Source organism: Mustelus asterias, chromosome 17 (genome assembly GCF_964213995.1).
Source record: "Mustelus asterias chromosome 17, sMusAst1.hap1.1, whole genome shotgun sequence".
NCBI lineage: Eukaryota > Metazoa > Chordata > Chondrichthyes > Carcharhiniformes > Triakidae > Mustelus > Mustelus asterias.
Window position 1 is genome coordinate 52,024,706 of NC_135817.1, and position 72,089 is coordinate 52,096,794.

At 43.4% G+C, this 72,089-nt stretch overlaps 1 protein-coding gene across 1 annotated transcript; it reads left to right on the plus strand.

Annotated features, from left to right (window-relative positions):
* The first annotated feature begins 4,014 nt into the window (after nt 1-4,014).
* On the plus strand, nt 4,015-50,236 carry mab21l3 (mab-21-like 3). Its single transcript, XM_078232010.1, has 7 exons — nt 4,015-4,298; nt 4,874-5,031; nt 9,254-9,394; nt 27,603-27,894; nt 32,596-32,777; nt 46,815-47,009; nt 49,434-50,236. The coding sequence occupies exons 2-7, from the start codon at nt 4,984-4,986 to the stop codon at nt 49,665-49,667; spliced, it is 1,092 nt and encodes a 363-aa protein (XP_078088136.1). The 5' UTR covers nt 4,015-4,298; nt 4,874-4,983; the 3' UTR covers nt 49,668-50,236.
* The last annotated feature ends 21,853 nt before the right edge of the window (nt 50,237-72,089 follow it).

Genomic DNA, 72,089 nt, shown 5'->3' on the forward strand with positions numbered 1-72,089 from the left:
TCTATTCCCATCCTAGTCGTGCATTTGTCCAGACACCCCTTAAAAGTCACTATTGTATCTGCTTTCACTACCTCCCCCCAGAAGTGAGTTCCAGGCACCCACCACTCTCTGCATAAAACATTTGCTTCATACATCTCCTTTAAACCTTGCCCCTCGCACCGTAAACCTATGCTCCCTAGTAATTGGGGCGGCATGGTAGCACAGTGGTTAGCACTGCTGCTTCACAGTTCCAGGGACCTGGGTTCGATTCCCGGCTTGGGTCACTGTTTGTGTGGAGTTTGCACATTCTCCTCGTGTCTGCGTGGGTTTCCTCCGGGTGCTCCGGTTTCCTCCCACAGTCCAAAGATGTGCGGGTTAGGTTGATTGGCCATGCTAAAATTGCCCCTTAGTGTCCTGAGATGTGTAGGTTGGAGTGATTAGCGGGTAAAATATGTAGGGATATGGGAATAGGGCCTGGGTGGGATTCTGGTTGGTGCAGACTCGATGGGCCAAATGGCCTCTTTCTGCACTGTAGGGTTTCTATGATTCTATGAATTGACTCTTCCATCCTGGGAAAAAGTTTCTGACTATCCACTCTGTCCGTGCCACTCATCATCTTGTAGACTTCTATCAGGTTGCCCCTCAACCTCCATCGTAGAAGTGAGAACAAACCAAGTTTCTCCAACCACACCTCATAGCTAATGCCCTTCACACCAGGCAACATCCTGGTAAGTCTTTTCTGTACGTTCTCCAAAGCCTCCACATCCTTCTGGTAGTGTGGTGACCAGAATTGAACCCTATATTCCAAGTGCGACCTAACTAAGGTTCTATAAAGCTGCAAGATGACTTGCCAATTTTTAAACTCAATGCCCCAGTCAATGAAGGCAAGCATGCCGTATGCCTTCTTGACTACCTTCTCCATCTGCTTTGCCACTTTCAGTGACCTGTGTACCTGTACACCCAGATCCCTCTGCCTATCAATACTCTTAAGGGTTCTGTGATTTATTATTTAATATTTATTTAATATTTCCCATCTGAATTAGACCTTCAAAATGCATTACCTCACATTTTTCTGGATTAAACTCCATCTGCCATCTCTCCGCCCAAGTCTCCAACCGATCTATATCATGCTGTATCCTCCGATGGTCCTCATCGCTATCCGCAAATCCACCAACATTTGTGTCGTCCACACAAACAAACTTGAAAGAAGTACTCAGCAGAGGATTGTGAACCTAATGTTGAGGTTATGAAAATGGTTTCTGTCAGTCATGACCATGGGTTAAATGTGTAGCGGGATCCCTCTTTTTAACTCCACTGGGCTTATTTTAGGTTGGGTTCTCCGTCACCCAAACCCCACCAATGCCCGAGTGATTCTCTCTCTTGCCGATGAAACAATGGCCACCTTGCGTCTACTTCACTAGAGTAGCGCTCCCAAGAGAGAGGAAAGGAAACTGCTGCCTATCCACTACCTGGCAGCCTTTCCTGAGTGGGCGGTTTCGAAGCGCCCAGGGTACCCTCAGTTCTAGACTCTGGAATTATGGTAAGGAATATTTATATTGTGACTTAGTCAGAGATCATTGGTGAGAAATTGAAAAGATCAAAACGGACTCCAACGGAAGTCAAAGATATATATATATATATATATATATATTTATTAAAACATCAAGGTCAAAGGTCGCCAAACACCAGGAAAACACCACACCATGCCTTATGCTCTATAAGACTATAAGCTATGGAAGGAATACTAAGACGGACACCTCGGAATTCTTACTTTATACAAGTTTACCAGTGTCTTAAACTATGAAAGGTGCATGCAAAAGCCCCCCCCACTTTCCCCAAAGCCTCATCCACTATGATGATCTCGGGAACTTCGCGAATTACCAGGGGATACTCACAATCCTAGTTTAAATTGCTCAGTGGCTTCAGGCTGCGTACTGGAGACGACCGAGTGGAGAGTGCTGTCATGCTGGTCCGAAGAGAAAAGAGAGAACATGGCCGGCCTGACCATCCTTTTATATTGTAAACTTGAATTCTTTTTCCAGCCAACTCCGCCCCCCTTCCAGCCGGCAGTTCCACAGACAAAGGCTTGCTAGGGTTATCTGCAGCTGCGATCTTACAATCCATAGAGACCAGATGGTCCCATCCCAGGTGCCTTGCTGTCCTGTATTGTTCCATCGGAGATCGTTTAATTGTTTTCCCATTAGGGAAATGGGCTTCTCCTCGCTCTGGGACAAGGCCATTATCACCTGTATTGAGTCCAGACCAGGTGCATTGTCTTGCTGCCGGCCTAGTCTGGTGATGTCGTGAGGTTCTTTTTGTGCTGCTGATAACCTAATCGGCAGTCTGTCTGGTTTCTGGCTGCTTGCAATTTTTGGACTGGGCCCCTTCACACACACACACACACACACACACACACACACACACACACACACACACACACACACACACACACACACACACACACACACAGGCTGGCTGGGCTCACTGACCAGGTCAAGTCCTGCAGTCAAGTGTAGCCACTTTCACAGTTCTTTAGGGTTCAAGCCCTTTTCCCAGCTCATTAAAAAAAAGGCCTGAGTTGCCCGAAAAACTTACAAATGCCTGGGCAATTTAGATGAATTGAAAAATTTCCTACTTTATGTCTGGGAGCATTATACTTGTTCTAGAAATCAATTTGATGATAAGCTGTAGAATGTTGTTTAGATATCTTCCATTCCATGAACTGATCTATGAGAGCTAAATCTTGCAAACGTTAATTCGGTTTTCTGTGCAGAGTGGGTTTTAAAGTTAATTTTAAAGTTTATTTTTATTACTGTCACAAGTAGGCTTACATTAACACTGCAATAAAGTTACTGTGAAAATACCCTTGTCACAGTCTGGCATCTGTTTGGGTACACTGAGGGAGAATTTAGCACAGCCAATGCACCTAAACGGCACATCTTTCGGACTGTGGGAGGAAACCAGAGCACCCGGAGGAAATCCACCCAGACACGGAGACAACATGCAGACTCCGCACAGACAGTGACCTGAGGCCGGAATTCAACCCGGGTCCCTGGTGCTGTGAGGCAACAGTGCTAACCACTGTGTCACCGAGCTGTCCTATGTCACCGTGTACCAGGTTATATTGCACTAAGTAATACATAGATCAGCTTCTAAAAGAAAATTCTAGGGAAGAAATGTTCTTCGGAATTGGGTACATTCATAAACTTCAAACTTTGTATAACAAAGTTTACAGAGATGGGAAGTTGAAGACAAATATTTCACAGATAGCTTCAAGGTGCCGGAAAGCTGAATTTGAAGGAACCACGTCTGATGAATTGTTTTGCTAGTGTTTAATGGCGGGGAGTGAGAAAGTTTCTGAACACTGGACATCTGTGAAAGAGGGTACCTAGCTAAATGTTATGCTCTTCCCAGTGGCCAACAGGGCAGTTGTTACACTATAGACCAGGCAATGCAAGAGTTGCTCCAATGAGAGTCGATGACTTGTGGCACTGAGCATGGATTCCATGTATATGAATACACTTATTATTTAATGTAGTGGTCATTCCACCTCACCCGTCTCCCCTATGAAATTGTCATCAAAGATTAAATTAGAAATAACAATTATATATAACAACACTGTTGTATTGTTCAAAAACAGAAAATGCGAGAAAATCTCAGCAGGTCTGACAGCATCTGCGGAGAGAGAATAGAGTCAACGTTTAGAACCTGGATGACAGCTCTGAAGGTCATCCAGACTTGAAATGTTGGCTATATTCTCTCGCCACAGATGCTGCCAGACCTGCTGAGATTTTCCAGCATTTTCTGTTTTTGTTTCAGATTCCACCATCCGCAGTATTTTGCTTTTAACTGTTGTATTGGCGTATAGATACAAAGTTATTACCTGCAGTACTAATACTCAATAGAAGGGCCAGCCAAAACATTGTATAATAAGCCGTATATCCCTTAAGTGCCAATTCTTGTCCCCATATTTATTGGCTTGCTTATTTTAAATTTAAGTGCAGGACCTTAGGGCGTGAACCTAATTGCTATTTTGAATATTTAAAGAACATTCTTAGAATGCGGAAATGTTTAGGATTAATGGCTAATCGGGTTAATTCGTTAATTTCTAAATCCCAGTATTCGGGACGCTTGCCTGCTGCTTTTCTATCGACTGCGACTCTTTCCTGTGTGACTGTGCGGCGCTAGGACCTGGCGGAACTTGATGGACAAAACAAGTGAAACTCAAAAGCGATTCCTGTCCGGTAGCCTGGGAGTGTTTGCTATTTGTGGATGTCCAAGTGGCGGCAGGGAATTGGTTTCCAACTGCACGGTTTACGGTAAACCTACATTTGACGGATCCGTAGAACTAATGGGGGCAATTAAGCAGGAAAGGGCTGGCAGAGAGAAGTCCTGGTGATGAGCCAGAGAGAAGAAGGGCAAGGGGCTACAATAATACATCTAAGAGTGTTGGAACCGAAAAGAGTGGCATAGTAAGAAATGGAGAGTACCACTAACATTAGCAACTGAAAGAGAGAAATAGCAATGAACTAGTAGGAAATAGCAATGAACTGGAGGGAGCATAAAATGTGAAACCGAGAGAGAGGAAAGGGGTTAGGAAAGAGGCAGAGAAACAGTGAGAGCACACGCTAAAATAGAAGCGGCGAAGATTAAGAGACCTGAATCAGAGAACACAGAAAGAGCCAAGTCTAGAAAAAATCTGGGAGCATTTTTCTAAATGGACAATATATAGGAAAATATCCAAAAAGGGAGCAGGAAATAGTTATATAAACACCTAATAATTTCATAGGAACACCACAATGTTAACTGGGAAAACTTTTCATATATGTAGGAATGGGAGATTGCAATCAAATAAATTCAAGAAGTTATAATGGCTTGAGTTTTCTTTTCAAAGGAACAGTCAGCGAATGCACAGTTTCACGGGAGTTTAACCAGAAGATTAGAAGCGGGGTATATTGAATAGCAGGAGAAGCAGAGGGAGAGAAGTGAAGAACTCTGACAGAAATGGTTGAAATCACAGAAGAGGATCTGGATTTTTACCTGCTGAATCAGGTTGGTGGAGCTTTGTGTGAGACGGAATGCAGTGGGGAGAGTGAAGACCGTTCATGTTAAAGGGGAATATTTGTTTATAGAACTAAATTAATTTTGGCGTTTTTATTGTTAACAATGGATTTATGACTGGCAGTTTCACCCCCACACTTGGTTTCCATCCATTAGGAACTAAAAAAAATGTACTGATGTTTTGAATGCATCTTTGGTGGGGTTTCCTTCGATTCTCTTCCTTATGTGCTTTTTTAAATCACATTTCACTGTAAATTTACAGCCTTATAGTCAACTGAGATTTATCTTCAACAGTTTATATTATGGAGTGTTAGGTCCCAAAAAACGTCAAGAAGCGTAATCAGACCATAACTGACACCAAACTAAAAACAGGTACTCAAAAGTTTGGTCAAAGAGAAGCTAGAGAGAAAGGAAGGGATTCTGGGAAACACCAGAGGTAATGGTGTGGCTGCTGGGAGAGAATCTATTTAGAAAATTATTTTTGAACTGAACAGGTCAGATTGTTGTTTTCATCTGTGGAGAAGAGCTTGAGTAGAGATCTTCAATATAAGAGTCACCGAGAAATTCAGAAGAAACTTATTTACCGATAGAGCGGTGCCAATGTGGAATTTGTTAACTCAAGGAGTGGTTGAAACAAAGTAGTATAGAACATATTTAGAATACACATTAGGGAGAAGTGAATAGAGGGTTACACTGGTAGATTCAGATGAGGGAAGATGGGAGGAGGCTCTGATGGATCATAAACTCTGGCATGGGCTGGTTGACCCAGTTTCTCTTTCATATATCCTTTTGTAATTAGAAAAGGAGACAGCAGTTCCATTCAGTTGGACGCTGGGATAGAGGCATGGTGTGGACCCCAGAATTAATGATTGCAAACAGATTAAGAAGGGCTGATGCAGCATGGTCAGAGTGGCATTTGTGACTTTAATTCGGGCCAATTCAGTACTGTGATAGGAGTGAAAACCTGAAGTCACAGGAAAGATAGGCACTGATGAGCAATGTCTGAATACTGACTGTTTAGACTCATACATGCGTGAGGTACCAAAGAGCTACTAAACCCCTTGGAACTGTACTTCAGAGTACTCAAATGTCTTCAAAAATAAAAGTAAAGGGAGAAAGAAATTGCACATTAAATATTCTACCACATTTTCTCCAGCTTAATAATCATATTCTAGAATCCTACAGTGCAGAAGGAGACCATTGGTCCATTGAGTCTGCACCAACCACAATCCCACCCATGCCCTATCCCCATAACCCCATGCATTTACACTAGCTAGCCCCCTTGACACTAAGAGGCAATTTAGCATGGCCAATCCACCTAACCCGCTGTGGGAGGAAACTGGAGTACCTGGAGGAAATCCATGCAGACATAGGGAGAACGTGCAAACTCTGCACAGTCACCCAAACCGGGAATCGAACCTGGGTCCCTTGCGCTGTGAGGCAGCAGTGCTAACCATTGTGCCACCATGTCACCCTCTTGGAAATAAAACAAATTATCTTTTCAATTGTTTGACTTGCGCTCCACATTAATCCTTAATGATATGATTATCCCATTCACATTCTTGGGATCAAGGGCACCAGCTGCCTTGGCTCCACATCTGGAACTTGCTTCCTAAATCTTGCCAGCTTTGTCCCTGTCTGTCCACTTTTGACGATTTCCTCAAATTCTATCTCTTTGGTCACTTTTTTCCTATAACTCTCTACTACTCCCTTTTCACCTTTGAAATACCTTGGATTGTTCTACTGAGTTAACTGTGCAATAGATGTGATTGTAAAGTTGGGCCTTGGTGTAACATGCAGCATGTTGTCAGGGACAGAGGTTCAAATATTAGTCCAGGCTGACGTTGGCTGGATTACTGATTCGCACCATTTCTTGGTAGTTCAGAGCTTGAATATTGCTGAAAAGAGGGACATTTTGCTGAAGCTTTCATCTTGCTCTCATCAGGACAAGGGCAAGAATGCCAAATTTCAAACAACTTGCATTACAGGAGGGAAGGGTGCTGATTGGATGACAAGTTGACTCCAATTGGCCAAGGTGTGACCATTGCAAAGTATATGCTCCCCACGTTTCTGGGTAATGAAAAACTGAGTGCCAGACAAATCTTTGGGACTATTGGTGGGATTTTATGGCCTCACTTGTCCCGAAACAATCCCGCCTGAGATCAATGGACCTACCCATTGTCTGCCCTTTGCCCGCTCTGGTTCCCCTGGTGAGTGGAGTGATAACATTCCGTCCTCTCACACATGCTCTCTCTTCAAAATTAGTGATTTGTTGGGTGCCTTGCTGATGGAACTACCTCTACTGTTGTCACTCCCATTGGCTAACCAGGAAGTTCAGAGTAGCATTGGCATATACTGTGAAGATTACCACAAGGTGTGGAATGGGGGCTGCAAAGGATGATAAGAGAAATTAAGCTTTGGGTGTTATCTTTTTTTTTTCACACACTGCTAACTGAACGCAAGTAAGATCACATGAAATGTTAAATGGGAATTCTGCTGAAGTTCACTTAAGCTAAAATTGCTAATAACCCCTTTGTTATCTCCATTTATTTAATGTCATCGCAGTTCAATAGTTTTATTACTTGGAGCTTGCTTAATAGTGGATAATTGCAAATGAAATTAAAATACCCAAAATTATGGGGTAGTTTTTTGTCTTCAGTAATCCAGTGGATTAATGGAATAAAAATCAAGCGGGCAATTTGCTAAATTATTGCCTAGACGCTGTAGAAATTCCACCCCTTGTCAACAGTTGCCTGCTTGGCTTGAAGACTTGTGTGAGCTAACAGTTTTCAGCCTAATGTTGACAAAACCAAGGAAGTCTGGATCATGTTGTCCAGTGCTGGATAAGCTCAGTAGGTCTGGCAGCATCTGTGGAAAGAAAAACAATTAACGTTTTGGATCTACAAACCCATCTGCAGAAGGATCATTCGTGTAGACGAGTCATTCCTTTTTAAAAACATTTTGATGTGTTTTCCTGCATATGAAGAGTACTTTCAAAATGCAACCTATATGTTTATGAAATTAGCTTTATAAGAAATGATGAAAATGTTTATAATGTGACATTTAAGGAAGAGTTAGACAGATTTTTAATTGGTAATGGGTTGACAGGTTATGGGGAGAAGGCAGGAAAATGGGGATGAGGAGCATATCCGGCATGAGTGAATGGCAGGGTGGACTCAATGGTCCGAATGGCCTAATTCTGCTCCTGATTATAAATTATATCTTATAATTTGCTGCCAATGTCTGATTCACTGTTAACATGTAATCAAACTTTGACTTGAGGCCTTTAACCTGCTTTAAGGACAGTAATAAAAAGTTAAATTCAACTGTCAATAGTAACTTATTAATAGTATAAATGTTACTCAGTTAAACATGTCCTAGGTGCTAGGCTGCATTACAATCAAGCCGGTATAAGCATGCGGGATGGTGAAAATGTTAGTTTATCTCTGATTTTAAAAAAATAGTATCAGCACTTTTTGCAAACCGTCATTTTGAATTGAAAGCTGCTGTGTTTTTTTGCTTGGCATCCTTCCACATCAGAAAACGGGGGAGTTTTCTTATACACACCCATAGGTGGAAATATCAGTCCTTCCAAGAATGATTTTCTTCTTGCCTTTGTTGTTCTACTGCCAAACGGAAGTAAACTGGTGAAGCTTGCGCTGAGGTACGCTGGCCAGGGTAATACTGTGGATTTTCTTTCCCTTTTTGATTGTGGTGGAAAGGCCCCTTTATGGTATGGAGCTCAAGATTGCTTACAATTTGTTCAAAGATCCTACCCAGGTAATAATTTAGAGCATAGATAATTTTACACTATTGAGGTGGGGTTGGAGATGAGCCTATTGTTGGGGCAAGAATGCAAGAAGTTAAATGTGCATCTGACCTATGCTATATTTAATTGGGGATTGTTTATGTGAAAAGTTGAACATGTTCACAGTCACTCCCCTACTATCCTTCAAATTGAGTAAGTTTTGTGATTGTGCTTGTCTTGTACTGTAATAAACATGAAAGCAATGAGCCTGGTATCACCCAACACCAGGTTAAAAAATGACTATCTGATTAGTTTGAACTTGGGAAATGGGAGATGTGACAACAGTGCAGAGAGAATTGGCTGATGGGATCATATTCAATTGGTGTTCAGAGTAAGTGTACCAGTATATTCTAACCGTGTTATGCCCAAAAGACAGCTTGAATTCTCTTAAATTTATTTTGTCAGGTGGATCTGCGTCGCCGGCAAGTTTCAAAGACTGAAGAAGAAGTTTATGCCATTGTTCAGGAACTGACTTCAGCAATAGCAACAGAGGATAGTCGCTTTCAGCCCATTTCTCATTCTGGAATTAACAATGAGAACCTCAAGGTAATATCTAGATTAGCATCCCTGTTAACCTGTAAAGTTTAGTTTGCTAGCAGTTTGTCTAGAACTTGGATTCTAAGTCTTTTGTAGAAGGTTATTTCAGTAGCATGCTGAATCCCAGGGAAGTACAATCCTTGAACTTTGTGATTAGTTGTTTTGAAGGATAGTTATGGTATTAGAAGATTATTGTCTATCATGGTGATATTAGTGTGAAACATGGTAAGATGACCATTCAGCTAATTGATGTTAGAAACAATATTTAGTTTTGAAATAGGGATACAGTGGAATCATTAGCACATGCACCCTATGATGGTAGAATACGTCTCATTCCCCACTTGGCTACCAATTTTGAAGCTGAGGCCAGCCTATGACCTGAACAGGACTAACACCACTTTGTGAGGAGACTTTAGTAGATTTCGGACTGATTGTTCAGTGGCTTGACATAGGGAAGCACTTCATTGTGGAGCAAGTGGGGGGAAAAAAACAGGATTGGTCTTTGCGCTATCATTGACTGTGGAGAAGGAATAGGTTTTGCCTGTACCACTGAAGAAAAATGGTTGTTAAAAGGTAATTTTCTGGGACAGAAATCATGATCAGAATCAGAATGGATTGGTTTAAATGGACAATGAAATGTGGATGTTCTTCTATATTTTGTATCTCCATACAGCACTGAAATAGTCCAGCACAGATGTTTTTAACTGGGAAAGGTTGTGCAAGAGGTTGTTTTGTGATGTTGCAAATCCCTCCTGTGGCCAACTATTTAAAAAGTCCTGCCACACACTAAAATGGCGATTCCCTTTTTGCCGTCCGTGGTGAACTCCAATTATGATGTTTTTCTGCTTTTTTTTTCTTTTTATATTCTTAATCATCTGTGGGCAGGATTTTCCCTGCTGACAGGTTTAAATAGGGATCAGAAACACGCACTGAGTAGGAAACAGTCACTTAATGTGCTTTTCCCTGCAGCTGCCAGAGGGAAGGTTCTCCATCCAATTTAAGGTTTGTGGGTGAGCTCTCTAAGTTAGAGGGCCTTCCAGCTTGAAAGGGCCTTCACCCCTTGACATTCAATGGAATTGCCATCACTGAATTCCCCACTATCAACATCATGGGGTTACTATTGATCAGAATCTGGGCTGGACTAGCCAGCGTAATTACGCTGGCTACCAAGAGCAGGTCAGGGGCTTGGAATTCTGTGACATGTAACTCACCTTCTGACTCCCCAAAGTCTATCCATCATCCACAAGGCACAAGTCAGGAGTGTAATAGAATACTATTGACTTCCCTAGATGAGTGCAGCTCCAACAACACTTGAAGGTCGACACCACCATCCAGGACCAAGCAGCTTGTTTGATTTGTACCCCTTCCATAAACATTCAATCCCACCACCACCGCTGTACAGTGGCAGCAGTGTGTGCCATCTACAATATGTACTGCAGGAACTCACCAGGCATCCCTAGACAGCATGTTCCACACCCACCATCAGCTCAACAAGAAGCCCATTCAATTTCATGCATCCCCACTCCCCACCTGCCTGAAAACAGTGTGGGCCAGGGAGTGTGAAATTCAGGCCAAAGGATACACTGTATCATCGAACCCCTGCAGTGCAGAAGGAGACCATTCAGCCCATTGAGTCCACACCAACCCTCTGACAGAACATTTCATCCAGGCCCACCCCCTCCCCTATCACTGCAACCCCACGTATTTAACTGATTAATCCCCCTAACATATACATCTTGGAATGCTAAGGGACAATTTACCGTGGCCAGTCCACCTAAGACCTGTGGGGTCTTTTTCCCCACAAAGAGCATCCTGCCTACTCCACCCACATGTCTCCTTGAGCTGTGTGGAGGGGAATTGGAGGGCAAGAAGGAAATAACTTATTTTTCAAATGAGCCTTAGACTAAAGAGGTGTGTCTCTGGGATGTAGTGTATGATTTTGCTGCACTGTGCCAAGTAACACATGGTCCAATGCTGTATCATTGCACCAGTTGGAGGAGGATTCGAAGAAAGGGGGGTGCATTCGGTAACCTTTTTCATTGGTTTCAGCCAGAATTTCTTTGCTAATGCAAATGAACTTTGTCACTTCAACTTGCAATGGCGTTATCAAGTTCTGCAGAAGGAAGTCCTGGAGAACTTTTGCAAAAGACTGAATAAGTAACAGTCTGTCTGCATTGTTGAATTTCACGAGTGCAAATCTGATTTACCCATCAAATATTTTTTTTAATGCTAAGTGAATCCTTTGCTCTGAACTTGAGCAAGGTTTATAAAACTTGGCATTTCGCCAAAAGCAAAATAATGGCATATCTTCCCATTAATAATAGGGGCAATTCTCCTGGCCCGCTGTGGTGCTTTTGCAATGCAGCAGGCCGAGAGACACAGTTTCTGGAGCCGTTAGCTCCGCCAGGATTCAAGTCTTTGGGAGGGAAATCGGTGATCAGGACTGAGCATCAGTGGGGGGGAGGGGCAGATGGGGGCTGCTGGCCACGGCGGGGGTGGGGGGGAGTTTGTTCTGGAGGCCAGCGATGAAGGGGTTCTGTGCATGCGCAGTGGCCCGCTCAGCACTATGCTGCCAGCCTCTCCAGCGGGAATAGCCTCCACCTCCTGAGTTTTCACATGAGTCAGGCTAGTGCTCTCTGCAGTTCAGAGTGTGGGAGATTCATTTTGAAATGCGTACTGAAAAAAAAAACCAGCCAGATTTACTCCAGTTCTTGCGTGAATTCGACACTTAGAATTTTTTCGAAAGAATTGCCCCCAATATCTAAAAGAATGGGAATAAATGAAAAGTAAGCCGACATGATTCTGTGATGTAGTCCCTGAGTGTTGAGGCTAACATCTGGAAAAGGGCTCTAAATAACTATCAAAGGTTGAGAATATTTCCACCTTGCTCTGAATTGATCTAATTTCCTTAATTTTGTTCCTGAAAAGATGACAAATATATGAAGGGTTAAACTGAAAGTCAATTCATTGTAGAATCATGGGGGTTTGGGGTGGGTTGATTTGATTTATTATTGTCACATGCACCAAGATACAGTGAAAAGTATTGTTTTGTGTGCTATCCATACAAATCATACTAAACATGGCTCGCAAAGAGTCACCACGCTCCAGCACCATCTTGAAACATAGATATGGTCAATCCACAGTGAGATCAGTACCACATCCCCATTCTCTCTGCTGTGTGGGGACTGGCTGCAAGTATTTTAGGGGCTTGTGTGGAGGTCAGCGTTTTTCAAATGAAGAAACATGACCAACAGGGGAAAGTTTTGAAATGAACTAAAAAAAAAAGGCAGCAACTTCTACAATGCCCTGCATTATAATCTTGGTCAACTGCCCACAGGAGTTTGATAGAGCAAGAAGGTAAGTTGACACCAGCTATCTCTTTCTACCCGTGGCGCTGGTTCCACACGTGGTTCTATAAGATTCCTGGACCATTTCAACGTAATGAACGTTGAAGCAGCATACAGAAAATGATGAAGCAGAAAAATATCTGCTGCTCCATCAATCTGTTCCTTCCTGTTGAGATGTCGAATATAACACTATGTACGCTCCCTGCCCCACCCATGGCCATGTGATAATCTTGGAGAGGCTTAAAACTAAATCAAAACACTGGTGAGTTTGGGGAGCATAGAGAATTCTTCTCCAATCCTGTGTGATTGAAATTAGTCCAGGAGACCCTGGCACGACTCATATCACTGAGTTAATGATAGCACCCAAGGAAATGCAGAGTTTAAGGAACGAGGCGACTTCATTGAGTGAGCCAAGAAATGGTTCTTCAACAAGGAAGAGAATTACATCTTTCCTTTCGATTATTAGAAGACTGAGTGTTAAAAGTTAGAGATCCATTCTACTGCAGTCATTAAATGCATTGAACTGAAGAGTTCAGAATACTTTGGCTGATCATTGCCCAGCAGTGAATTGTCATTAACGTGCCTTGGAATGTCCGAAGGTGGTAAGAGTAAAAGTTCACCAAAGCGGAAGGTTAAAGAAACAATGAAAATGACAGAAGTAAGAAAGCTGGCAGAGTATGGTATAAAATAATTACAGTAAGAGTTTTAACAACACCAGGTTAAAGTCCAACAGGGCTATTTGGTAGCAAATGCCATTAGCTTTCGGAGCGCTGCTCCTTCGTCAGATGGAGTGGATATCTGCTCTCAAACAGGGCAAAATAACAGCTATGCCCTGTTTGAGAGCAGATATCCACTCCATCTGATGAAGGAGCAGCGCTCCGAAAGCTAATGGCATTTGCTACCAAATAGACCTGTTGGACTTTAACCTAGTGTTGTTAAAACTCTTACTGTGTTTACCCAAGTCCAATGCCGGCATCTCCACATCATAAAATAATTAGTGGGGGGAGGGGAACAAGGCAACAGAAAAGGGGGGGGAAATGAATCATTTCATAAAGAAATGTAAAGTTGAAAGAAATAAATGATAAACTGAATAAAGAAAACATTGAAGACATAATTGGCAGCAAAAGAAGAAAGTAATGTTTTAAATGGAGTGAATTCTGTAGGTTAATGTTAATCAAGTCTATAAAATACAAACTATAAATATTGTGAACTGAGATTGAGTTAATTTTATTCTCATTTAGATTTTGGAAACTGTTGCATGACTTATGCCATTTAAAAGAATTTGAGTTAGCGTGGAACCTGCCACAACGAAACTTCCAGCAAACGATGGAGCTGGTGTGATATTTCCATTTGTTACTTGTTTTCCCTCCCCCCGGGCTGATTTGTACCACTGACACCTCAACACGTTCCAGCAAAATAATTATTTTCAAGCATGATAGAAGCAATAGGTTTCTAGCTAATTATCACTCAAAGTACTTGGACTCAAGATTAACTCTTCACAGCTGAATGCATTTGATGCCTATAATAGCACTGACTTCTATTCCCTTTCTCTTGACACAATTTGGGTCTGAAATGTAGTAAATTCTTGAATAGGTCAAAAATCACTGTATCCCATTCCTGCTTCTTGTCTGGTTTGCCAGCACAATTATTTGGACCTTTGAATAAATGGCCTAGGTGCACATCTCTTTCAAACGGGAACCTACTTATAAATGGCTATTCTGGTGTACCAATGAGAATCACTGCAAACTGATCCACAAAACAGCTCTTATTATTCTTAAATCTTTCAGCTCACATGAAGCCCACATTCTCCCACAATTGTCTACCCCCTTCACTCTTTAGATATACCTTCTGGCTTGGTTTCCCGGTTTCCGTCTCTGATACACTTCTTGCAGCTGGCTGGCAGTAACCCAGTAAGGCTCAGTCCTCCAAAATGGTTTGGGCTTCAAGGCAAGGATTTTGAGAGAGGGTATGCGAGCGGTCTTCCCATCTTACATCCTTCCAAGTAAAAATCGACCCTGATTTATTCTGTTTAATTTTGTACCTTTTTCAATTTGTTTCCCTCCTTGCTTTTTTTGTTATTCATTCATGTGCATCGCTGGCTGGCCAGCATTTGATGCCCTTGTTCAGCGGGCAGTTGAGAGTCAACCATATTGCTGTGGCTCTGGAGTCTCATGTAGGCCAGACCAGGTAAGAATGGCAGATTTCCTTCCTAAAGGACATTAGTGAACCAGATGGGTTTTTTTCGACAATGGTTTCATGGTCAACAGTAGATTCTTAATTCCAGATAATTTTTTTCTTGAATTCAAATTCCAGCATTTGCCTTGGTGGGATTTGAACTCCAGAACACTGGCTGAGTTTCTGGATTAATCATCGAGCGATAATACCACTATAGGCCATTGCCTCCCCTTCTTGGGCTTATCCTATCTTTCTGCAAGCCTAGACAGCAATGTCTGATAGCATGTGGATCTGTAGTATGGCCTTAAACCTATGTGTTGTTGCAGGACTGCAGAATTCTGGTCTGTATACCACTTCCCACTCGTCCCCATGGACACAGCCTGTTTACTCTGGTGGGACCGTAATGTGCTGCCCGGTGGGAGGGTCTGGAAAATCCTGGCCATAAAGGTCACTGGAGAGAAATGGCCAGCCCAGGAGCACTGAGACAATTGTATTGCCTCTACCTCTGTCCTAGCTGAGGTCAGTCAAATGTCAACATTTGGCTTAGTGGTAGGCCATGTGAGCGAGCATGATGGGATGCATCACAATAGTACCCTTTACGAACTCAAATGCCCCAAGTTGCTTCATAGAGGTATTATAAAGCAAAGCATGATATTGAACCATGTAAGGAGATATTAGGTCTCCTGATCAAAAGTTTGGTCAAAGTGGTAAGTTTTGGGAGGTGCCTTAAAGAAGAAAAGCAAGACAGAGAGATGCAGGGAGGAAGTCCTACGTGTACTGTTTGTGGAGTCTTGTGTGCAAATTCATTGCCACACTTCCCTCTAATGGAATTTTGGATTGCAATCCATAAGAACAGCATTGAAAATCTTGGGCCTGAATTTCACACCTGTCAGGCATATAGGATCGCCAGGGCTGGACCCCATAGGTTTCCGCTTCTGGCTGGGAATGTCGAAACAATGCAGTTTTATGCTGGCTGGCTAATTAAGGGCCATCCAGCTTGAAACACCTCCCCACATTACAGAAGGGCTGCCGGCAGGGGTGGGAGTGCCTAGCAGGTGGTTTCAAATCTGCTGAGGCAGAAGATTGCCAAGAGTTCCAGATGGAGTACAAGGAACTGTCCAAAAATAAGCTACAGCGATGGCATCAGCACCTGCTTGACGTGTGTGTGGGAGGGCACATGGTGCCTCTCCCTACTTCTCGGACCAGTGCATGAGCACTCTGAGGCAGAGAGTGTCAGGAGGAAAATCCAGATGCTGCAGGATGGAAAGAGGAGGCTGCCCGGATCACTTGTCAGTCATGGTTCAATGCACCTGGATTGACAAAGGTATAATCATCTCCGCTTGCCAACAAGTGGGTACTGAGTTGGCATGGACCAGCGTGGAGAAATCTTACAGGGTGGCCATCTTTAATGGCACTTGGGATAAGCCTGGCTGGCTTTGTCTGTCCAGTAATGAAAGAATTTGAGGACCCATCTGAAGAGCGCCTCAGTGGCTGGCTTGATGCAACTGATTGGGACACTCCACACACATCCCCCTCATGATACCTGGAAAAATCTTGATGCAAAACTATTGAGGGCTACTGTGACCTTGAGCATTGGCATTAGATGTTCCCCTCACACAGTTGGAGGTGATCTCTGGCATTATGATGTCATGGTGCCCCTAGAAAAGCAGAGCCTGCTGTAGTACTGGACCTCAGATGTGTTGAGGTAGCTGGATCGCTGCTACACACTCTGGCAGCAGAATAATGGCGTCTCATGTGGTCCCTTCTGCCTTGCTCTCCCCACTGCTTCTGTCTTTTTGTTTTTTGTCACACACTCTGACACACCACCCAACACTAGTCCACACTGACAAAAGTTTGCAGCTGTTTTTTTTAAAGCCCAATCCCCTGTGTATTCCTGGAAAGGGAGAGAATGCACAAGCTCTAGCACACTCAGGCTTTCTGAAAAGTCACCAGGCTCGGAGCTAAGTCAAAGCAAGTATACCTGTCTTTTGCTAACTATTTTTTAAAGAGAAGTTTAACTTTTTAGGGAACTTTTGCTTGATAGATTAACACTTAAGACTTGCATCTTGTCCTGTTTTAAGTATTGTTCAGTTGTTAAAGGTAAAGCTAATTCATTTGTTATAATTAAACTGTATTGTTAAATAAAAGTTTAATCACTGAGAATCAATGGCTCTGTCTGTAGTATAGCATATAAAGATTTATTTCTCTCCCTTTATCATTACCTTCCTGGTCTATAGTCAAAGCAATACACAATGGAGCGGAAAAGCATGCAAGATGGGTGAAAGCTCCATGTTCTGTCCCCACTGAGGCTGAATTTCACCCACTGAAATGATCTGAGACATTGATTTGCAGTTTTTCAAGAAAAATGTATGGAACTACAGAATATCCTCTCTAAATTACCAGGAAGAAAGTGCTGAAAATTCCTTAACTGATTATAATGTTCCTAGTTGTAAATAGGCAGAAATATGAATGTAATTCCTCAACTACCATGGAAAATCTTGGAATCCCAAAATTTGCCTTAGTCAGTCACTTTGAATCAGTAGACATGCTAATGGTATAACATGAAGATTTATATACCACTCAAAATCATTATTGTCGCCTTTGCCTGTAGTCTTTTAAAAGTCATACGATTAATAGGATGAGCTAAGCCTGCAGGAAAGTCCAGTTTCATTTTTATTTTTAAAATACAAGCAGTTGCTGCCTGAGGTTCTCTATTTTCAAGAGCAAACTTCTTTAAATATAATAACTCCAGGAGTCTGCTCTGAAGGAACCGTGCTTTTATTGCACAAAATGAAAATAAACAATAACCACAAAACTGTGGTGAACACAACAGGTCCCTTCCAGGACTGAAAGGTTAATGGACCCTCTCGGGTCTTGCTTTATACAGGCTTGGTATACAAGTTGTACTTTGGCTAATTACCAATCCCCAGAGAGCTTGTATTCGACAAACCCAAACGGGAGGTCAATTAGTGATTTCCCCATGCAGATCATGGGCATTATCACAAGCTAAAAATTGACATGCTCGTGGGGGAAATTTCAGGTGACTGCAGTAGCTTGGAAGGAACCTGAAGCAAAATATTGCAACCTGTGGTGGCATTTCCAACTGAGAAAAGCTTGCCCCTCCCTCCCCTGTTTATTCAGCAGACAAGAGACTGAACAGATCTGTAACTAGCTGTGAAATGATAATTGGAGATGTGCAGGGAAGAGATACTTGACTTGTAGAACCTACTACTTCTCCGCATGCTGAAAGTGTAATGGGAATCTAAAGAGATTAGACTAACCTACTGTGGCCTGGATTTTCCCACTTGGTTGCTAAAATGGAAGCTAAACTGCATTCCTGCCCATCAGTGTTAAACTAGTCCCAATGTATCTGCCTTTGTCCAGTTTCATTCTTTAGAGACTTTTTACTTATTTGTGGGTCTGGATTCCCAGACCAGGTAAGGGTAGCAGATTTCCTTCATTAGACTTTTGATTTCAGATTCCACCATCTGCCATGCTGGCATTTGAACCTGGTTCCTCAGAGCATTAACCTGTGTCTTTGGATTACAGTGACAACATCACTGCACGCTGCCTCTTACTTCCAAATGTTGCTGGGCGCATGCATCTCAAATATTGCAGGCTTTGCATCCTTTGCAGATGCTGCTACACTGTGTTAAACCGGATGGAGCAGCAGAAAAGATCAACACAGACTGTACCAATTTGGGTTAATACACTTTTTCTAAAGCTGGTGCTTACATAACCACTGGCCCCACATTTAAAGATTGCCACATTTAACCTGGCAAAGGGCAGTCCAAGTGGAAGGGATGTACAAAGGGCATGATTCGGGCTCCATAGAAGAAGGTCAATGATTGTCTTTGTATTCCTGTGTAACTACTCACTATGGGACAAAGTTTGATTCCAACTCCAGGTTAGCTAAGGGAATTTGAGACAATTGTACCTGAAGTAATTTTGCACTCGTCCTCACTGCATTGAATAGTTTGCAAATGATGCCAAACTTTTGTGAACTGTGGATGATAATTAAACTTCAAGAGGGCATAGGTTGGTGAAATGGGAAGACATTTAGCAGATGTAATTTAATGAAGAGGAGTGTAACATAATAAAGTTTTGTAGGAAGAATAGGAAAGAGTAAAATTCTGAAGGGGTGTAGGGGTATATATGGTACACATTGTTGAAGATAACAGGGCAGGTTGAGAAAGTAGTTAATAAAACATATGAGATCCTAAGCTTTATTAATATAACAGAAAAGCAAGGAAACTATTATGAACCTTTATAAAATACACTATTCTGAGTGGTGTGTTCAGTTCTGGGTACCAAACTTTATGAAGAGGATGCTGAAAGATGTATGAGAATGGTTCCAGAGATGAGGACGATTTAAATAATGAGGATGGAAAGGAGAAGCTGGGGCAGCCCTCTTTTGAGAAGAGAAGGTTGAAAGGTGATTTTTTTAAAAAATATATGGAGTTGTTCAAAATCATGAGGGGTTTGGACAGAGTACATGGGGAGAACAGCCTGTTCCCATTGACTGAAAGGTCAAGAACCAAAGGACACCGCTTTAAGATGAATGGCAAAAGAAGCAGAGGCAACTTGAGGAGAAGCATTTTACAGTGAGTCTGAGTAGCTTCAGTAACCGCTGTGTGTTGACATATGCATGTTGTTGCCTGAAGTGACATTGGTGCAGGAAGCAGCCTGGAGTGAACACACCTTGTAATAAAGCTCCGTTAGTTTTTAACCCTCTGCACCTCCTAGCATCAATGCACAACACAAAAGCTGGCAACTAGGGCTTCGAATGGCACTTGCTAACCCGGGAAGGAAAAAATATTTATGAAAAGTCTGTAGAGAAGACTTGGAAGAAAAGCTCTCGCGTGTGCTCTGGTCATCACGGGCAAGGTGGGCATTGGTAACAATCCTCTGCAGAGCAATTATAGAGCTGGGTGTGTCATTCTTAGAAAAAAAGGCTGAAGTTCAGATTGTTGCCTTGTTTAAATGGGAAAAGCAAGGTAGCTGCTGAAGACATGTTGCTAAGTGTGCTTACAGGGAGCCTCCACTAGGAAGAAAATGGCAGCAGTTTTCGACACTGGGATCTTTTGGTGAAAATGTGGAGCAATGGGGCTTCTATGCTGAGTGTTTTGACTATTTTGAGCAGGCAAATGAAATAGTAGAAGATGCTAGGGTTGCCATGTTCCTGAGCGTGATGGGAGGAAAATTGTTCAATCTCCTAGTGTGCAAGCACATGATTGGCTGAAGCCTTTGGTGATTGTAGTGCACTTCAGATTCCACAAAAGAGGGCAAATCAATTGTGCAATTCATGGCTGCATTAAAAAGACTTGCAGAGTACTGAGTTCAGTGATATGCTGAATGATACAATTTGGGACAGCTTGGTCTGTGGTCTGCAAAATGCGGCAATACAGAAATGGTTGCTAACCAAGACTAAACTAGCTCTGAGAAAGACCATGGAAATTGTTGTTTCAATGGAGCTGGCTGCAAAAGAAGCTCAACAGATGAGTTTTGAACACACAATGTAAGCTGAGTCAACACTTAGGAGTTTCAAAACTCGTACATACTGATGTGCAAAGTCAGAGCATTCGGCTGCAGAATGCTGGTGCAAGGATATAAGTTTATTTATCAGTGTCACAAGTAGGCTTACATTAACATTGCAATGAAGTTACTATGAAAATTCCCTAGCCGCCACACTCCAGTGCCTGTTCAGGTAAACTGAGGGAGAATTTAGCATGGCCAATGCACCTAATCAGCATGTCTTTTGGACTGTGGGAGAAAAATGGAGCACCCGAAGGAAACCCACACAGACGTGGGGAGAACATGCAGGCTCAGCACAGAAACTGACCCAAGCCAGGAATCGAACCCCAGTCCCTGGCGCTGTGAGGCAACAGTGCTAACTGCTGTGCCACCCATATGATGAAGGAGCTGTGGGGTGCGGGGAGGTCATAATGGAGTATGTCTGCTGGAAGAAGAAGCAAGTTGCGAGCAAAAATAATAAGAAGCAAGAATGAACCAAAACATTAAACAGAATAACAGAATTGTTCGTGCTCTGCAAAAAGGTTAAGAGAAATGAAGCAACTCTCACTCTTGAGGACAAATATCACTGCATGTGTTAGCCAGCAACAACTGGGTCACTCCACTGCTGGATGATCAGCCAGTAAAGATGGAAGTCAACACTGGGGTAGCAGTCTCGCTGGTGCCAGAGATTGTATAAAGGAAAAACCCAGAAATATTCCCTTGAAAGCTTCAAGAATAGTCCGGTCCTCCTGACAAGGCCATCATGACAGGTCCCCATTGATCCTTGCCATGAGGACCTTCACCAGCGAGGCTGCTAAGACAAGTGAGCTAGGACAATTGTGCCCCAGGCTCACAATAATACTTAAATCTCTATTTAAATTGAGATCAGCCTTGTGTCCTTTTCGGGTGCGAGGCTGATCTCGCCGGCTATCCGGTCCCAGTAAGGTTGTGATAGGTGAGAAATTGGGTGTGAATCCAAATTTTTTTTCTGTCTTTCTCGTGACCTTGCTGGTTTTCCCCGTCCATCAACCGATGGGATGAGAAGGTAAGATTACCCCCATAATGTTTTCTTAAAGGACAAGTGACTAGGAGCTGCAGCTAAAGTGGACATCCACGGAGGAACAAAGATTTGAGCCCACACTACACAGCAGCTGTTTGTGCTGCCGTCAAAGTGATGAGCAATCTTCCAGTTTGTCAGCACACTAAGAGAAGCAGGGTGATAAAAATGTTAAAAGGCAGATTATCGAAGGAAAGGCACAATGGTCTTGAACAGAACTATGAGTGAATTATTTTTGCCACTGATAAAATATTTCAAAATGATTTAGAGCAAGTTGGAAGAATGTTTGTTTGTGCACCGGGGAGGTCAAAAATCTCCAAGTGTAGAGGAAAGCTAGAGGGTGTTGGTTACAGAACAGTGTCTTTTTAAGAAGTCTTTGTAATCTTCAGTACGTTAACAGCAAATCTTTACTAGCCGCTTGTATCTATATACATATACACAGTAAAGGGTACATGCAAGGATCGATCTCCAAATCTGGGTCTTTAGACCATAAGACCATAAGACATAGGAGCGGAAGTAAGGCCATTCGGCCCATCGAGTCCACTCCACCATTCAATCATGGTTGATTTCAACTCCATTTACCCGCTCTCTCCCCATAGCCCTTAATTCCTCGAGAAATCAAGAATTTATCAATTTCTGTCTTGAAGACGCTCAACGTCTCGGCCTCCACAGCCCTCTGTGGCAATGAATTCCACAGACCCACCACTCTCTGGCTGAAGAAATTTCTCCTCATCTCTGTTCTAAAGTGACTCCCTTTTATTCTACTCACTGACCCTAGGTCTGGGTCATATGCCTTTTTGCTTCACTACGAGCAGGTACTGTGCTCAGTCCCACATTAACTGTGTATAGGCCAGATCCTTCTACATCAATCAGCAACTGTGTTGAGTTTATTGCCCAAAGAGCCTTCTACTTACTGTCCAAAATGGCATCTAGGTCCTCTCCTTTCAATCCCCTTTTTTTGGTTCTAAGAAAATAAAAACCATTTTTGCTGCAGGTTTGAAGTTGTTGCTAGCAGCCCCTCCTCTGATCCATAAATTTAAAATTGCTGAGCTTGAAAGCAACTGTGGTGAAAATGACTGCTGCCATACATGAATGGCCAAGACAAAAGAGAGATAACCTCCAGATTTTATTACTTTCCATTCCTATATGATGTCTGAATGAGTCATACTTATATAGGTTCATCCATAAGTTTTGACCTGCCTACTGTGCTGATCCTGTGCTGATGTTGTCTAAAGGTTCAACAAGGTTCTGTGAACAACTGTGTTCTTAAATGTCCTCATGTGTCTATCAATGGCACTGGTTTTATGGCAACCAGCATCTGAAACCAAAGTTTATCTCAAAAGACCTGAATTATCTTATTTTTCTGTGTTTTCTTTGGTTTCCAGCAAGACTTAGAAACGGTGGCACAGTGGTTACTACCGCTGCCTCATAGCGCCAGGGACTGAGGTTCAATTTTGGTCACTGTCTGTGTGGAGTTTGCACTTGGGTTACCTTCGGGTGCTATGGTTTCCTCCCACAGTCCAAAGATGTGTGGGTTAGGTTGATTAGCCATGGTAAATTGACCCTAGTGTCAGAGTGATTAGCAGGGTAAATATGTGGGGTATGGGAATAGGGCCTGGGTGGGATTGTGACCGGTATCGACTTGATGGGCCGAATGGCCTCCTGTACAGTAGGGATTCTACGAATAGCATGGACATTCAAATAGTTTTCCCCTCAATTAATTGTTTTCCATTACTGAAAATTAGAGGTTTCATACAGTTGAGTCTTCACAATTTAAAATAGTTTATTTGTGCTAATAAAAATTGATTCATCCAGTTTCCTTAATTAAACATCATAAATAGCAACAAGATAGCAATATTAAAATTTTAATTCGGATTATTTCAACCAAGCAACTTTGAATTAGGTGTCCTGTCACAGCCAGAATGTACTTGCTCTCTCACTGCCAGTAATCAGTATGTTTTGTGTGGAAAGAGGGGAGTCTTTTCTTAGCCTTGAAGTTTGTTTCCCAATTAAATAATTCTGCAGCAAGCTTTCATTAGTTTAAAATAAAGATTGCTTATTCTTGCCCTGAATTAATGCAACCTCACAAACTTGGTCTTGTGCACACATACACACATACAAAGATTGGGTACAGATTAATATAGTGCACTTTTACAGGTTAAAGTTAATTTATTCTCTGATTTATGATTTCTGGTCTCCTGTGCGGCAGGCCTGTGGTTTCTTGAATGGGTTCAATGATTTAAAGTGAGGATCTTGTAAAGCAAAGGGCTCACAGCAGGTCTTGTGGTTTCTTGCAGTTTGAGGACTTAAAGACCTGCAGCTAGTTTCAGTGTGTGGTTCTTAGGCTGGCTGACAGTTAACAGTTCTGATGAATTTGCTGAGTCCTGGGATAATAAGGGTGCAGTCGCTGAAAGCAGTTTCATTCACATGACCACCAGATTAGACCTCTGAGGCCCACTTGGTTTAGTTTATATTCGGAAAGCCATCATGATTTAATGAAGTTGACAGTGGCCATCGAGTTTTGATTTTCCTTTTTGTCCAGTGTGAAATGTGGAGATAGTCTGGAAAAGTTTATTTACTAGTGTCACAAGTTGGCTTACATTAACACTGTAATGAAGTTACTGTGAAAATCCATAGTCTGGGAAACTCAAGTTTCTAGACTTTGGAACGTCCTTAGATGAATTCCACAAATGGCTGAGAGGTACCCTCACTTGTATCTCCATACTTAATTAGGTATTCGCTGGAGACTTGACACGTTTGCAGTCCAAATGCTAAAAGTCACATGATTGCAGAGGCCGTCTTAACAGCTTCTTCTTGTCTTTTTTTTAAGCATTAACAAAGTTCATAATATGACTTGCCTGTACTGGGCATGACAGTAGCCAAAGGAAGATTTGAAGAAGGGGGTTGAGGAAACTTGTCTAGTTAAATATTTTACAGCTATCTTAATCATTGGTATTGAAATAGATGTGATATGACAATTTTATCTTGTATATCTGAAAAAAATTTTGTTTCCTCAAGCAGTCTTATATTCTCAAGTACTTTCTGGGTTTTTTTTCTACTCTCCAGTTCTGATTTTAAATTCATAGTTTGATTTTATTTTTCTTCCTAAAGAACTTGTTTCATTTGTTTTGCTAGGACCAGCTGGCTCTAGTGGCTAAATGGTCATCAATTCTGACAGGAAAGCGAGCCCAACATGCTTCTATCCAGGTACACATCATAGTGATTAGCTCCCATAGCCCATCCTCGCATCCCAACACTTTTCCAGACTCCCATTTCCTAGTGCAACACAAAAACCCTCCTGTAACTTGATCTGCACCTTCTCCCCATCCCCCTTATCCAGCTCTAGATTACAATGATCTTTTCCTCGTCCACCCTAACTGTGCATCCAACTGTCTTTTTTTTAAGTTCTACTCCACCATTCTGTACAGTTAACTTGCTAATTGTGTGAAACTAAAATATTTCCAATGTTCCGCCTAGTTGTTCCCCAAAATGCTCCTTTTTATATGGTTCTGGGTGATCTGCTGACAAAAATGTATTGTCAAGATTATAGTGTAAAGAAGAAAACAAACGTTTGTCCACAATTTCCACTGGTTAATAGTTTGCACGTGGATTGATGTTTGGTATCTTGGTACCTCAAGCTAAATAACCAGAAATTGCATCTTCCTGCATCCTTTCAATTCTTCTAATTTATAGGCCTTGACAATAATGCTATTAATGTGTGGATTAGAACATTAATATGACTTTGCGAGAGCAATTCACTTGAATATAATGGAACCAGCTTTCGAAGTACGGCAAATATGCAAACACAGTAAGAGCAAAAATGGGATGAGAACCAAATGTAACGAAGTGCTCAATAAAAGCAGTTTATTTGTATTTTCAATGTTTTGCTGCAATGGAACCTACTTGGGACAATCATGGTGTATCCACTCTGTTAAAATGAACTTGCACAGGGCCCCCTTTGTGTCTGTAGTTATAAATGTATCTGCAAGTGATAAGAACATACAAATTAGGAGAAGGCCCCTTAAGCCTGCTCTGCCATTCAATGAGATCATGGCTGATTTGGTCGCAACCTCAACTCCACATTCCTGAATAGAATCTGTCTAGCTTTGCCTTAAAAATATTCAATGATTTTGCTTCCACCACCTTTTTGAGGAAGATATTTCCAAAGACTCATGACCATTAGAAGAAAAGAATTCTCAACATCTGTCTTAAAATGGTGGCCCCTTGTTTTGAAACAGTGACCCTGAGTTCCAGATTCTCCCACAAGAGGAAACATTCTTACTGCATCCACCCTGTGAGACCCCTCAGGATCTGGTATGTTTCAATCAAGTTATCTCTTTGCTCCTTGCAACTTCAATAGATACAAGCCTGGACTATCCAACATTTCCTCATAGGATAACCTGCCCATTGCAGGTATTAGTTTGGTAAACTTTCTCTGAAGTATTTACGATGCATTTACATCCTTCCTTAAACAATGAAGAATTGAAAAATAGTGATGTAACAATGTTTCTATTCATTGTACTTTTCCCAAAATCAAGTTCTCCATTAAAATCAGTTCCTATTTAGCAGAAGTGAATTTGATCAGCTAGGGTCTTATCATAATAAAAGCAAACACCTATTGCTGAGTGTTTTATTCTGAGTTGAATCCAATAAAACTGAGTGCTTTTTAACTATTACTAGTCGTGCATGTATCAAAGGATGCTGCACCAATATAGACCTATTCTCAAAAACAAATTGCCTGAATTAAATTGTAATCAAATAGACTTGTGATATTCACCATGATCAAATACCCCATGGACACTCATTCCCAAGTCAAACACAATGGGTGGGATTTTACGACCTCGCTCATCCCGAGGTCAGCGGACTTTTCCATTGTCCGCCCCTCGCCCGCTCCGATTCCCATGGCGGGCGGGACGGTAAAACTCCAGCAATGGGCACGATTTTCCAGCTGTTCCTGACTGTGGGATCTTTTGGTCCCATCGAATGTGGTCCTCTGCCGCTGTGGAGCCCATGGAAAACCTGTTGACAGCAGCAGGACTGGAAGACAGTATCTTAGTATCATCCGCAAACCTGCTAATCAGACCAGCTATATTTTCTTCCAGGTCATTTATATATATATTATAAACAACAGAGGTCCCAGCACTGATCCATTTGGAACACCACTAGTTACAGACCTCCATTCAGAAACACCCTTCCACCGCTACCTTCTGTCTTTTATGGCCAAGCCAGTTCTGAATCCATCTAACTAATTAATTTACCCTTGATCCTGTGTGATTTAATCTTTTGCACCAGCCTGCCATGAGGCACCTTGTCAAATGCTTTACTGAAGTCCATGTAGACAACATCCATGGCCCTTCCCTCGTCAATCATTTTTGTCACCTCCTCAAAAAGCTCTATCAAATTAATGAGACATGACCTCCCTCCTACAAATCCATACTCTCTGTCGCTAATAAGACCATTCAGTTCCAAATGTATATAGATCCTATCCCTAAGAATCTTCTCCAACCACTTCACTATCACTGATGTGAGTCAATGCTCGATGAAGTGGAGAAAATGCACAAGGGAACAATGTAAAAAGAAAAAAGGTTTATATGTGATCAGAGAATAATTTTATTTTTAGATAGTTAACTTTAATGGCCTCCAGTGTGCAAGTCTTTTATTTATCTGCCTCTTGTTTAAAAATAAATGATCTTGCTATACCCTGTGCACACATTGATTTAAATTTTTATTCTAGTTTACACATTACTATGCACTGGTTCAATTATAATCTTACTCTCTCAAACAAGCTATTGATCATTAATGACATTGGTGTCATCACATCAGTGATACATGGGGCAACCCAAGTGTTTTGCCTCGAGCTGCTTCTGTCAGCCATGCTGTCTGATGATTTTTGCTGTGCTTATTCAAACAGATCAGACATATTCTTGCAAATGCAGTCATGCAGATAATCATTTTAGCTGAGATACTTCACACATAATTTGTAATATTCACATTCACGACGTAGATAATCATAATTAATTACAAAACAAAACAGTGTCCATCAATTGTGTGCTCGAGCCTCAATGCTGACTGTAATGCCTGCAAGGGAATGCTGGTTTCCAAGTGGTGTTCTGCTTTCTCTCAGGTTCAGTCACCAACACAATTTTTCATTATGGTTCCCGTCCGAGGCCTGGCAGCTTACACAGAACGGAAGGTACGCCAGTGGCGCTATTACACCTTGACTGGTTCCAAGCTCATCTCACCCGTTCAAGAGCCCGAGAAGCTTCATCAGTGGCTGGAGGTGGATCAGTTCCTGAAGAGTTCTCAAGAATGGCACCAGTCAGATGTGACTATTGAAGGTGACATTGTTCCTTCTAAAGTGGTTGCTGTCTTTAAAGCGCTGCTTGAGAGACCACTCCAGGCCTCCAATTTTCAGGGTAAGTAGAGGATTAAAATGATCAATTTAATTTTAAACATAGACTCAGATCTAGATGTTGCAGTCAGCAGCAAAGCAAGGGTGTTCTTTGCTGACTTTGAAGAAAGCTGCCCGAAAGATCCAATGATGTCTTTGGCGTGGTTTCCCCTAATTATGAAGTTAATACACTGTTAAAACTTAGTTACGCCCCTCATTTGATAAGGTATAAATTTTTCAAAGGTTTTTACAGCAAATCTATCATTGTAGAAGTGGAAATTTGCCAAATCATAATTGCAATGATTTGTGGTCTGAGGTAACCTCTATGGTGCATCCCACTGAGGAGCATAAACTGTACAAATGTTTGTCAAACATACAATATTAATCCCTCAATCAACATCACAAAAACAGATTATCTGATCATTGTCACATTGCTGTTTGTGGCAACTTGATGATGTACAAGTTGACTGATACATTTCTTACATTACTACACAGACTGCACTTCGGAAGTACTGGGGTAAAAGATGCTTTGAGATGTCTGAAATTAGAAAATAAAGAGTTGCATTTATATGGCGTTCAGGAAAAGCGCTGTATAAATGCAACTCTTTACTTTCTAATTTCATCACAATCTCGCAGCAAATAACGGTATTTGTGTGACCAATTCACTTTTGGTCTGGCATCCGTATATTTTGTTAACTTTAAGAAAACTTCCACAAGATGTCTAGAATGGATTGACAGAGTGCAGAGCTAGTTAATGCATTACATTACTATTCTAAAATCTATATAAAAAATAATTGAATTGTCCACGAACAGAGATTGTGTGATAATGGGAACAAAATCATAAGCAAATGTGTGTTATATAGTGAAAGCATCCTCATTGATCTAGTGAGTAAACTGTATAGTACCAAACCACACTATGATATGTTGGTCTTTGCCAAGTTTCCGACCCTCATCTGGGCAATAGGCTTCGGGGCCAGCGAAGGGAAAATTCGTCCTAGTTTCCTCCTTCTGATCACTGATCAATCATGCTGGGGAGTGCATGTGTGTGGATGTGGGTTGAGGTTATGATCAGGCTGTCATGGTGGAAAAGCCTGCAGACGCTCACTGGGGGGATGTTAATGAAAAGGCAAATCTGGTCTTGTTCATTTTACACTGTTAAAACGATTCTCATTGCCTGCTCATGAGTGAAGTATGATGACTGCTGAGGCATTTGGCACCTGTGAAACAGCACACCATCACCTTCAAGGGAGGAGAAAATATGGAGGAAACTTTTAATACTGGCTTCTGTGGAAGACTACAGAACACTGATGGTAGATCAATGATAGGTCAGACACGATCATCATTTTTCTCTGAACTTGAGATGCTTATCAAAGAGGTGACCAGGCGCAGAAACCAGAGCTGGATTTACCAGCCTTTTAAGGTGGCCTTGGAGACAGCAGGGCCGGAAATGTGGCAGGGGAAAGGCATCACAAGGGGTGCTTGATGTCTTCTCGCTGCAATGGCATACTACCTCAGTGCTGCCCTCTGCTGAGGTAACTATGGTATTACATTGATTCCTGGTGAACCATTTGTCCCAGTTTGACAGAGACTTTTGTGAGCTTTTCTTCTTCCTGGAGTTCTGTATTGGATTTTAATCGGGCTAGCCTGTTGGAAAGAGCTGACTTTTCTACATTTCTATATTGTTGCACGAACCTCAGTGGCACAACTGTTCACTGGGTGGCTAATTTGATCAATGATTGAGACCATAAGAGCGGAGGAGGAAGGAGTTAACCGGGTTTCTATTCCCAGTTGATATTGTTTGCAAGAATACCACTGAAGATGTTTAGGCCAGAACAGGAAGTTAGACATTTCACCACCAGTTGTCAATCTCTCATGTTACAGGTTGTTGTTACCTTCCCAAAGAATACAAAAGTTGAGCATGACCTTGGGTTGCTGTGAGGTGCCAATGTATAGACCAGAATGGTATCATGACAGGTGCACATACAAATCAGTTGTGTATTACATAAGGCTTCAAAATGAAGAGATTGTGTGCAAGGCTGTAAATGAAGTACATTCAGATAATGGGTGTGATGTGTTGTGTGGTATCTAGGCAATAAATTAAATCATTTTAACACAGGGTGAGAAAAGGGCTCTTTAAATCAGCTGAACAGCTATTGTGATGTGCTACTGATATTCAAATAGCAATATTCAAAATGTGAACATAGCGTGGATGTAGTAGAATACAGTTTATTCCACAAGAGGAAGAAACCCTTGCGATGAAGTGATGCTTGTTTACTCAACTCAAATAAACTCAGTGGGTTGCATTTTATTGGGGGTTGGACTGCTTGCCCCGCTGGTAGGAAGTTAACCAGAAGCTTGCCCCACAACCATAACACGCTGCAGGAGTGCTAAATTGTTTAAGATTGGGACTTCTGCCTCACAGTGGGAGCTGCAGGCTGGTAGCTCCATTGGGCCCAATAGCGCCAGACCTCAGTCGTGCGGACTGCTGGGGCTACAGGAAGAAGCCCAAAAAGGATCATGGCTGCCCAGACAGGTAAACAACAGGATTTTAGAGCAGGAGGGATCCTAGAGCTCGGGTGTGGGGGAAGGGGAGGTTCAATTTTCTAAGTCATGTGGTGCAGAAGAAGGGCACAGTGCCATCTTGGGGCTCCCCCCCCCCCATTTAAATACCTGCTCACCTAGGGTATTATGGGGGTGGGCGGGAAGGTAGTGGCTTAGCCATTTGACCTATTTTATATGTCCATTTTTCCCGCGTCCCAGCCAAAAACACACAGTGGGAGGCATGCAAAATCCAGCCACGATATACCATTACGTTTCAATATGCGCACCGCACCTTTCGTGTGAGCAAAATGAAATAGGAATGATTTTGGTGAAACACATGGAAGATAGTAAAGTATTTTCTGCTTGTCATGCAGAAGCCATTAAGTTACAGTGCATTGTTCATCAACAAATAACCAATTATTCCACATTGAGTGGGTTGCCTACAGAGCGCTGAGCTATTCAAAATGTACACGTTCTCTCCCATCCACCTCTGCATGAAATTCTGCAAGTACACCATACTGTTTCACAAAGCTAGGCCCCTGGCTAACTTTGATAGGAAGGCTGCCTATCGATCTTTGTATTTTCCTGGTTTAATGGTTCACAATCCTCTCTGTGCTGTAGCATCAAATGGGTCAACAGGTGAAACTCTATTAAGATGTTGTTCGCTGGATTGTACGCTAACCCTGCTGTGAGGTAAAATAATTTAATGCAGTAGAAGTCTGTTTTAACCAATCAGGCAGGTTGCTAAAAGCACACCTTGCTTGCAGTCAGATACAATGATATAATTTTAAACAATGGGTAGGATTTTATTGCTGGCTGTTTGGAACATATTTGGCTGCTGCTCAATCCAATTTATACATCGTTCCTGATTGAAAATTGCGAATTGAAACAGTTGGTGGTTTAATGCTGGCGACCAAGAGGACCCACTTCACTGCATTTTAGTTGCTCTGAGCAATTGCTTTAACTAGGTGAATATAATGATGAGTTCTGGAAAGAATAATAGCAAAGCACCGAGGGAAATAAATGGAGTTTCAACTGTCTCGAGTTCCAAGCCGTTTTGTTTGAGTAATAGCCTGGTTACATTGCCAAGAGCGCACCACAGAGTCTCCAGAAGGAACATGCCAGTGGAAATGCTGCCAATTACACTCTGACAGATGGAAATTCATTCTGGGTGTGTATCTATGCATGTGGGGCCAGATTGTTTGGCATCTTGCAGCTATCTATTAGTCACCTGTGGTGAGAACTTTCATAACACATAAATGTTGCACTTGATTAGTTTCTTTGTCAACATCAAAGTTTTATGCTCTGTTTCACCATTGGAACTCAGCAAGTAGGGATGAGTGGCACATCTTAACTCTCCTGGATTACATTGCAAAATGTAGTCTCATTTTTGGCAAAATCAAATTTGGATTTGGGTGAGCTATTCATTATTTTAAATTCCAAACTGGATGTGCAATGGGGCAAAATGTTTCCTCTGCATAGACCAATCTATTTTGGAACGTCAAGCCTGTGAGGTTTCGGCATGCTTTTTGTTTAATTACATCTCTTTTAAAAATGATGCTTTTTCAAAATGTGTTATTTGTTTGAGTTCCTGATGATTTTGTGACATTATTATTGAATGGTAACTCCTTACAAGATTATTATTTATTATCTAACTAGGGTGGCACAGTGGTTAGCACTGCTGCCTCACAGCGCCAGAGATCTGGGTTCGATTCACGGCTTGGGTCACTGTCTATGTGGAGTCTGCATGGGTTTCCTCCGGGTGCTCCGGTTTCCTCCCACAGTCCAAGACTGCACTAGCTAGGTGCATAGGCCTTGCTAAATTCTCCCTCAGTGTACCCGAACAGGTACCGCAGTATGGCGACTAGGGGATTTTCACAGTAACTTCATTGCAGGGTTAATGTAAGCCTACTTGTGACACTAATAAATAAACTTAAAACTTATATTCAAGTATTTAAAACCCTGCCTTTATGCAAGATAATTGAGTGGATTTTTCATTGTTTTAAGATGCAATTTGTTGTAACAAGGGTTTCTCTCTTCTCTTTGTTTGCACTCTTTTCATTCTCTCTCCCCCTCTCTCTCTCTCCACCACCTCCTTTGCCTTTGTCATATTGTGAGAAAGAGAAACAATGCCTCCAAATCTCAACCTACCCATTGAGTAAAAATAATTCTGTTCTGCCCGCAGGAAAAATCAATGTTCTGGAAAGCGTTGGCCCAACTATTCGACTTGCTGTGGAAACAACAGAACAACATGTTGAGGTGGAGATTGTGCCAACCATTGAAATTGCCAACCACTGGCCAAAGAAAGCACGTTGGCCACGGTTTCTGAAACGTTGGCCATCAAAAGAAAAGGCTCGAACTGTCAAGGTTAAATAGAGAAAATGCATTTAGCAATATAAAAACTGAACGAGAAATCTGTTTGTGTTACAATAAGTAAATGTAGGGTAGATATCAAGAAGCTGAAGGAACTTTTAAAAATACTTTTAAAATTTGCTGTATGGTTATTTTGGGGAGGCGGGGGGGGGGGGAAGATGTACAAAACTATGTTCTGCAAAGGTGGCATAACCCTTGGGATATTTCAGGGAGGTGGCTACCCATGACTTATCAGTTATAATGAGAGTGCCTATAAGATTGATGCAAAGACTAGTGAGAGTCAAAACAGGAGCAAAGACAAGGAAATGATGATTAATGCATTGATTTGAAGATGGAAGATTTTTTTCTGGGCTAATAGGCCCAAAGATCGAGGGATATAAATTAGTCATGGATAGTGGTGTGAAACAGATGCTATAAGATTGGCCACACAGAGCTCAGTACTTAATTCCATTAATTGTAATGAAATTGAATATTGGGTGTTGTGTATAATAGCAGCCAACCTGAGACTGCCCATTTTTCACCACCCCTGAAGATTATAATTTGAACTTTGTATAAAGCACAACTTTCAATACAAACGTACACGCGAATATACAAATTAGTAACAGGAGTAGGCATTTGGCACCTTGAGTTTGCTCTATCAATCAGTAAGACCATGGCTGATCTGATTTTGGTCCCAACTTCACATCCCTTCTATCGCCGATAATCTTTGACTCCCTTGTGAGTCAAGAATCCATCTACCCCTACTTTAAGAAGTTATTTGACATTCCCTCCACACTTTCTGGGAAAGAAAGAGCCAAAGATTCTCAACCCTATAAAAGAAAAATGTCTTCCTATTTCAGTCTTAACTGGGAGATCCCTTATTTTTAAACTGTTCCCTAGTTCTAGTCTCTCCCATGAGGGGAAACACCCTTTCAGCATTCGCCCTGTCAAATCATCTCAGGACCTTGTATTTCAGTAAGATCACCTCCCATTCTTCTAAACTCCAATGGGTACAGATCAACATTCCTTTATAAGGTAACCCCTGCATCCCAGGTATGAGTCTGGTGAATCTTCTCTGAACTGCTTCTAAAGCATTTAGATCCTTTCTTAAACGTTTCCTCGTTTTCAATTATTAATTCCCCATTCTCACTCTCGAGAGGACCAACACTCGCTTTCATTTTTAAATACCTGTAGAAACTCTTGCTATTTGATGTTACTTGTTAGTTTTTCTTGTATTCTAATTTCTCCCTCCTTATTAATCTTTTAATCTTTTTTGTTCTTTATATTCTTTCCAATTTTCTGATCTGCCACTCGCCTTTGTGGAAGTGTATACTTCCTCTTTCAGCTATCTTGAACTTAACTTAGTTAGCCATGGGATGGTGCATCCTTCCTTTAGAATCTTTCTCGCTGGGATGTATCTTTTCTGAGTATTCTGAAACATCTCCTTTTGTCTGTCTCTGCATTTCTTCAGAGCTACCCCTTAATCTAATTTTCCAGGGCACTTTAGCCAACTCGATTTTCATGCCCTCGCAATTGCCCATATTTAAGTTTAAAACTCTAGTCTTAGATCTACTCTCTCTGGGCGGGATTTCTTGGCCGTGCTCTCCCCAAAACCGGAAAATCCCGCTCAAGGTCAACGGCCCTTTGCAGGTCTGCAAAGATTCCCGTGGCGGGCGGGATGGGAAAATTCCCTCCTCTCTCTCTCTCTCAAGCTTAATATGAAATTCAATCATAACATGCTCACTGCTACCTAGGGGCACCTTTAATATGGGGTCATTGATTGATCCTGTCACTTTGCACATTACCAGGTATCCCTGAAGTAATAAGTGAAACGTCCTGGTCTTGAGAGAAATTATTTCTTCTTGGAAAGGAAGAAGTGATGGGGAAAAGACTATTAATGTTATGATTAATTGGTATATAACCAAACAAGCTATTTTTCTGACCTTTCATTATGGATCTTGGCTCTTGAAGGTGAAAAAGTCCGATCATTATGAATGTGATCTCCTATCACCCTATTCACTTATCACCAAATATGTGCTAACATATTGACAATTTTTGTTTGTTTTTCATACTTGATGGAAAATGGATTCTTGGAGTCAGTGCTCAGCCAATCAAAGACCAATTATACTTGGTCTAATTAGAGGAAAAGTAGTTAGAATAAAATAAATTGGGTGGGGAATAAGTTATCTATGGCTAAAATTAAAATGAGAAGGAGAGAATGAGAGAACAACATGAGCAGAAGTAAAGTATTAAAACACATTATCAACGTTTTTGCTTTTTAGCTTAGGGTTATTACATTAATAGACTTACTCCTAACATATCTGAGTATCCTTGCTAGTATTTTTTAATAACCGGTGGGCAAAGTTTGATTGCCAGTGTTCGAGTTGTCAGTCAGTCTAAGAGTTAAAATCATCTTTTTATTGTAACAGTTTAGGGTTATAATGGAGCTTCAAAATGGGCAGCTGCCTCCTGTTACTCCACTAGGACTTGCACACAAAGATGTGCATATCCCTTTTTTTTGTTTGATTTAGAAACTTTCTTATCTTTAGACATAATTGTAACTAACTTAGTATCACATGAATCCATAAAAAATACTCACTTGACACACTAAAGCACTTCATCAGAAAAGGATGACAACTTTAACATCTAAGGTCCTGACTGAAATTTCGCTCAGTCGTTACTTATTTTGTTCAACCTACCAGGTTGAATCATAGAATCCCTACAGTGCAGAAGGAGGCCATTCGGCCCATCGAGTCTGCACTGACCACAATCCCACATCGTCAATCTCACCTGGGCCCTATCCCTGTAACCCTACATATTTACCCTGCTAATCCCCCAACACTAATTTAGCATGGCCAATGAACCGAACCTGCACATCTTTGGACTGTGGGAGGAAACCGGAGCACCCGGAGGAAACAGACATAGGGAGAACGTGCAAACTTCACACAAATGGTCACTCAAGGCTGGAATTGAACCCGGGCCCCGGCACTGTGAGGCAATAGTGCTAACCACTGTGCCGTCGTGCCACCTATTACTTCAGACTAATATCCTGAGCGCTACAATGGGGGCGGCATAATGACACAGTGGTTAGCACTGCTGCCTCACAGCGTCAGGGACCCGGGTCCGATTTCCGGCATGGGTCACTGTCTGTATGGAGTTTGCACATTCTCCCCATGTCTGCGTGGGTTTTCTCCGGGTGCTCCGATTTCCTCGCACAGTCCAAAGATGTGCAGGTTGGGTGAATTGGCCATGATAAATTCTCCCTCAGTACCCGAACAGGCACCAGAGTGTGTTGACTAGGGATTTTCACAGTAACGTAATCGCAGTGTTAATGTAAGTCTACTTGTGACTAATAAATAAACTTTAATTCTCTAACATAACCAACTCCAATAAGTTTCTGATTTCAGTGCTAACTTGAAATAAAAAATTTCCAGCCAGCAGCCTTTTCACAGTTTAAATGGCTTCTATGAAAAATGTCTGTATTTTCAGTCTAATAGTCAATGCATTCTTTACTGGATTTATGAAATTCCTTAACTAGGAAACTAGAAAATTCCAGAGTATGCCACCAGGCACCACATGTATTCTACATTAACATAGAGTCAGGTCTCAGGATTCTATCATGCACCGACCAATAGCTCTGTAAATGGAACATTAGGTAACCAAATTATCACAGTGGGGTCACACTTAATGTGATATGATCACTCTTAACTGAACACAGAGGAATCCAGAGCATTAGCCTTTCAGGTTGAATTCACCCTACTGTAAATCCATCAGCCTTCCAGGAGGTCTCATTCAATGAACAGAGCTATCGGCCACCCACAACTTGCTCTCTAACCTCCTGAGCCACAATTTACTTATGTCCAGTGAGCAAGGTGGCAGCCATCTTCCCTCCACTTCCTGCCAGCACTGTACCTCCTGAGGTCCCTCTGTCCCTTCTGACGAACATGGTTTTGTCTTCTAAGATGAAAGCAAAATACTGCAGATGCTGGAATCTGAAACAAAAACAGAAAATGCTGGAAAATCTCAGCAGGTCCAACAGCATCTGTGGTGAGAAAATAGAGCTGCAATTTCGAGTCTAGATGGGCTAGTTGTCCCATGACTCAAACTCTGTATCCCCACTTATATGAATTCCCCTCCTTTTTCCCTTCCTCTCCTCTTTTCCTTTTTCCTTTCCTCTCCAGACTCCCTTTGTCCTTCCTCCCTCTCCTCCCCTTCCCTCTGCTCCTCTCCCCCTCACTTCCTGCTATTTCCTTCCCCCCTCCTCACCCTCTATAACTTCTTTTTCTTCCCAACCCTCTCTTCCCTTGTACCTCTTCGCCCCTTTCCTTTCCTCCTCCTCTCCTGTCTTCTCTCTTCACCTTCTCTCTTCCTCCCACTCCTATTTATCTCTCGCTCTTTCTCCTGTCTTGACCACCTCATCAGTTCCATTATGCTGCATCGTCTAACCATGCGATGGCTTGAAAAATTCAAATTGGTATTCTGTGCCATGGGAAATCAGTGAGTACATATTAAAAATGTTGTTGAGTTAAACTTTGATCACGAGGAGTTGAATTCACAGGACAGCCAGGATGGCAGATATTGATTAAATTTTAGAGAGGGTGTCTGAACCGATACGCTATAAACAATGAAAGATAATGTGACCAGTGGGATCATTGACACTCATTGCTGTCGTGTCAACTCCATTAATTCAACCCACCAGGGATCATTGCCAAGTCAGCTTTTAAAAATCTGAGAGCTGTGAAGAGAAGGAATAATAGTCAGGCACCAAAAAGCTGTGAGAAGGATGGAGAGAGGGATTAGGAAATTAGCTTCAACAACAATGTTATGCATTTAGCACCTTTAACATAGTAAAATGTCCCGAGGTGAATGACAGGAGTGGAATCAGACAAGATTTGACACAAAGGGTGATTAGCATAGTTTGTTATTTTTACATGAACAGAAGCTATATTCATCTATATAAGCGAATACAGTTGTAATTATTGTTCTGTATGTTCAGATTCTTTGTTTCCCGTTAAGATTATTATTTTGTGCTTTTTAAATACTGCGCCTGCAAAGTTCAGCTTGTAGAGCCACTGCTTTTGGTGCAATGGGAACTGGGAGAAACCAAGAATGGTAGGTGCCCACTTTTGACAACATCTGGCTTGACCCATGCCTATCCTCATGTCGGAAGGGCTTGTTCCAGAATCATGAAGATTAAGCAGGTTGTGGCGTCAGTCAGGGTCTAACTCTGTTTTGACGTCTGAGCTGCCAATCTGAACCTTGCAGTCATGTCAGTGCCCTGTCTTGAGCACACATTGCTGACCATGTGTTGAAGGGAGCCCCTACCATCACCATTAAAGGAATCAAAGTTTAACATTCAGGAGAGGGGCTCTTGGCTTTCTTTTCCTGTTGCAATGTTACTGTGTACTATGTCGAAAGAGGAGTTGACAGAAGTTCTTCAGTCTGAAGGCAGTGGTTCTGGACCTTTGAAAAGAGCGGTGTAGTTCTGCAAGCAGAAAACTAATTGCCAGCATGAGTCTGGAGTTGCAGTTCCGTGTGGACTGTGGCATAATTGAGAGAGGGAGCAGAGAGAAGTTGCTCACACAGGCAGGAGGAGTTGGGTTCTCAACAGAAGGCCTTGTATGCCTCACAGAGCACTTCCCCTTCCTCCATCCCAGGCAGAAGCAACATCTGCGCCGGCTACAGTTCGCCAAGGAGGCGTTCATTTGAACGATGTCACCTCCTCAAACCGGACCTGGAGCCATAGGTGGTCCTCGGTTTCTGTACCAGTGGATTCTTCCAGGCTGGAGCCAGCGAATTCCTGACATCTCCGTTCGCTGTGCATTGTTGAGCAGTTGGGTGACAGAGATCCTGTACACCAGGAGAGGGGATTTCATTATGTTCTTTCTAACCAGAGAGAAGGGTGGACACTTGGCTTTCCAGGATAAGGGAATTCCCAATGATGTCAGGAACCAGCAACTAAACACCCATGGCAGTGAGGCCTCTGTATCTGAATGGGGAGATGTTTCATAACTAGAGGTTTCCTCTATGTGAAGTTGGTGTGTGATTTTGCTCGGTCTATCATGTTGGTAAATTCTTGCTATCCTGGCAGCAATCGTGGTGCTTCCATCATGAACCAGTCAGCTGTTCCAGCCACCAAGTAGCTACACCACACAGTATATCGGCCCTACATGTGGTTAATGAGTCCTCTCCACCACACGGCCAGCACTCCTACAAAGATAACCATGCTGTGAGTATCGGCACTCTGAATCAACAGCTCCAGTGCTTGGAAGGAAGCCTGGCCTCCAGTGCCTCCTGGCACACGTCTCATCATTTATGAAGTTCTGCTGCATCCTATATGACTGGCAACCATGAGGGCAAGGCCAGGCTTCCAATGACCACCTTGGGAGGAAAGGTCAAGGCACCCAGAAGATCATTGCTAAAGATGGGCTGTCTGGTGTCTCATTAGAGGCCAGTTGCCCTGATCACTTTTGCTCCACACTTTCCACCTTTCCTTCTATCTGTCGTGGACCATCACTGTTCATCTTGGCTAAATTCCTGAAATCAAAGATACTGCAAGCCAATCATTCCTGACAACTTTATCCAGGCAACACTTCTATTAATACATACTAAATTAAACTACGTATCTTTATTCAGTACCTCCTTGGAGGTGCCTTTGTCTGGCTTTGCATTTATATCACAAGGCACTGCCTGAGCCACAGTGGCAGGTATCTGAATACTCTCCGGTCAGAGAATACTCTCAGCGGCAGGTTCCCGCTGCCTCAGTCACACAGCCATAGAGTCCTGAGAGGTGATGTCAATAATGCTGAGCACCATCTCCTCCAAGGGGAAGTGTGGACATTTGGCCGTGCCTTAACTCCACCAGTTCTTTACTGTTCCCTTTGTCGGTGGGTGTGTTGCAGTGTGTAAGGTTGATATCGCTGTTATGGTTGTGATTGAAATGAAATATGTGGAAGCTATGAGATATGGATATGAGGTTTGCACCTTGTGTGATGGTGAGGTGGAGCACATGAATGTTGGGTATGTGTTCTGATTGCTAGAGACAGTTATTGGATAATGATGGGAATATGGTGCATGGAGCAATGTGTGGTGGCTGGTGATGCAGTTATTGGGATGCAGCATTTGAAGATATATTCACTGACCTTGGCCATTTGTGTGAAATCATTGGACTTCTTGCAGTAATATATCCAGCTCCTCAGCACTAGACGCCTGATAGTGAGCTCCTTGACCACTTACTCACACTTCCTTCACTGTCTGTCTGCAGAATTTGAAGTGCAAATTACACTCAGCACACGTAGGGTCCAGTTTTCCCATCCCACCTGCCACGGGGATCATAGCGATTGGGACATAGACCATGTAACGGTCTGTTGACGTCGGGCGGGATTTTCCAGCCTTGGGGCGAGTGCAGTCAGGAAATCCCGGCTGTAGAGTTTCAGTGATCATTTGTGCTGGCTTGGAAAATGTTGACCTTGAAGCTTGGCTCCACAAAACTGGCCATGCCTCCAGTATAATTGATCACCATTGGTCGTTTCCACTAATTGTCATCATGTATAAGACTTTGTAAACTATTTGCCCTTGCATCAGTAGTCATGAGGTGTTTCAAGCGCATCCTTTAGATTCCCTTGTTCCACATTTTGCTCAACCAAACTTTGATCAACCTCTTGGTCAGTGGACAACGTTGTAGAATCATAGAATCCCTACAGTACAGAAGGAGGCCATTCGGCCCATCGAATCTGTACTGACCACAGTCCCACCCAGGCCCTATTCCTGTAATTCCACTCATTTACCCTGCTAATCCCCCGACACTAGGTTCAATTTAGCATAGCCAATTAACCTAACCCACACATCTTTGGACTGTGGGAGGAAACCCAGAAGAGAACGTTCAGACTCCGCACAGATAGTGACCCAAGCCAGGAATTGAACCCGGGTCCCTGGCGCAGTGAGACAGCAGTGCTAACCACTGTGCCGCCCTGTCACAGTTCTGAACTTGGTCCATTATATCCAACACCACATGGATAGATTTGGCAACTATGAGCCTGATTTTACCATTTTCATTCTAAATGCTGAATCTGGGCGCAATTCAGATCCGACTTGGAAATCTGCTTTCAGGCGCCCCCATACGCACTCAGCCTGAAAAAAAAAGTCACGGGTCTGAATCGAACTGAGGGTGGGGCTTATGCACCCGAAATGATCGGAGCTCTGACCTGCACATGCGCAGTTACAAAAGCGGCCCGGGAGTGAAAAGCGGGAGCGATGGCCACTACAGACATCACTGTCCCCCATATCCACCCCCAGAGAACGATATGGCCTTACTCCTCCTTCCCCCCCCCCCCCCCCCCCGGCCCTTCCAAAAGAACGATCTGGCCTCACTCCTCCTCCTCCCCACCCCCCAGAGAATGATCTGGCTTCACTCCCTGCCCCCCTCCCAAAACGATCGGGCCTCCCTTTTCCCCCACCCCCACCAGAGAATGATCTGACCCACCTCCCTCCCCCACCCCTCCACCACCGATCTGAAGAGAGTCAGAGAGCCATTGGAAGCACTGAACTTACCTCTTCAGCAGCTGGAGCGCCCGAAACAGACTTTTATTTAGCATGTCCATTTCGGCCCGATTCCGGATTGGCGAACGCAATGGCAAAGGGGGAAATGCTGATCAAGTTGGGCGGGCAGTTCATTAATTTAATTTAAATGCATGCAAATGCATTTAAATCGCCGTTGCGTCCGTTTCGGGCACAAATCGGATTGCGGCCATTCCCGGGCCTCGGTAAAGTGGCCATCTGTGCGGACGCGGGCGCGGATCGCGTTAATGGCCTCACACCTGACTTTACCACATTTTTGCACCCGAAAACGGGTGTGACGCAATGGTAAAATCGGGCCCTATGTTCACGCTACCATTGTTGTTTTCTTTTCCACTTTTAACACCAAGCAACCATCAAAACCTTAACGTCAATCCTACTCTCTTAATTTGAATTAGTGATTTTCTCCACGACAGGACCCAATGGGTGTTGGTGTCTGGGATTTGCTCCCAGCCAATATTAATGATTACTGCATCTCCTCAGGGCTATGTACTGTCACTTTTTTTCATCCTTTACCCGAATGATTGTGGATCAGAGCACAACAACATAGCAATCCTGAAGTATGCTGGTGATAAGGTGGTACTTGTGGGCCTCATAACTAATAATGATGTAAACTATAGGAGCTCAGTGGAGAAGTTTGTAAAATACTTTGTTAACAATTCCCTTAAACTGAATGAAAACAAATTGAAAGAACTAGTTAAGGACTTCAGCCAGTTAATGATATCATTACTGTGATGATTCATGTGGACACTAAAAATAGTTATTAAGTGCAAGTATGTTGGTATCAAAGCAGATGATGCATTGAATTGGAAGGAATGGCAAGCGACATTCACAATGATATTACCTCAGAAAATTAAAATCCTTTTTGAGTGGATCTAACAGTCATGATCTTCCGTATATTTGTAATTGAGAGTGTTTCCTTGGATATCTCTCTCTAGTACTGTGGAGTTGGGAAAATAGAATTTTTAGGAGTAATGAGATATTGAACTAGACGGCAAGGGCATGCAGAATTTCTTGATGAAATCGGTCAGCGAATTCTGACAAAAGTAAAGTGTCATTAACTATGCGAATCAGTTCTTGTCTTGTACTACATCCCTCAGATGAAGGATAAATCAGTACTTGGACTCTATTGTGCCTTTCTTCCGAAGACCTTTAACAGGAATTGGATGAATGGATGAGGATATGTACTCATGATGTGACTCACTGGTTACTTTAATGCATTGGAATAGATTTTTAATATATTTTAATTAAAGTTAGACCTGTGATTGGGTCATTTTCTTTATTTTTATTGTTACTATTCATTTATATATAATGTTTGAATGAACGCGCAATGTACCCAAATTAATTTCCGCACGGACAAAAAAGAGAAATTGAAACGTGAGGTGATGCATTTTGGTAGATCCAATTCAGGTGGAAGCTATAAAATAAATGGCAGAACCATCAGGAGCATAGACGCAGAGAGAGATCTGGGAGTACAGTCCACAGATCCTTAAAAATGGCAGCACGGATGGAAAAGGTGGCAAAGAAAGCATGTGGCATGCTTGCCTTCATCGGATGGGGCATTGAGTATAAAAGTTAGCAAATTATGTTAGTTGTATAAAACATTGGTTAGGCCACATGTGGAGTACTGTGTCCAATTCTGGTCTACCAGAAAGACATGGAAGCTTTGAAGAGAGTATAGAAAAAGTTTACCAAGATGCTGCCTGGTATGGAGGGTATTAGCTATGAGGAGGGATGGAATAAACTGAGACTGTTCTCCCTGGAAAGACGGAGGCTGAGGAGCAATCTGATAAAAGTTTATAAAATTTATGAGGGGTATAGCTAGGGTGAACAGTTGGAAGCTTTTTCTCAGGGCAGAAATGACAATTACAAGGGGCACAAGTTCAAGCTGAGCAGGGGGAAAGGTTCAGTGGAGATGTGCGGAGAAAGCTTTTTACACATAGGGGGCCTGGAATGCACTGCCAAGTGAGGTGGTTGAGGCAGATACATTAGCGACATTTAAGACTTATCTAGATAGACACACGAACAGATGGGGAATACAGGGATATAAGCGGTTGGTCCACATAGGCTGAAGGACCTGTTTCTGTGCTGTACTGTTCTTTGTTCTTTGTTTTTCTGTAGAGCAGAAGATGCTGGAAAATCTCAGCAGGCCTGGTAGTATCTGTGGAGGGAGACACTGTATTAACATATGGAGTCTGTATGACTCTTCAGAGATACAGAGAGGAAGAAATGTGATGGATTTTATACTGTTTAAGAGGGGGTGCAGCAAAATAGAAGGTCAGGAATAGGAGAGGTGGTTCGGGCCAGAAAACTGAAAGTTGTTGATATGACACAGAGCATCAGGAGAATCGCAAATATAGGTGGAAAGAGATTGGAAAAAGGGAGAGAGAATGGAGTCAATATAGGAAGAAATTAGTTTGGTAGATGGTTCAGGCCAGGGAATTGAATTGCGAAGGTTTCAAATGTTACACTGACTCTTTTGGATGCTAACGTGCTAATCGAAAATTTTATAGCCTATTAAGTGTATTAATATTAGCTAAAAATAATCTGACTACGCTACCCAATATAATGTGGAAATGCTTCTGTATTTATTTTAAAAGTCATTTTAAAATCGGGTAACTTATAAGTGGTAGAATTCTTCTTTGGCAGTCCCTTGGAGTCGAAGGTGACTTGCCTCCACACTGAAAATGAGTTTTCGGGTGACTGAAGAGTCCAATGCGTGTGTGTAATCTCTGTCGCCGGTGGGGCAGATAGTGGTTGGCGGAACGGATGGATGGGGTGCCCGGGTTGCCATACGCTCCTTTCACTGTTGACACTTGGCTTCAGCTTTGATTTGATTTACTATTTTCACATGTATTAGTATACAGTGAGAAGTATTGTTTCTTGCGCACTGTACAGACAAAGCATACCATTCATAGAGAAGGAAAGGAGAGAGTGCAGAATGTAGTGTTACAGTCATAGCTAGTAGTGAAACTCGATGTTCGACTCCTTCCTGGATACTTTTCCTCCACTTTGGGGCATCCTGGGCCAGGGACTCCCAGGTGTTGGTGGGGATGTGGCACTTTTGAGGGTGTCCTTGCAGTGCTCCCTTTGCCCTCGCTTGCTGGATCGAAGCTCTGAGTAGGGTGCTTGTTTCAGGAGTCTTGTGTCAGGCATGTGGGCAATGTGGCCCACCCAGCAGAGATGATTGAGCATGGTCAATGCTTCGATGCTGGAGATGTTGGCATGAGCAAGAACACTGACATTGGTAGTCCATGTCTCTGAGCCATGTAGGAGGGCAGGTATTGCTACTGCTCTGTAAACTATGAGCTTGGTGCTGGGTCTGGGGTCCTGGACTTCAAAAACGTCCTTCCTCAGGTGACCAAAAGCTGCGCTGGCACATTGACGATGAGATTCAAGACCACCTTCCATGTCTGCCCTTGTTGACAGTCGGCTCCCAAGGTATGGACAGTGGTCCATGTTGTCCAAGGCCTCATCATGGGGGTGGGGTTATGCTGTCTGGTGGGGGAAGGTTGGTAGAGGACCTTTGCTTACAGATGTTTAGTGCAAGGCCCATGCTCTTGTATGCCTCAGTGAAAGTATTGATGATGGCTTGGAGCTTGGCCTCTGGATATGCGCAGACCCAAGCATCGTCTGCATACTGTAGTTCAATGACAGCAGATAGGATGATCCTGTATCTGGCCTGACATTTGAACAGATTCCCATTTGTTCTATAGCTTAGCTCCACTCCTGTGGGAAGCTTGCTGAGGGTGAGATGGAACATTGCAGCAAGGAGGGTTGAGAAGGGCATCAGTGCAATGACACAGCCTTGTCTGACCCCAGTCTGAATATGAATTGAGTCTATGGTGGTTCGATTGGTCAGGATAACGGAAGAGTGCAGTCTATTTAAAAATGCTTTTTTTTTGTGATAAACCTATTTTCATTTGTATTCATTGAACTGCAGTAAGCTTGAATATATAAAGGAATATCTTTCATTGCATCTTTTTTTAAATTGCGTTTTAAAACACCGTTAATTATGCTAATTTATGGCAGACCTTGCAGTCAGAATATGCAAATAGGTTTTGGCGGAAATCAGAAGGAAATGCCCATTCTGGCAACTACGCCCAAAACGGAAGCTCTTGCCATTCCTTCATTTGTTACATCTTTTCCTCCTTTCAGTTTATTCCCTGGAATTTAATCTTGAGTACTTACTGATGCACAGGCCATGTATAGCAGTGCAATCGAAAACTAAGAGCAAGACTATTTTAGCTGAAATCCGGCTAGGCTCTATGTCAGGGGAGGTGGCTTATGAAGAGGGGCAAGGGACTATTAAAGCTATCAGTAGTCTAGCCCGTAATCAAAAATATAAGATCCAGTATTTCCTCTTTCGAAGCACATCCCTATGAAGATAATGGGCGGGATTTTCTGATGCTCCCCACCAGTCAAATCATCTGGTCCCGCCGCCGAAGGCAATTCCTGCGGCAAGTTCCTCGGTGGTGGGATGGGCAAGCCACGCAAAACGGCGCACACATTGACGGGACCGGAAGATCCCGCTAACGATCAGTGGCAAGCTGCCTCCACTGCCTGAAAACACGGTGCGATGGGGCTGGAAAATGCTATCTAATGGCTCGAAGTTTCAAATGGGTATGGAGGCGGGACCAGAGATGGAAGGGTTGGTAGTTTCTTAGCACCAGCCAGTGTTCCAATTTGCGGCATGTTGACCCCTCTGGGCCATTTGTGAAGATGCCAGGTTTTGGGAGGGGGGAGCAGTGGGTGGGGAGAGGTATACATCCCATGTGGGTCTGTAGCTAGTTAGGCTTCCATAAGGGCCTATTACAGCCACTCTGCTGATGCTGACACAAGTGTTCCAGTCCCCCTGCTGAGGCTGAAACCTGGCTGAGGGATGGAAGTGGCCTCCAGGCAGCAGTCCAGTGTTACCATAAAGTCCCCCAGAAGTCTTAATAAACATTTGGCCTATGGCCACAGGTGCAAGCATTGGCCACTCTGTGGCAGGCTGTCCCTCCACAATGACAGCCTGGCACCTATGGCCTTTTTTGTATTTTTAATGTTTGCAAGATGGTGCCTCCATCTTGCGACTCCCTCTCTGTTTCACCAACTCAAGATTTCCTGCTTCCACCTCTGATATTGGGTCTTCTGATCTTTCAGTCCAGTCTTGGCAACTCGACCGCTGCCCCTAATTGGTTAGGATGGGCAGTCACTTCTCGAAAATCATTTCCTGGATCCCATTGCCGGCAGATTCAGATTTTTGACCTGGAATTGAGCCCAGGCTTTAATTTAAGTCCCTGAAACAAAATTCCAGCCCAAAACCTCTATCTGTTCCTCTGGAGTACATTTACTCAAATGGTGTATCAGATTTCTGTTCTTGGGAGTAAATCTATCAGGAAAGGGAAGTTAAAACCCTCATCGGGATGTTAGAATGTGCTTAGTAAATCTATTAGCAATCTGTTATTTAATACCCAATGCTTTCTATCTTGGCAGTCTTTTGGATATAATTTATTAGCCAGATCGAATTACCACTGGCAGCTCTCATTCACACGTGCGGAGAGGGAGCTATTAGAGGATATGGATGAAGATGGAGGCTGCCGTCTAAGGTGTTTACAGGTTATAAGAAAGCTGAAAGAAGACTACTGGTGCCCTGGAAATAAACCAGTCATCATATCCTACCACTTACAGGTAACTAATGTGATCTGGCTTACAAAGTAGATGATTCATAATACCATGTACATCACTTTGCTTTGGCAAAGTGGATTTACAGAGAAATAGAGGATGGTAGTTTATTTTAAAAACCTAACTAATAGCTTCTAGACCCACCATTGAAAGGACACATTTGAATACAATTGCTGATTAAAAACACATTGTAAGACCATCACAGCTATGAAGCAGCCTAGATGATTCTTCTTCTTTCACGAATCTAGGTTCTAAATTCTTCCTTCAGATCTTTAGTCATGCCTGAGTCAGGATTGAGCACTAAGGATCTCTAGTGGCCTTTGATTCTAGGCCAACATCTTTGCATTTTGCTAGCATTCCGTTACGGAGTTGTGTTTATGCCAATCTGCCTTTTAATCTTCATGCAGTTTCCTTCATCTCATTGATGAACCAATTACTGTAATGACTGAGGTACATACAAAAATGCACAAATGTATTTACTCTATGTACATCAAATCCTGTTCACCCATCATTCCTGTGCATGCTGATCTATATTGGTTCCTATTTAAGTCTCAATTTACTATTCTCATGTCTCTGAAATATCAGCACTACTTCAATTCTGGCTTCTTGAGCAGCCCCGATTTTATTCACTTTTTAGCACTAGTGACTGCACCTATGGCCAAGGCCTTGAGTTCTAAAATTCCTCCTCTAAATTCTGTTCCTCTCTAACTCTCATTTTCTCCTTTAAGGTTAAAACTTACCTCTTTGATCAAGCTTTTGATCATCTGTCCTAATATGGCTTGGTGTTAAATTTTGTTGGATAATGTTGCTGTGAAGCATATGAACATACGAATTAGGAGCTGGAGTAGGCCTCTCGGCCCCATGAGCCTTCTATGCCATTCAATAAGTTCATGGCTGATCTAATTGTCAATTCAACCCCACATTCCTGCATACCCCTGAAAACCTTTCACCCCCTTGCTGGCCAAGAATCTATCTAGTTCTGCCTTAAACATACTCAAACTCTGCTTCCACTGCCTTTTGAGGAAGAGAGTTCCAGAGACTCATGATCCTCTGAGGAAAAAGAAATTTCCTCATCTCTGTCTTACATGAGTGACCTCCAGGTTCTCCAACAAGAGGGCACATCCTCTCCCTGTCCAATACCCCTCAGGATCTTAAAGGTTTTGATCACGTCGCCTCTTACACTTGTAAACTCTAATGGATACAAATCTAATCTCTCTGACCCTTCCTCAACAACTCACCTATTACTGGTATTAATGCAGTAAACCTTCTCTGAACCTTAGGATGTTTTAGTACATTAAAGTTGCTATATAAATGAATGTTGATTTTGGTTGGCTTAAAATATTTGAGGTAAGCTACAATATGTTTTATTCTGAGGTGAATGATATTACCTTTTAGTTTCTCTGCTATGGTTTTAAAAACTAATGATTGATTAAGTAAATTGAGCACAGTTATGGCTGGCTGGCATTATCAGTCTATTAAGCAAGATAGTCAGAGGTGAACACCATACCAAAACTTTTTAAGAGGATTGAGTGGGTGCACGAGGGATCAGAACCCCCTGCAGGATCAGCCTCTCTCTGGATTGACCCCCCCCCCCCCCACTACCCCCATAGGATTGGAAGATTTTCTGCCCCCACTTGCCCCGCTCTCAGTGATTGATTGGCATGGTGGCACAGTGAGTAGCACCGCTCCTTCACTGCATCAGAGACCCGGGTTCAATTCTGGACTTGGGTGTCTGACTGTGTGGAGTTTGCACATTCCCTCTGTGTCTGCGTGGGTTTCCTCTGGGTGTATCGGTTTCCTCTGGGTTTGGGTTTCCTCTGGGTGTATCGGTTAACCTGGTGTTGTTAAACTTCTTACTGTGTTTACCCCAGTCCAACGCCGGCATCTCCACATGTATCGGTTTCCTCAGATGTGCGGGTTCAGTAGCTTGGCCATGTTAAATTGCCCCTTCGCATCCAGGGATGTGTAGGCTATGGGGATTTGCCATGGTAAATGTGTGGGGTTACAGGGATAGGGTGGGGAAAGTGGCCTGGGTAAGATACTCTGTCAGAGTTGGTGCAGACTTGATGGGCCAAATGGCCTCTTCTGCGCTGCTGGGATTCTATGATTGGACCAAAAGGGGGCCAAAAGCAAAGTTAAAAATCCACAGCGTGTGGGGAATCTCGGACTTCAGGACTCTCAGGTCCCAGCACATCAACAAATAATTCCTGCTAGGGTTGTTGTAAATACTTTGTGCAGTAATGTATTATTGTTGAACTAAGGACATGGGTGCAGGATGGGAAGAAACATTGAGGATAGTTTCTGATGGTCAGTAAGTTGAATGCAGAAGTAACAACTCACAATTAAAGGGATTAAATTTCACGCATCAGCCCTTGGCAGCAATAGCGTTTCATTAATAAAATGCTAACTGCTTACTTTTCCCCTCCTCAGACACTCTTGTTTTGGACCTGTGAGAAATATCCACGCTCTAGAGATTGGAAAAATTTCCAAAAATGCTTCCTGCGCTTGGTAAAGAAACTTCAGAAGTGTGTACTACAGAGATACCTCCGACATTTCTTTGTGAAGAGCTTTAACCTGCTTAAATATGCTAACACAAATGAACTGGATATAACATCTCAGAAAATTAATGAATTCTTAATGAACCCTAGTATGTACTTCCGCTAAATTTTACAGACTTTTTAAATGAATGACAGGACGACAGATTCCGATGTGCCAAATCTTGCTGAATTTTCGAGACTCTCCATCTATTACCCAAATTAAAATTGAGTTACAAGTTAATATTAATACTGTCAGAAGAACAATGAAAATTACTAATGGCATTATTATATGAATACTTGTACCAGATTTCTCTGATATTTTGGTGATGGCAGTAACCGCCATTGAAATGTGAGAGGCGCAAATTTAATGGGATCATGTTGTGAATTCATATGGTAACATTGCTAATAGCATTTCTATCCTGTAATGTGCTTAAGGGTTTAAACAGCTTTACTTGAGATGTTACTTTGCTGTGGACTTTTATGCCTTGAAGAATATTCAAAATTTTCAAATTAAAATTTCATTTGTTGCTACTGTGCGACACTTTTTAAAAAAGTTTTCCCTGTAGCCATTGTTCAGTGTTTAATAAATTGTTCTGTTACGAGGGGCTGCCAAATGTCATTGAGTTCATGAAATGCACATTTATACTTTAGCAAAATCTCACCAAATTAAAAACATATGTTCTATGCCTGTGATTTAAGCCTAAGGTTCATTCTGGGTTTTTTTCACCTTTACAAAGACACATGTATTCTTAATCAAACTTCTCGGCCCAGCCGCCTGTTGATATATATTTTTTAAACTCTTTGGTCCTTGCAAGTATAAATGCTAATTCTAATCTGATTTACAAAGACAGTAAAATCAAGCAAGTTCCAATTCTGCCTCTATAATTGTTAGAAATACAAGCACAGTGCCCAATAGTTTAGAAATGTATAAGCTACATGGGCACATGCATCATATAATGTTTTACCAGGCTTCAACTCCCAGGCTGTGCCCAGCAGTCGTTGTATCACCTCTTTCCAATGTGTTATCTGCTTTAGAATGATTGGTTGGACCCACCTTCTGACCAAATAATTGTGTGTGGAAACCATCAAATGGCATATAGTGGGTGGCACTTTGGTTAGCACTGCTGCCTCAGTGCCAGGGGCCCCGGTTCGATTCCTGGCTTGGATCACTGTCTGTGTGGAGTTTGTACACCCTCCCTATGTCTGTGTGGGTTTCCTCCGGGTGCTCTGGTTTCCTCCCACAGTTCAAAAGACGTGCTGATTAGGTGCATTGGCCGTGCTAAATTCACCCTCCATGTACCCGAACAGGCGCTGGAGTATGGCGATTAGAGGATTTTGACAGTAACTTCATTGCAGTGTTAATGTAAGCCTACTTGTGACACTAATAAATTTTAAACTTTAGTGTAAACATGAAAGTCAACTGCTGCTGACTATTCCTACTTTTGGTATCATTGGACAGAATTTCATTAAGGAACTTGTTACGATTCTGGACCAGGCCCCAATGTTTGGGTACGATATGGTGGGGACCTGTAATATTTTGTTTAAAGTAGACAAAATTTGAGATCCCAGGTACATACTAAGAAATCAATACTACAAGATTCCACAATTGTTGAACAAACAGAATCAATTTTATTATACAGCGTCAGAAAAGTAAAACAATTTACAATATCCATCATATACTCTAGCATTCAAAATAAACATGAGGTACATGTGAATTAACAGGCAAATTGTGGTCAAACACACCATGTTGCACAATACATGGCAGATGCAACCAAGACTGATCCCATGGATTTCTCAGCAACCCACCTGGCTCTCAGTGTTCACTGTGAATTATGCAATCTCATTAAAACTCTGTCTTCAGCATAAGGGAATTCAAACATTTCACTTTTGAAGATAAAATTTCTAAATTCTCTCTAAGTCACTCCAACTTGGATTGCCTCAACAATTGTTCAACTTCCAGGCTTCCAATCTCCTCTCTCAAAACTACAGTCCGGATTCCTAAGCCTGCACTCCAGCACCAACTCTCAGGCACAACATCAGCTCTTTAACCCCCCTGAGAATTACACCAGTGCCCCAGAGGGTTACCTTTACCCCAGTGGCCCACAGCACAGAGTCATTAGCTTTCCTCTGCTTTTTTCAGCTCTCCAGGGCTTCTCCCACCCCTCACTTCTTTGACCCTGTCAACCACATCAAATTTACCGTTGGACCTTCTTTCTTTGCTTCTCGTGTGGAGGGCGTAGACAGTCTGCAGAGAGATTTGGACAGGCTGAGTGAGTGGGCGAGGATCTGGCAGATGGAGTATAACGTTAACAAATGCAAGGTTATTCACTTTGGAAGAAATAATAGCAAATTGGATTATTATCTAAATGGAAAGAAATTACAACATGCTGCTGTGCAGAGGGACCTGGGGGTCCTTGTGCATGAGACGCAAAAACCCAGTCTGCAGGTGCAACAGGTGATCAAGAAGGCAAATGGGATGTTGGTCTATATCGCAAGGGGGATAGAATATAAAAGCAGAGATGTCTTGCTGCATCTGTACAGGGCATTGGTGAGGCTGCAGCTGGAATACTGTGTGCAGTATTGGTCCCCTTATTTGCGGAAAGATATATTGGCCTTGGAGGGAGTGCAGAGAAGGTTCACCAGGTTGATACCAGAGATGAGGGGTGTTGATTATGAGGAGAGACTGAGCAGATTGGGTTTGTACTCGTTGGAATTTAGAAGGCTGAGGGGGGATCTTATAGAGACCTATAAGATAATGAAGGGGCTGGATACGGTAGAGGTGGAGAGATTCTTTCCACTTAGAAAGGAAGCTAGAACTAGAGGGCACAGCCTCAAAATAAAGGGGGGTCAGTTTAGGACAGAGTTGAGGAGGAACTTCTTCTCACAGAGGGTGGTGAATCTCTGGAATTCTCTGCCCACTGAAGTGGTGGAGGCTACCTCGTTGAATATGTTTAAATCACAGATAGATGGATTCCAGATCGGTAAGAAAATTAGGGGTTATAGGGATCAGGCGGGTAAGTGGAACTGATCCACTTCAGATCAGCCATGATCTTATTGAATGGCGGGGCAGGCACGAGGGGCTAGATGGCCTACTCCTGCTCCTATTTCTTATGTTCTTATGTTCTCTCCCCAGTGGTTCCTCACCCCAGTGGTTCCTACTGGTGGTCTGTTCTTGATCATCCTGATCATCTCCTCCCTGTGGTGCCTTCCCTGCTTCACCGCCACCCCCCCCCCCCCCCAACCTCCCCCGTACTCTCTCTGGAACCCCTCCCTGACCCTTGTCCAGGTCACCTCTCATTATAGTGTCCAACTCTTGGATCCTGTGATTGGGTTTTGGTGCCATTGTTTTCCCATGCAGGCTCCCTGGGCACTTGTCCCCAGCACGAAGATATCAGAACACTGAACTGCACATGCACATCCTGCTGCCCAACTGCATATGTGTGAAAACTCATGGCCCACTTGGAAAAAAAGAGTCCTTGGCCTTCTCCCAGACTCAGGTAAGTACCTATTTCCCGATACTCTGGAATTCTTTGGTACACAATCACAGTAACGTTCTCCAACACGGATCCCACTGTCATGGGGCAGGTGGGTGTGAGGAACTCTACGCCATTGGTGTCTGCCTGCCACACTTAGCTGGATAAATTGGTGCCTGCCTGTTTGTGAAAGTCTTGCACGGGCCCTAAAAAGCATTGAATCTCGATAGAGACACAATGAACTGAATGGCTTCCATCTGTGACATAAATTTTCAAAGTTCCTGCTTCGCAACAGGATACTCCAAGAAAGGAGGAAACTGTTTCCCTTAAACCATTACATTTGTCATGGTGGTAGATCTCCCACAATGCCGTTGAGTGGAGAATTCCAGAATATCTATCCAACAACAACAAGGGACAACAATATATATATATCCAAGGCACGATAGTGAGTGACTGGGAAGAGGAATTGGCGATGATGGTGCTCCCATGACATTGTTTCATTCATCCTTCTTGGCAATAAAGATCTCCAGAAAAGAAGATACCACTGAAGTAACCTTGGTGAGTTAGTATATTCTGGAGATTGTATGTACAACCACAATGTGCTGCTGATAGATGGAATGGATATTGAGTCGAGTTGCAGGAACATCAATAAAACAAACTGCACAGTCCAAGATGGTTTCAAGGTTCTCAAGTGTTATTGTGACTACACCCATCCAGATAAATGTTTGGATAATTCTCCATAACATTTATAAATTATGTGACAATTCAGTATAATATGCTTCTCAATACAAAATATAAACTCTCTATTTTTAACCACTGATATCATTGAAGAACAAGTTCCCATCCACTCTGCCCTGCGCACACACCCCATGCAACCTGCTGCTCAACATTAGGGAGAATTTGAAAGCATTTTCTGGGGCAGCTGGAAGAGAGTCAGAATTCACTAAAGGTTTTGGGCATGGAATGGATGATTGTTTAATTCAATATCTTTCTGTGATGGGAGAAAATTCAGCTTCAATCAAATTGTACTCTTCCATTTTCCATCATTGTTGCTATTTGCTCTTGCATTAATCTGCATGAACAGAAAATAATGGAAATAGAATGATTTAAGTTGGCTGATTCCTGGTTCCATGATCAAGTCAGTCAATGTCTCATCCAGTTCACAAAAGATTTCAATGGTTTGCAATACGAGCAGCTTGTTTGCACTAAAATCAAAACATTTGGAGGGACGATTCTCCCATGCTTTTGTAATGCAGCAGCCATCCACCGCACTTTTGAGTAGCAAATTCCACAGATTCACAACCCTTTGAACTAAGAACAAAGAACAATACAGCACAGGAACAGGCCCTTCAGCCCTCCAAGCCTGCGCCGCTCATGTGCCCACTAGAACATTCTTTTGTATCCCTCTAAAGAAATTTGTTCTCCCTCTTTGGGAGAAATAGTTTCTCCTCAACTCTGTTTTAAATTTGCTACCCCTTATCCTAAGACTATGACCTTCATCCTCGAATGCCCCACAAAAGGAAGCATCCGCTTCACATCTACTTTATCCACACCTTTCATCATCTTGTATACCTCAATTTGATCTCCCTTCATTCTTCTAAATTCCAGAGAGTATAGGCCCAAACTATTCAATCTCTCTTCATATGACAAACACCTCATCTCTGGAATCAATCTAGTGAACCTTCTCTGAACTGCCTCCAATGCCACTACATCTTCATTCAAATAAGAGGACCAAAACTGTGCACAATACTCCAGGTGCGGCCTCACCAATGCCGTGTACAGTTGCAACAATACTTACTTATCTTTATATTCTATTCCTTTAGCTATAAATGCCACCATTCCATTCACTTGCTTTATTATCTGTTGTACCTGCATGCTAGTTTTCTGTGGCTCATGAACAAGGACACCCAGATCCATCTGCATTGAGCACCCCGAAGTCTCTCCCCAGTTAGATATTAAGTCACCTTCCCATTTTTCTGACCAAAGTGCATGACCTCACATTTGCTCACGTTAAACTCCATCTGCTACATTTTGGCCCACTCTCCTAACCTATCTATATCCATTTGTAAGGTTCTTATTTCCTCATTGCAACTTACTGTCCCACTCCACTAGTTACTTCTAGCCATCCAGAGAAAAACCCATTTATCCTGACTCTCTGTCTTCTGTCCATCAGCCAGTCACCTATCCAAGCTAATAAATTACTCCTAATCCCATGTGATCTTACATTGTGAATTAACCTTTTGTGCGGCATCTTATCAAACGCCACCCGGAAGTCCAGACTACATTTACAAGATCCCCAATATTGACTTTGCTTGTTACATCCTCGAAGAACTCTAGCAAATTAGTCAAACATGATTTGCCCTTCGTAAAACCATGCCGACTCAGATGGATAGTGATTTGATTTTCCAAATATTACTTCCTTGATAATTGATTCTAACACTTTCCCAACAACAGACGTTAAACTAACTGATCTGTAATTTTCCACATTTTGCCTCCCTCCCTTTGTGAATAAGGAGCGTTACATTAACATTTTCCCAATCCACTGGAATCTTTCCCGTGTCCAGGGAATTTTGGAATATTATATCCAATGGATCCACTATCTCTGCCGCCACTTCCTTTAATACCCGAGGGTGTAGGCCATCAGGTCCAGGGGACTTAACTGCCCTCAATCCCAATATTTTGCTACGCCACCTCCTTTTCCTTTCAGTCTACCTTTCCAAAATGCTGAGTACCCTTGGATATTCAATTCCCAGGCCTGGTCTCCTTGTAACCACGGGGGCGATCCTCCCATCGCAACCCGCAACTGGGAGATGCGCGTCGTTGGCCTTGTTCCAGGATTTGCGCAAGTGCCGGGAATGCAGGCGCATCTCCGAAAGCCGTAGAACAGTAGAAGACCAGACCACGCTGGAAACCAGCGGGACGGCAGGTAAGTCATTTGAATGTTTTTTTAATGTAGTTTAAATATGTTTTCAATGTCATTATTGGGAACTTGCCATTCCTGATTGAATCCCTGCCAGGAGTACTTCATTCCGGTGGGATTTAGAGGAGCTCCCCATGTTTGGGGAACTAGCGGGAGACCCCACCGGAATGAAGGGGGGCAATTGGGGCCCCCCAAGGGGTCAGGCGGTGGTTCCCCCTGGGCATCGGCACCCTGGCAGTGCCAGCCTGTGCCCCCTGACACTGCCCAATGGGCAAAAGTGCCCATGCCCAGGGGGCACCTTGGCACTGCCCATTGGACATCGGGCAGTGCCAGGGGGCGGGGCCTATTGTGGGCAGGACCTAGGGGCAATCGGTGGGGGTGGGGTCCTGCTGCCACTCTGCATTGGGATCAGTCTGGGATGGAGGGAGAGCAGCGATTGGGGCAGGCTTGGGGGAGATGGTGGTCTGCCGGGGGGTGCTGCCTTCGGGGGGGGGGGGGGGTCTGACCCTGGGGAAGTCAGCGGGGGGGGGGGTCTGCTGGGGTGCGGGGGGGGGCTGGACGTTGGGGTGCTCCAGGGCAGGGGGGGATCAGGGCTGGCCTGGGAATTGTGGAGGCCGCGATCGGGCCATGGGGGCTAGAGTGGTGGCACTGCGGGGTCCCAGGCTGGCCAGCGATCGAGCTGGCCAGCAAATGGGGAGGCTGACAGATCGGGACCACTGCGCATGTGCAGAGTTCTGGAGCTGTCAGACTCCGGTGTGAATAGGCCTCGCCCCCTGGGTTTTTAAGGAGATTCACAATTGGTACCTCTGCAATGCACAGAGTGCGGAGATTCGAGTGTGAAGTTGAACTGAGAAAACAGTCGTGATCTAGAACAGTTTTCCCACCAATTCAGCACTTTTGGGAGAATCGCCCCGCTATGTCTCAGTAAAGCCCACCAAATCATATCCTTTTTATTTCTATTTGCGCTGTTAACTCATTCATTTTGTTCTGAATGCTTTGTACATTTAGATACAAAGCTTCTAAATTTGTTCTACTGGTAAATTTCCCTACTCTTTTATAATTCCTTGGTGCATTAAGACATTCACCTATTCTGACCCTCTCTTTTATTGTCTGGCAACCATCTGCCACATCGCTAACCTGCACTCTTAACTCCTCCTTCAATTTGGGTTTTCTAATTTCCCCTACAACCGGATCCTCCACCGCCCCCTTACTCCCGCCATTCAGTTCAAAGCCCTATTTACAACCCTAATTATACGATTCCACGATTCAGATGAAGACCGTCCCATCGGAACAGGTCCCCTCTTCCCCAATACTGGTGCCAATGCCCCATGAATTCAAACCTATTTCTCCCACACCAATCTTTAAGCCAGGCATTCACCTGCTTAATCTTATTGACCCTGTGCCAATTAGTTGGTGGCTCAGGTAGTAATCCAGAGATAATTACCTTTTTGGTTCTGCTTTTTAATTTTGCTCCTAGCTGTTCATACTCCCTTAGCAGAACCTTTGTTCCTGTTCTACCTATTGGTATCTATGTGGACCACAACAACTGGATCTTTACCCTCCTACTCCAAGTTCCTCTGCAGCCCAGATGAGATATCCCCAACCCGAGCGCCAGGCAGCAAACACAACCTTCAGGATTCTTGATCCTGGTCACAGAGAATAGTGTCTATGCCCCTAACTATACTTTCCCCAATTACAACTGCATTTCTTTTCTCTCCCCCCAGTTGAATGACTCCCTGCACCACGGTGCTGCGGTCAGTTTGCTCATCCTCCCGACAGTCCCCATTCCCGTCCACACAGGGAATGTCGAACCTGTTGGACGTGAACAAGGGCTGAGGTTCCTGCAACCCTACCCCCTGGATCCCTCTACCTGCCTCACTCGCAGCCATACCCTCCTGTCCCTGACCAGTGGCTGAATTCAAGTTAGTTAATCTAAGGGGTGTGACTGCCTCCTGAAACACAGCGTCCAGGTAACTCTCCCCCTCCCTGATGTGTCGCAGTGTCCGAAGCTCAGAATCCAGCTTCTCAACTCTGAACTGGAATTCCTTGAGCAACCAACATTGACTACAGATGTGGCGACTTGGAACCACAATGGGGGTCCACCACCAGCTCCCACATTGTGCAGGAATAACACATCACCTGACCCTCCCTGTCTATTTTATTTAATTAGATTTGAATTTGCTTTTTTTTCAATTTTTAACTGTTTTTTATATCTCTGCTTATCATCTCAATCTGAATGCAATTTATAACCAGTAATTTAACACAGATTCAAATTTAGCAGATTCCCTATTAGCCAATCAAACCACAACCTTACTCACTTTTCAGTCCCCTCCACCCAGTCGAAACACTCATCCCTTACCCTCTCAGGTTGCTCTCTGGCTCACTCCTGCTCAGCTCCTGAAGTCAGTCACCAGCCAATCACTTACCTGATGGCTGTGACAGCACGGTTCAATTTCTTTCTACCTCTCACTTGCCCTCAAGTCTCTCTCGCAGGTCCACCTTTCCGCTCCTCCCCAAGATGAGCACCTCTTTCCCCTCAGCTCCAAATTCCCGATACCCTCACTGTGGCTGAAATTACTCTGGCTGCAATCTCTCTCCCACTGGCGTGCGAGGTGAGTGTGCATATGTATGCGAGAGGGGGTGGGCACGTGGCCTTGTACATGCGTGTGTGTGCATTTTGTGTGTGTGAGAGAAAGGGAGGGGTGAAAGGGCAGAGAGTGCAGCATCCAGAGTTGTTAGGAAGGGAGTTCGAGGATTTTAACCTCACAACGATAAAGGAATTGTGAAATATTTCTAAGTCAGAATGGTGTCTGACTTGGAGGTGATTGTGTCCACATGACTGTTGATTTGGGTCTTCTCGATGGTACAGACCGTGAATTTGAATGTGTTGAAGAAGACTGAGCAAGTTGCTGCAATGCATTTTATATATGCACAGCTAGTGTGCTAGTGGAGAGGCTGAATCTTTAAGAGTGATGGACAGGTATTTTGGAGCAGACTCGATGGGCTGAGTGGCCTAATTCTGCTCCTATGAATTGCGGTCTGATCAAACCGGTTGCTTCATCCTCGATTGTGTTGATCTTCCTGAGTGTTTTCATAACTGTGCTCATCCAAGAAAGTGGAGAGTATTTCATCGTGCTCCTGACTTGTCCCTCATGGATAGGCTTTGGGGAGTCAAAAGATGAGTTATTCCCTGCAGGAGCCCCAGTCTCTGACCTGCTCTTGTAATCACAATATTTCTATGACTGGTTCAGTTCAGTTTCTGGTCAATGGTTACCCCGGGATATTGATGGTGATGGAATCCGGGAATGCCTTTGAATGTCCAGATGATGTGCTTCTGTTATTCTTTGGGACGTGGACAGCACCGGCAAGGCCAGCATTTGTTGTGCAGCCCTAATTTCCCTTCAACTGAGCGGCTTTCTCAGATGTTTCAGAGGATAGTTAAGAGTCTAACACATTGTTGTGGGTCTGGAGTTATGGATGACAGCTTCCTTCCCTAAAGGATATTTTTGAACCAGATGTATTTTTACAAAAAAAAGTGATAGTTGCCATGGTCACCAATACTCTGACAAGCTGTATATTTATTAATTTAGTCTAAATTCTGCCAGTTGCAGTGCTAGGATTTGAACTGGTGTCCCCAGAGCATTAGCCTGGTTCTCTTGATTATATGTTACATGACATTACCTGTGATAACCTCCGCCCCCCTCCCCCCGCATCCTCCACCCCCGAGATCCGTGGAGAATCACTGATTGATCTCTCTGTGGTGCTTGTTTGAGTATGAGTTCAAACAGGCAGTGGCCTTCCCAGCTGGAACTCATTACTTGAACCTTTTATAAGGCAGGTCCAGGATGGGGCTGCTGAACTGTAGTCTCAGGCAGGGACTAGTGTGTGCACACCACAGTAATGGTTTTACTTTTGCATTCTGTAATAAAATATGTTCCTTTCCAGTTGGGCTTCCTGATTCATTACATTACTATTACAGCACTGGCCCTCAGCCAAGCCTCAATATGTATTATTGGTTAACAACCCAAAAATCCATTAGCCTGTTGAAACACCTGAGCCCAAGAAAAACATTGTTTGAATGACAGCTATGTCATTCTGTCTATGCTGTAAATTTCCAGTGATTATAGTTTCTGCCATTGATACTTTAAATGTCTGAATGATTGACACTTTTATTGGATTGTAATAAAAAGGATTCTTTTAAGTAAATGCAAAGTTATCATTGACATTTTTAAAGCTTTTTTTAGGCATACTACTGTCACTGTAGGGTTTGTTGCTTCCATACTATACAGTGTATAGAGGGAGAATGGGCACGGAAATGCCATTGTTTTTAATGGTTAACATTAGACTCTATAAGGGTTGTTAGGAGGGCATACATTGGGCATGAGGGCATTAGGAGTTTGGGGGCATAGCTTGGCACGGGGACAAGTGGGACAATAGAGGGTGGATGGGGAGCATAAGGTGGCATGGATGAGTCATGGGGAGTGTACGGGTGAGGCGAGGGTGAGGGGTGAAAGCTGGACAGCCTGTTTTTATTATAACTGGGTTGAAGTCCCACAACACCAAGGCAGGCCTTTTAAACAGCCCCCCCTGCATCCGGCAGGCCTTGTGGCTGCCTCCAATCGTTTTCCCGGGTCGGTTTGCCCAACTGCGGCTGGGAGTCGTCCTGTCCCCACCCCCAAACACCACACTGAAAAGCCCATCTTTACAGGAACTTTCTCCTGAGCTGGGAATTTTCCTGACTCCCGCTGCCTGCCTCGAAGATGAAAAGTTACCCCAATGAAGAGCATAAGGCTGTCAATATAAGATAGATATCCTGAAATCCAACAGGGAATTCTAAAGAAACTTCCAGGAGTGGTGAGAATGTGGAACCCGCTACCACACTGGTTGAATCGAATGGTAGAAATGTATTTCAGCATATGAGGGAGAAGGAAAGAGAGTTACAATGATAGAGTTAGCAAAGGAAAAATGGGAGAAAGCTTCAGTGGAGTGTAAAAACACCAGTTGGATCTGTTGGGCCGAATATTTCTGTGCCATTCACCCTATTGAACCCAAGGTAATGTAATGCTATGCATAGGATGGGGCTAAAGGGATCAAGGGGTATGGAGAGAAAGTGGGAGTGGGATACTGACAGTGCATGATCAGCCATGATCATATTGAATGGCGGAGCAGGTTCGAAGGGCTGAATGGCCTCCTCCTGCACCTATTTTCTATGTTTCTATATCTGTTGGTCAGTGTCAGTGCCCATTTCGAATAAGGTTTATCAAAATCATCAAACTTCAGAGCATCTAGACATTTGCTCCTACATTTTGTACCACTAATGAAAACACCACTCAAAGCTGTGATGTGATTTGGAAGAAGTCCACAGCAGGGTTCATTTTAATGGCTTCTATTCTCACTGTCTGTCAGTAGTGGAGACAAGCTATCAGGTTCAATATAAATCAAATGATTATAGCTGGAAGTGCATAGTAATTCCCAACAGCATATTACAATATTTCACTTTTTAAAAAACTCCCTGAATAGGAGACATATCACAAAATATAATATACAAAGGAAGGTGAAGCTATAATAAACTGGCAAGTTGCAACCACATACGCATTGTCATTATGAACCTTGTGAAAGGTGGGATTTAGGGTAAGAAAAGTGACATGTTGGGCATCCAGTGCGGGCATCAACCACTCTCAGGTCAGCTGTATCACAGTTGTACCAAATCATCATGACCAGCGCCACAATGAGGGAAGAACTAAAATGGGCATCTGGAGATTGATCATTCATTTCTGTTGTACAGAGTTAAGCGATAAATGTCAAGTGACTAGATGTCAATTAAGTGACCAAACCTGCAGGGATAAGTACAATTAGATTTGGTGCCCCCATCTGAGAGCTTCACCCACCAAGGGTTGCTTTGGGGGTATACCTTGACCTGAAGAGTATACTGTGACCTGGGGGTATACTGTGGGCGGCACGGTAGCACAGTGGTTAGCACTGCTGCTTCACAGCTCCAGGGACCCGAGTTCGATTCCCGGCTTGGGTGACTGTGTGGAGTTTGCACATTCTCCTCGTGTCTGCATGGGTTTCCTCCAGGTGCTCCGGTTTCCTCCCACAGTCCAAAGATGTGCGGGTTAGGTTGATTGGCCATGCTAAAATTGCCCCTTAATGTCCTGAGATGTGTAGGTTAGAGGGATTAGTGGGTACATATGTAGGGATATGGGGTTAGGGCCTGGGTGGGATTGTGGTTGGTGCAGACTCGATGGGCCAAATGGCCTCTTTCTGCACTGTATGGTATCTATGATCTAGGAGCGGGGGGGTATACCGTGACCTGAGGGGTATACCTTGACCTGAGGGGTATACCGTAACCTGAGGGGTATACCATGACCTGAGGGGTATACCTTGACCTGTGTGGGGGTGAGGGGTATACCTTGAGCTGAGGCCTCTGTTTTGTTCCTGTTGAGTTTTATTTTCACGGGCTTTTCTCAGCCAGTGGTCATGGATCTGCCTGAGGCTGGTGGGGATCCTCCTTTCAGTATGCAGAACAGGATCTAATTGCACATTCCCGCTATAGATAAAAGGATCTGGATCCGGAGAGGCCGAAACAGATAGCTCTTCTTAAACTATTCCTTTAAAAACCTTGTCAGTCTCGGCGAAGCAGGGTTTAAATGAGATCATTGACATCGCCCAGCAGCTTCCTGTCTGCGAGTTCAAATTTACCCATTTTGAGACTTGCATGTGTTGTGATAAATAGAAACATAAATCCAAAGTCTTTATTTAACATTTAAAAGTGAGCGAACAATATGCCTTTAATTTATTGTTTGGCTGAAAAAATAAAATGAATTAGCTCCAGAAACTGTGCATCTGGGGAGAATTGTGGGGGGAACGGTGGCACAGTGGTTAGCACAGCACCAGGAATCCGGGTTCGATTCCTGGCTTAGGTCATTGTCTGTGTGGAGTCTGCACATTCTCCCCGTGTCTGCGTGGGTTTCCTCCGGGTGCTCCGGTTACCTCCCACAGTCCGAAAGACGCACTGGTTCGGTGCATTGGCCATGCTAAATTCTCCCTCAGTGTACACGAACAGGGGCCGGAGTGTGACGACTAGAGGATTTTCACAGTAACTTCATTGCAGTGTTAATGTAAGTCTACTTGTGACACTAATAAATAAACTTTAACTTTAAATTGTTGAATCTTTTATTTGGAGCCTATAATTTTTCTTCAAAAGTAATTGTTGTACTCCATCTTTCCAGGAGATGGCAGCTTCTGCCAGGATAAAGTCACAGGCTGGCGTACTGTACAATGACGGATCTTTAACAACAAGACTAAAGCCACTCTCAGAACAGAGCATGTATGATCCACGCTATACATACATCAATCATAAGAGAGGCAAACAGAAATTTCTGCCTAAACTGTTAACCTTCAGTTGTCTTTACTGCGCTGTTGAGGATAAACATTCCAAGTTGGCATTGTCTGCTCAAGTAAAGAATTGTGGAGGCTGGAGTGCACATTATTTTGGAAAGCAGGGAGATGTACATGGGAATCCTGATCATTGTTTTTGATAGCCATCACAGTGTACAACTGGTACCCCTCTTGCTGGGCATTTGGAAGAAATTTTTGAAATATTTCTTGGAAACTAATTTGGCTTCATTTACAGTTCAGCAAAACACAGATGTGAGGTGGGTTAAAAGGTCTTAAGTTAATCAATGAATTCTCAGAGGTTTGTGGTAATTATCCCAAAGTACTGTAAGAGATGAGGGAGGGTGATCACTGTGAATTGGGGGAAGGCACACCAGTAGATTACGTGGCTAACACGGTGCCCATTTCGAACGTGCGTAATGATAGACACAGGCAAAACAACCTATTTGATATGTAATATAATAGAATTGATTATCAGAAGTAATTGGGTAATTCTGTACAAAATAACGTAGGAAACGGCAGTTAATAAGGATTCTGAAAGGGAAGACCCTGCTTCACCAAAGATGTGCGGGTTAGGTGGATTGGCCGTGCTAAATTGTCCCTTAGTGTCAGGGGGACTAGCTAAGGCAAATGCGTGGGGTTATGGGGATAGGGCCTGGGTGGGATTGTGGTCAGTGCAGGCTCGATGGGCTGAATGGCCTCCTTCTGCACTGTAAGGTTCTATGGTTCTATGGTTCTATAATTCTGACCTCCATTGACTTCTTGAGAAAGAAATAACTCACCTGGATTGTGGAAAGTCCTATCCCGTTGTGTACCTTGGCTTTCACATGACTTTGGATAAAAGGTTGTGTGATTGCGTCAATTCTCCTCACTATCTACCTCAACCTGGTTATGGAACTCTTTCATGTGATTCCAGGGTTAATCTGCTGAGTCACCTGAAGATACACAAATCCCAAAGCCTGGCAAACGTCATCCCCATTTTGAGGGATTAACGACCAACAGCAATGATGATAAATGTCCACAGAAAGATTTAAAATTTGGGAATCTGAGATAGATCTTGGTGAACACATAAGGAATTTCCTGAGATTTAGAAAGCACTAAATACTTGTTAAAGTATTTATGCCAAATTGGATATGTACTAAATGCTCAGAGCTCAGCGTTAGAACCACAATTGGTTCCAACTTACATCAATGCCTCGAATTCATAAACCCCAATACTGATTGGCCATATTTGCATATGATATCAAACTAGGACGGGCATTGGATCGAGAGTAAACTCAAGAAATTACACAACGTGTTGGACAAAATACAGAGTAGCGCAGAACAATGTGGAGGAATGTAAATAACAATGATAAATCAACAACAGGATTATTCATTAAAAGATAATGAAAGGGTGAAGATTAAAGGTACCCAGGAATCTCAGTGTACTCGACACTCAACAAGCCCAAACGATGCTGGACAGCAATCAGCATAGTCAACAGCCTGACTTCCACTTCCATGGGCCTGGATTTTCAACCTCGAGGCAGTTAGCAGGAGTCAGGAAATTCCCAAATTTGCATGCCCCCAAACAGGCCAACAAGTGGTTCCAGAGATATGATCCTCAATGGTGGGGAGGGGGGGGAAGAATGGCAGAGCCTGAAACACTAAGTGACAGAGGCAATGCATGAATTAGCAGTAGGCTTTACACCGCTCTGGCCCCTATATAAAGGGGTGTCCTGGATGTCAGTCACTGAGGAAGGAAGTTGTCAAAGGTTCACAAAGCTGTCTGGGAGGATCCTTCAGTAGCTATCAGCTGAGTGGAAGTTAAAAATATTGGCCAACTGGTATTTAATAGATTAAATTTAACAAGTTTATATTTTTCCCACATTTTCATTCATCTGCCAATTTTTTGCCAACTCATTCAACCTGTCTCCTTTTGCAGACTCTCTACCTCCTCTTGACAACTTCCTTTCCTATCTATCTTAAACAGCATGCAGCAGACCACCACTATTTTTGGTATTATTACAGGTGGATATTGCAGTGCTCCTCCCAAACACATCAGGCATTGAAAACCCATTTTTTTAAAATGCCAATACCCTGCTCGCTGGTTGCCCTGGTCTGATGGTGACTGGTGCTATAATGCTGCCATGGCACTATTTCCAGATGGAACAATGGAGAACATCTACCTTCACAATGGGTAACATTTGTTGCCCTGTAGTCAATCACAGAGCTGGTCTGTAGGCTCAGAAAGCTGTGGCAGCTTGAAATTGCTCTCCCCTCCACCCCCCCCCCCCCCCCCCCCCCGGCCTCCCCACCCCCACCCAGATGAATGAGTCACGAGTCATGGCAGTTTCCAGGGAATCTTGCACAGATAGGGAGGAAAATCTTATTTTGGTAACGCACAAGTTGAATGATGATGGAGTAAAAAGAATTTCTATTTATCTATCTCTGCTGCCCCTGCGATGGTACTTCGATGGCAATGTGTGTATGGTTTATTATGGCTTGCACTTGTGGAGAGCCTGACTCTGACATGACCCCCATTTATTTTTGGCTCTGACACACCACATCTGGAGGGAATTTAATATGCTCCTCTGTTCTGGCAAAGAGGTAGTGGTGACTGCAGCGATGCACCTGTGGACATTTCACTGTAAGATGCTGCATAGATTTACATCAAGCCCTGGAAACTGTATAACCGTTGAGGGCCACAGTGACTTTGGCTGCTATTGGAAGAGCATGTGCACCAGAAGTTTGAGGTAAGAGATCTGCCTCCAATAGGGCACAGATTTCCTTTACCATATCCCGAGACATCAGCCTTCACCTACACCGCCTGTCATTCCACACGACCATAAGATATAGGAACAAGAGTGGGCCATTCAGCCCCTCAAGCTTGCTTCACCATTCGATAAGATTACTGCCCTTTCTCATAATGCTTGATTCACTTACTGATGAAAAATCTATCTATCTCAGCTTTAAGCATACACAGTGACTCTACTCCCACAGCTCCCTGTGGCAAGAAGATCCAAAGACTCTCAACCCTCTGAGTGAAGAAATTCCTTCTCATCTCAATCTTAAGTTGGTGCCCCTTTATTCTGAGACTGTGCCCTCTGGTCCTAGACTCTCTCATGAGGGGAAACATCCTCTCAGCATTTACCCTGTCAAGCCCCTTAAAAATATTATATGTTTGAATGAGATCACCTCTCATCCTTCTAAACTCCAGTGAGTAGAGCCCCAACCTGTTTAACCTTTCCTCATAAGACAATCCCTCCATACCAGTGATCATCTTAGTGAACCTTCTCTGAACTGCCTCCAACTAAATAATATCTTTCCTTAAATAAGTGAACCAAAACTGCTCACAGTACTCCAGATGTGGTCTCAGCAGTTGCAGCAAGACTTCCTACTCATGTACTCCACCCCTTTGAAATAAGGGCCAACATTCCATTAGCCTTCCCGATTCATTAGGATTAATGGGATGTTTGAAGTATCTTCCATTGTAAAAACTGATGCAAAATATCTGTTTAATTCCTCTGCCATTTCCCTTCTCCCCAAAGCTATCTCCCCAGATTCATTTCCTAAGGGACCAATGTTCACTTTGACCTCTCTCTTCCTTTTTATATCTTTAGAGAAGCTCTTACTGTCGGTTTTTATATCCCTCACTAGTTTGCCCTGGTGCTTTATTTTCTCACTCTTTATTATCTTTTTAGTCCTCCTTTGCTGGATTCTAAGTTGATTCCAGCAAGCTGGATCTGTTTCTGCACACAATTTGTTCAAAGTAATATCTCCCCCTTCTTCTTGCTTGTCTGTCTGGGGGCTCCACCACGTCATGCCCTGGTACCCTGGCTCTAGCTGTGCCCTACTGCCACCATTTTCCTCTAGATGGCACATATATGAAGGTCCTGCACTCCATTTCAGCATAACGTCCTTCCTCCATGGCTTACACACTCCGAACCCAGTTTGTGCTGTCACCCACTTGGTTGATGAGGCAAAGACTGATGAGCAGGAGCCCACATACGTGAACCTTTGGTCTTTAACAAACATCCCGCCCCCCCCACCCTCCCCTTTCCCTGACTACAAACACATGCCTCTCCCTCAGGGACGAGTTCAGCTACGCAACCACTGCAGCTGCTGTAGAAACCTCACAATCATTTGCCTCGGTCTCTCAGATCTGTTCACGGCTCCAGCACCAAGTTGCCCGGAACTCTGGAAGTTTTGAGGGTAAAAGAAATCACAACTTCCTGTTCTGTCCTGTCTCTTTATGGGGCTAGCTAATTCACAATCACCATGTATGCAATTTGCAATCTGCCCCCTTTCACACAGTTGTCAATATTGGAGATGCCAAGAATGGCTCCCGCCCGCCACCTTCATCAGCCCTCAGAGTTTCCCCAACTGCATGAAAATACAGCTGGCCATTAAACTTTGATTCAGGAATGGAGCTGAGGCTAAGAGCTTCCACCTCCAGGTTCAGCGAACTATTAAATCATGTAGTTAGCACACCGCAGACTGAAAGGGTGGAGATTCTCTGTGCGGTTAGAATGAAATGGGAGATAGAACTGCAGTTACAAAGAGAGAACTAAGGGAGCGATATCCCTGAAAGAGTCAATGACAGGCCACACCTCTTTGGGGGAAGCGATGGCCTAGTGGTATTATCACTAGACTATTAATCCAGAAAATCAGCTAATATTCTGGGGACCCGGGTACGAATCCCGCCATGGCAGTCCACAGAATTTGAATTCAATAAAAAAAATCTGGAATTAAGAATCTACAGATGATCATGAAACCATTGTTGATTGTTGGAAAAACCCATTTGGTTCACTAATGTCCTTCAGGGAAGGAAATCTGCCATCCTTACCTGGCCTGGCCTACATATGGTTGACTCTCAACTGCCCTCTGAACAAGGGCAACCAGGGATGGACAATAAACGCTGGCCAGCCAGTGATATCCATGTCCCCCGAATGAATGAATAAAAAAAAATACTTCTGATGGGCCTGTCCAAAAAAGGCTTCTGCTCGTCGGAGAAGGAAACTGTGAACGATAAGTAGGTATAGCATGAAACATGCATGATTTATTCTTAGCAGAATAGAACCACAATTGCAATGCTGTCACATCGTCTGAAATGACTTCACACGACTGTTTGTGGTTTTAATAACACAGGGAAAGTTCACCATCAGTTAGTTAAAGCTGTGTGCTGGGGATAGGCAATAAACTACACTGTCATTTTCTGAAAAAAGAATGAGCAAGAAACGGAAGTCCATGTCTGAATCTACCCACCTCCTGCTGCGCTGCTGCAAAACATGTTGATCTTACGGATTTTCAGTCGGTTTGTTGACCGGTATTCTTGTGAGTTTGTGTTTCTTTCAAGAGAGAGGGAGCTTGCAGTGGCAGTCTACGTGAAATAAAAGATGTAAAGCTATGAATATCTCCTAACACTAGGAAGGAGGCTACCATTTCTTCACATTAGCTGCACGAAGTATTCGTATTGGAAGGAAGGACAGCTTCACATGCCGTTTTCCTTCGTCAATTAGAAGCAACCTATATCACGTTTACAGAAATGGATACCACGGGTGTAGATGTGAAAGTTTGATTTTACATTAAGCTGGCTCATAATCAGGTACCCCATTCACCTCCCAGACTTGCAGATGTGTCTTTGAAGCAATACAAAACCTCTGCTTGTTCTGCTTCAAAGTGAAAAGGTGTTTCCTCAATGGGTTTCCCGTAATTTTCCTGGCCACATTGTGGAGAGTCAGGCAAGCCACACTGTCAGTGCAAACACCGGTATGTTTCTTTCAGTCAGTTTTGAAGTGTTGTTCTAATTTAAGTGAGCTCATGTGGTGACTGGACCCATTGTTTTCATAAAATGCTATTGTCCCTCAAAGTCAAATGTTTACAGCAAAGGAAAGGCTTATTTCTATGCTATAAAGAAATCCTGGCTTTATAATCTGTGGAAACAGGATTTAACACATTCACAAAAACCTGGAGTAAAATACAGGAGATCACGGGCAGAATTTCACATATTATGTGCGTGCACACAGAGGATGGAAGTGGAAGTGTTCGCTGGCCCTACCCAAGATCAATTAACAATCGCAATATTACATTAGTTGTCCACTTAAGTGGCAGCCAGTGTGATTCACATCTGCACTGGGTTAGTGGGGTCAGCAGGCATACAGCAGGTGCAAGGCCCACCGGTGGCCTGATGCGAGGGCGACACCCAGAGGCTGCTGAAGACCACAGGAGAGCCAGAGGGAGCTAATGACGACAACGGGAAGGTACACCAGGCAGGAGGGAAACTCAGGTGGGCAGCAAGCACTTCCCCCTCTCATTCCCTTCAGAAAACTGCAAAATCGGATTGGCCGCCTTCCCGTGGCGTCCGTGTGACAACCTAAAAATCACACGGGCGATGTAACATTGTGGTCAGTTGGAGAGATAATCCCTTCAAGTAGCTCCATTATTGCCGGTGGGCGCTACCAATCACGCCTGCAACCGCAGACTGAAATATCACGTGGGTGCATGATGACATCGGGATGCATGCCCAACGACATCACACCTCATTTCATACGCTCCCAGGTCAGCCACACACCTGGCCAGGCAATGTAAATTCCTGCCCCATAATTCATCAGTTTTGTGCTATTCACACATGGGATATGGGCATCGCTGGCAAGACTACCATTTATTGCCCATCTCTAATTGCTCTTGAACTGAATGGCCTGCTTGGCCTTTTCAGAGGGTATTTAAGAGTCACATGTAGACCAGGCGAAGTAAGGATAGAAGATTTGTCTCCCTAACGGACATTTGTGAACCCAGTGGGTTTTTACAACAATCAACGTTGATTTCAAGGTCATCGTTAGACATTTTAATTCCAGATTTAAACCTCCTCCCTTAAACCAACACTTGTTGATGTCGAGGAATGGTGAAACTCATGTGCATGCAAACCAGTGAAAATACATATTTTAAATATAATTGGTTCCATAAAGTTTTGGAATCTTGTATTAAGGAATCACGTGCTCTGATAATGCCTAATTTTTTTTCAAATTGAGACCTTACTTCTAGATTCCTACAACCAAAACATTGTACATTTTATTGTAAATCTGCTTCACAACATAGAATAATTTCCATGCAAACTTGATCAATGAAAAAAAGGCCAATCACGTATGACCAACTTTAACTTGGTGTTAAACGTATTCCTTTAGGCTCGTGTACAAACTTTGTGGATGGACACAGAACAATTGAATGGGTGAAAGGGAGTAGATCAGGCTGACTTTTTAAACACATAGGGCAGAATTCTCCCAAAAAGGGACTAATTGTCATAACGGCGAGAATAACAGAGTGATCTGCATTGATCTCTCAAGGGTTGCAGCGCACTGTAATCTGTCCAAATTCAGTCACTTTTTTCGCATGTTTAGGGACCATGCCACCCCTCCCTTCCCCCCCAATCAGTACTTTGGGGGGCCGGGGGGGAGGGGTGGTGGCATGGTCCCTAAACATGCCTGCGAGTCCGGCTTCAGAGCACTCGGATGCCATTTCGCAAGGGCGTCCAGACCTCACAGTGCACTGAGAGACACCTCCCCTCCCACCAATGGACATCGCCACCCCCCCCTCCCCACACTGACAGCATGTTCCACCACCCCCCCACCCCCCCCCCCTCCCTTTCAGACACGGAGGAACCTAGAAGTAAGGTCTGAATTTGAAAATAAATTAGACATTAACAGAGCACGTGATTCTTTAATACAAGATTCCACAACTTTATGGAACCAATTATATTTAAAATATGTATTTTCACTGGTTTGCATGCACATGAGTTTCACCATTCCTAGACATCAACAAGGAATGAGCAGCACCTCAGTGTTGGTTTAAGGGGAGGTGGTGGCATAGTGGCAATAGGGCATCGGGCTCTCCCATTGGATCCTCCTGCCTGACCCCTTACATGCCCCCCATCATGACCCCTGACATGCCCCCAACATGATCCACCCTGGCATGACCTCCCCTGCATAGCTCCCACTCAGGCCCCACCTCCTTGGCACAGCCCCTGCACACTGGTGCTGCCCCACTGGCACTACCAGGATGTCTGGTGGCCATTGCTGGGGTACCTGGTGGCCGCTGCTAGTGTGCCAGGTGGACCCCACCAGATGGGTACTACCTGATGGACACTGCATGGCCCCAACCACCCTGGGGGCTTCAATGGCTTCAATGGCCTTCGAGCCCACCAACATGCCAGGTCTCCGCTAGTGGAGACCAGTAGTGATTGCCACTACTATTGCACCATGCCCAAAGGCCAGAGACTTCCGTGCCCTGGGATTTGAACAGGCTTTGTATATTCAAATGCTACTTTAAATATGCTAATAAGCCCTGCGCCATTTCTGGGTGCGATCTGGTTCACGCCACTAGGAAGGGGCCAGGACACTTGCAAAACCGTTTGGTGCTGGGCATGAAATCAATTTTTAGGCCTCTACGCTATCCTCTAGGATCGGCAGGATCTGTGCCAGGTGCAGTGAGGTCGGAGAATCACCTCCATAAATTCCCTGTACCAGCTTTAGTGGAGCATCATATTTTGGGCCGTGGGAAATCTGTCTTGGGACTACAAATCCAGGTGGGAGGGTAGAAGGTGTGCCCATCGAATCCCCATTGCGTTTACCTCTATCAAAAATTGCAACCTCAGTGGGAGAAAGCACAAAATTAGCCAGATATCAGATGGGCAGGCATATTATTCCAACATACAGACGAAAGGACGCATGACATGACACATTTTCGATTCCCACTTCACTTGCGACGGAATGTGTAATTGTTCCAAC

Coding starts and splice junctions, on each gene's coding strand:
- mab21l3 (XM_078232010.1), top strand. CDS start 4,984: ATGGTTGAAATCACAGAAGAGGATCTGGATTTTTACCTGCTGAATCAG. Junction 9,395..27,602: donor TTAACAATGAGAACCTCAAG/GTAATATCTAGA, acceptor GCTTTCTCTCAG/GTTCAGTCACCAACACAATT. Junction 47,010..49,433: donor TCATATCCTACCACTTACAG/GTAACTAATGTG, acceptor TCCCCTCCTCAG/ACACTCTTGTTTTGGACCTG.